General features: G+C 38.3%; 2 long non-coding RNA genes across 2 annotated transcripts; both read left to right on the plus strand.

Annotated features, from left to right (window-relative positions):
* Positions 1-3,213: 3,213 nt before the first annotated feature.
* LOC125935652 (uncharacterized) lies at positions 3,214-37,733 on the plus strand. Its single transcript, XR_007461736.1, has 3 exons — positions 3,214-3,486; positions 34,209-34,246; positions 37,694-37,733. It is a non-coding gene; the product is annotated as an uncharacterized LOC125935652 (long non-coding RNA).
* On the plus strand, positions 9,262-12,311 carry LOC125935654 (uncharacterized). The gene is made up of 2 exons (XR_007461737.1): positions 9,262-9,707; positions 12,181-12,311. It is a non-coding gene; the product is annotated as an uncharacterized LOC125935654 (long non-coding RNA).
* Positions 37,734-72,089: the final 34,356 nt, after the last annotated feature.

Consider the following 72,089-nt stretch of genomic DNA (forward strand, 5'->3'; position numbering starts at 1 on the left):
AGTGCTATTATAAACCTACTAACTGCAGAGACAATTGGTGACATCCACCTTTGTGATGTGATAATCCTTTGATGACATGGGATGTTGCTGTTCAGGAAAGGGTCCCTGAGGGTGAAAGTGTAGTAGACTCAGGACATGGTAAGTAGTATGTCTCCAGATACCACTTACCAGAGCTTCATTATTAGAAAAGTTTGAAGCCTTGTCAATCTGTGCATCACTTGTAAAGTCAGGAACCATGAAGGCCGGTTGAAAATCTGTAATCTTTTAGGAGGAAAGGCAGTTGATTAAGAAGTAGATCAACCCAACATTTTATTTGGGATGAATTTTTGCTGTTGGCTTTTTTTTTTTTTTTTTTTTTTTTTTTTGACACAGACAGCAGTGTCTTTTGGTCAACTCATAGCCCAAGTAGAAATTCACAGAATCATATTTTGCATTTTTGTTGAGGATTAATTTTCTGGCATATCTGTCATCTCTGACCAAGATTTGCTGCTGTCTTCCTCCCCAGTTTCAACTCCATTTGGAAGCAGAGGTTTGATCTCCCTTTTATTAGGAAGATATTAAGTGATTTCTCAGCCACACAGAAAAGCTGTGCTGATTGCAGAAAATAGAATTGCTGACCCTAGTTTTTTTTCTTTTTTTCTTCTCAAGACAAAATGGTGCTTCTTGGATGCAGATTTCATTTTTGTGTCATAAGTGTTAGTACAATAGGTGTCCTCACTTATATTTGAGAGAAACTACTTTTCAGGCCAATGTTTAAAAGTACAACAGCCAGAGGTAGTTATAATTCTAGTCCTTCCAATATTGTAGAGGTAAATAATTAATCTTTTCTCCCTTTCCCCCTTCCCACACTCCTCTACTTATTGAACACTATGTATTAGATACTAATCAATGAGCTCTATACTAATTAATCCTTGCAACAATGCTTTGCTGTAGGTAGTGTAAATTTCTTTCTTTTTTTTCACATAATAAAACTGAAGCATTGAGAACTTAAGAAAACTGTAAGGGGTTAAATAGCAGCAAGTAATGATATCACATAAGCAGTCTGATTTTGGAAACCATACTCTTAACTGGACACTATAGAAGTTCTTATAGATGTAGATTCATCAGATAAGGGATTTGCAAATATCATCTCCACCCCCTATCAGAATCTTTCAAACAGTAGTAGCTTTAAATTTTGAAAAAGTCCGAATTATCATTTTTTTAAAAATTTTTTTAACATTTATTTATTTTTGAAAGGCAGAGAGAGACAGAGCGCGAACGGGGAAAGGGGCAGAGAGAGAGGGAGACACAGAATCCGAAGTAGGCTCCGGGCTCTGAGCCGTCAGCCCAGAGCCCTACGCGGGGCTCGAACTCACGGACCACGAGATCAAAGACCTGAGCCGAAGTCGGCTGCTTAACCGACTGAGCCACCCAGGTGCCCCCGAATTATCATTTTTTAATTGTATTTTGGTTTTTGGAATTCTATGTATGTAACAAATCTTTCATCAATCCAAGGTCACAGAAGTTTTCTTCTATTTTTTCTAGAAGTTGTATAGTTTTAGGTTTGAAAGTTAGCTCTGTCACTCATTTTAAATTAATTAATTATATGTTGGAGGGACTCATCAAAATGTATTTTCATTTTTTAATATAGATATTGAGTTGCTCAAGCATGATTTGTTGAAAGGACTATTCTGTCTCCACAGAATTGCCTTTTCAGTGTGGTCAAAAGTCATTTGTCTGTGTATATAAATGAGTGTATTTCTGGATTCTCTGCTATGTTCCATTGATCTATTTGGCTATTTTGGTGCCAATGCCACACTATCTTTTTTTATTATAGCTTTATAGTAAGTCTTGAAGTCAGATTGTTTTAATCCTCCAATTTAGTTCTTTTTTTCTTTTTTTTTTCAAAGTTGTTTTGACTACTCTAGATACTTTACATTTCCAAATGAATATTTCTAAGTGCCTGCTAGGGCTTTATGGATTCTATAGGTATTTGAGGAGAATTGACATTTGAACAAGATTGAGTACTTTAAATTATGAATAAGGTTTCTCTTATTTAGAACTTATAAAATTTCTCCTAGCAATGTTTTACAACTTTAGTATTTAGGTCTTGTACACCTTTTGTCCAATTTATCCCTAAATAGCTTGATGTTCTTATGGATAATATCTTTAAAAAATTTTAATGTTACATGGTTCATTGCTAGCGTATAAAAATATGGTGGATTTTGATATTGTATCTGTAAGCTCTCTTAAATTCACTTATTTGTTCCAGTGGCTTTTTATAGATTACATTGGATTCTTTTACAAAGATGATCATGTCATACACAAATAAGTATAGATAACTTCAACACAACTTGACCTGATTGTCATTTATAGAATACTATATCCCAAAAAAGCATAAAACAAATGCTCTTAGAGCACACTTGAAACCTTTATCTAGAAAGACAGATTCTGGACGGGCCATAAAATAAGTCTAAATAAATAGAAAAGTTGTTCAATCACAGTGTGCTATTTGACCACAGTGGAATTAAATTAGAAATAAAAAAAGCAAGTATTTCTCTAAAATTTGAAGATTTTTTTTGGTCATTATTTCTTCAAATATTTTCAGTCTTGTTTCTCTCACTTCTCCTTTGGGGACTCCAATTATATTACATTAGGCTGCTTGAAATTTTCCCAAGTTTACTGGTGATTTTGTCTTTTTTTTATGTCTTTATTTTATTTTGAGAGAGAAACAGAGTTCGAGTGGAGGGAGGGGCAGAGAGAGAGTGAGACACAGAATCTGAAGCAGTCTCCAGGCTCTGAGCTGTCAGCACGGAGCCCGACGTAGGGTTCGAACTCACAGACTGTGAGATCATGACCTGAGCTGAAGTCAGATGCTTAACCGACTGAGCCACCTAGGTGCCCCGAGGTTTTCAATTCATAAATTTTCTTCTATGTGTTTTTCAAATTGGATAGGTTGTATTGTCTTCAAGTTTACTATTTTTTTCTTCTGTAATGATTAATCTGCTATTAATCCTATCCAATGGATTTTTCTTTAAGGCATTATAGTATTCATCTGTAGAAGTTTGGGACTCTGTATTTTCCATATCCTTACTTAACTGTTTGAATATAAAAAATAAGCTATAATTACTGTTTTAATGTTTTTTGTCCAATAATTCTATCATCTGTGTCAATTTTAGGTTGGTTTGGATCATTTAAAATCCGCCCCCCTCCATCATTGGTCATCTTATTTCTTCTTTCATTCCTGTTAATCTTTAATTGGGTGTTACATATTGTGAGTTTAATCTATTTAAGTGTTATATCTTTTTGTACTTTTAGATACCTCAAGCTTTGTTCTGACAGACAGTTAAGTTACTTGGAAATTTTTATTTTAGTTCAGTTTTTGGTCTTGTTAGGTATGAATGAGGCAGCATTGAATCTAGGGCTAATTATCCTACACTACAGAGGCAAGACCCTTGTAAATACTCTTAACTATACTTGTGGAGAAGCCACTTTCCTCAATGTTATGTAAGTATCAAATACTATTCCTTTTAATCCTTTTGGATGATTGTTTTTCCAGAGTTGATGCACCATCATTACTCCACCGAATACCTAAGTGGAGCTTTTTATAGATCTCCAGTGTTCTGCATACAGCTATCTCCTCTCTGATACTGTGTTCTGTGATTCTAGCCATCTTGGTCTCTCTGGACTTTCAGCAATATCGATTTACACAAGAGATCCCAGGGTCATAACTGTACCATAGCCTGGAAATTCACTCAAGATATTGAGCTGGGCTCATCTTGCTTGTTTCCCGTGTCTCAGGGATCACTAACCTATGCTGCCTGGTATCCAGTGTCTTGAAAACCATTGTTTCAAACATTTTGTCTTGTTTCTTTGAATGTTTCAGGAAGAAGAGTAAATCCAGAAATAAAGAAATTAATTTGATTTTAGAAAATAACAAGAGTGTGCATTTCTTACTGTATGCATTCATCAATATCAGAGCTACTGCATAAGGAAAAGATCTCTTTTGAATTTTATTTCCTTGAGCCTACAACCTTTATATCTGTGTACATTTATTCTTCCAAAAGAGCTGGTTTGTTGCTTTCTGCTTTCAAATCTAAAACATTCATTATCTCTTAAAGGAACTGACAAGTCTTATTCGCCTATTAGTAGTTAAATTAGTGTCTTTCAAATTTGCTCAGATAGTTAAACCACCACCTTAGCTTTTTGTGGAATGTAATCAAAGACAAATACATTTCATTTCATTTCATTTTATACACTACAGAATTTTTTTTACTTGCAAAAATATAATCATTACATGTACACACGTTCCACATCTCAAGTAATAACACTAATGTAATCATCCATTTTTCTATTCAGCATGTGCTTATTGATTACGTATTGTGGTACATGCATGATCTTGGATATAATCTTCATTACTATTCATAATTATTGTTAACAATGTATTTAGGTCAATCAAAATCTGAGCTGAGACATCTATTATAATGATTATTTAATAATAGAATTGTGCCTGTGAAACTCTTCGGTACCTTTAGATACAAGGCAATCTAACCTGAATTCTACTCTCAGATATTTATAGTGTTGAAATCTTAAGAAATGATAAGAAAACTCTAGAATATCAACACTGAAGCTCATTACTTCCAAGAATATTGCTGAAAAAAAAATATCAACATTAAGAGTCATTGATTACATTTCAAATCATATTTTTAGCTGTATGATATTTTGTGGTAAAATATTTGGTGTGTGGATATTAATTATATCAACTATGCAAATTGAGAAAAATTCTATAGTTTTTCTAAAATTTTCTAAAAGTGATCATCACTTTAATTGTTGTCTTCTTCTCTTCCTCCTTCTCCTCTTATTTCTCCTCCCTCCTCCTCCTCCTCCTCCTCCTTCTCTTCTTCTTCTTCTTCTTCTTCTTCTTCTTCTTCTTCTTTTTCTTCTTTAAGTAATGGATACTCTAGTTCAAAGAACACCCACAATTGGAAATGGAAATTGATAAATTTTTTTTTAATGTTTTAAATGTTCTTTAAATTTATTTTTGAGAGAGAGACAGAACGCAAGTGGGAGAGGGGCAGAGAGAGAGGGAGACACAGAATCCAAAGCAGGCTCCAGGCTCTGAGCTGTAAGTACAGAGCCTGACACAGGGCTTGAACCCATGAACAATGAGATCATGACCTGAGCCAAAGTCCAATGCTTAACTGACTGAGCCACCCAGGTGCCCTGATAAAATTTTTTAAACTCATTTTGGCAGTCTGAATCATGAATGTCTTAAACATACTCATATCTTTTGATAGTATCTTAAAAAATTGTCAATGAGTTTACAGAGTTGACCTTTATGAATATTCAGCACAAAGCTTCTTATAATAAGAAAAATTAGAAACAACTTAAACGTTGAAAAAATGGATTTAAAAATAAATTGTGATACATAGAAATAAAAGGCACAACATAAGGACCACAGTCAATGATATTATAATAATGATGTAACAGGACAAGTCGTAGCTAACTTGTGGTGAGCATAGCATAATATATAAATTTGTCAAGTGACTAAGTTTTATGCCTGAAACTAACATAACATTGGGGGTCACCTATATTCAAATAAGAAAGAACAGATTGTGATACAATAATATAAGGAAATACCCTACAATTATTTTAAAAGATACTTCTCAAAATAAAGATTATCATATTAGCTTGAGTAAAAAAAAAATTCACATTCCAGACTGTATGTATTATATGACCCCTTTGTACATGTGTTTGTGTGTGTTTGCATTTGTGTGAGTGTTGCATGAAGCAACACATGTATATAAAGACCCAAGGATGCATATGGCAAATACTAGCAGTTTTTTTTTTTTAATTTAGGTTCGGTTTTTGATGATTTTTATTTCTTTTCTTTTTCTTTGTTTATATCGTAATATTGTAATAGTGTCAGGCTTCCTGACTTGCAAGGTTACCCTGAAACATTCTCATGTCACCTCTGTGACTGGGAACTGAAAATAAGAACACACAGGAAAGCAGGGAGGAAAGGAAGGTCTTCTCAGCTGAACCATGGTTGGTAGAGCCAACATCATAGCCATGCCTCCTCATCAATCAAATATTAGTCCTGACACAGCCCTGCTGTAACATCCACTAACCTAAAAGATTAAACCAACAGTTGTTCAATGCCTGCTCTGGGTCATTGATCCTGACTTTTCACCTCTACCTAGGCCCCTATGGCTTCAGCTTTTCCCTCGATTTTTTTCTTCCTCTTCTCTTGCTCTCATGTCTCTGCTTTGACTCCTCTTACTACCACCTAGCAGATGCTTTTTTTTTTTTTTACCTATAAACATCATACTTTCAAAGAGATAGGATCTGATGGGCTTTATTAACCATTATCCTAAATAGAGGGCCCCGTTAGAATAGTATATCAGGCTCAGTCACCTCACTGGTTGGGGCCTTTGGGTTAGATATCCTTCCCTGTTCCAATCAGCCATGGCCATTGACATGTGCCACAGACCATAGGAGCTCTGTGGAGAAGGTTCCTTTTATGACATAGTAGCCACTTAGAGGCTTCTCTGAAAACCTCATTATAGGCTTCTCAGTGTAGTGATTAAAAATAAATAAATAAAAACAAGGAAAGGGGCAGCCCATTACATAGTTCGAGAGAGTTCTCATGATGAGAATGTTTTTCTTTATGTTGAGCTGAAATCTGCCTCTATATATCTTCTTCCCCCCCTTTTGTTTTTCTCATATTTCACTCTAACTGTTCTTTCCAAACATTTGGGAAGAAATATTTATTGCTCAAATGACAAAGTTTGTAACCTCTCATTAATTGAATACTCTGTTCTGTGGCAGGGGCAGGGTCCAGTTTATCCATATGCCATTAAAATGTGACTTCCAGAAATAAACACTATAGACAGATGTGATCTACTTACCTGTAAATTGCAGATGATGTAAGACTTTCCAGCAGCCAAGTCAGACTCCTGGTTTCTATCAAAATGTTCTCTAACCAGGTTTCTCTCATTTGACACTCACACAATGGATTTATTGTCCTGTGGATGCATGAATTTGCATCTTTTAGATTTCACCTACTGTATCTTCAAAAAGTGTTGTACAGTTTACAAGCACTTTCATAGACATTATCTCATTTAATCCTCCTAACATGTTGATATTGGCTCAAAGCTCCTGCTTGGTTCTATAAGATCATTTCCAGTTGCCAATCTTTCCTATGTTCACTGTGAACACTGATCTTTTCCACGTAACAACTGAGGTAAGTGGAATACATTGCCCCTTATAGCATTACAGAGAAACTGTGTGGAGCTATGAACTAGGAAAGGCAGGATGTACAGTGTTTGGGGGCATAATCGTTGCAAGGATAAATATCATTATGTAACTGGGAGAAGACAGAGTAGGAATCAATAAAACAATATTTTCTCCTGAATGTTCACAAATATGCTCTTCTCTTAGTGTCAAGAGAAGCAGTCAAATGCAGGGACGGGACTTTCCTCAGACATTTATAAAGTCATGAGTCAGATACAGTACATGGCATTTGACTAAACTCTTGTACTTCTTTGTTTACCTGTGTCCTAGTCTTTCCAAGTTCTATCATCACATCTTGATTCTTTCTTACCATGCAAATATGAAAGCTTTGTGGTTCAAGGTGGTGCTCTCCATTCAGTGGGCTGCTACCTGGTTGGCATGATTCGCTTGAGAGTCATTCTGTCCATAGCATTGCTCACTCAGTCATTATCATCTCTGCCTCATTCCATTGTCTCTACTCTCTATATAAGGAAAGTACTCTGTCTTGTTTGTTTCCCTGACATATTTTCACTGTCTTAGATCATAGAGGAGATGCAGGATTTTTTTTCCTCTTTATAATCATCCAAATGCTACCCAGCTATAGACTATAGTTACAGATCTATTATTTTATTAAAATAAATTGGTAAATATCCAGTTTTGAGCAGAGCATTCTCATGTTGACTGTCCTAATAGCTACAAAAATTTACCAAATTTGAATCAAGTAAATCATGTGATATCTACGATTCATTTTCTATGTGTAAATGTCAAATAGGAACAGAAGCATAGCTGGATTCCAAAAATTTTTCCTAAACATTGAAAAAAAATGATTTTTAATTTTTTAAAAATTGAGTATGGCTGGTAATCTTATGGAAGTTATTTGAAATCCCTCATAGCTCCTAATAATTTAAATGAGATTATGTGTTGGGTTAAGATAGTCTTATAGGTAGCTGTGAATGTCTGTGTGTATACATCCATGACACTGTGTCTTTGAGGGGGTGGTGTACATTGGAGAGACAGAGTATGAGGAGAAGCACTCCTACCAAATCTTCCCCTCCATTTGGTATTAGTTCAACACTATTAAATGTAAGCACAAACAAAAAATATCCAGAACTACTTGCTATTAGTGACAAAACACTTGGGAAAATATAAGGGCATTCATATGAAAGCATTTTCTGACCAATCCTTTTTCTCCACAGTTGCCAGTTGGGTATGGCTTGCTTTTAGCATAATTCATGAATGCATAACAAAGTATAGTTTTTAGAAGTTGGAAACCAGTTGCTGGTGAGTCTGCTGCAATGGGTCATTTTATAACTATTTCTACTGTCTGGAGCTGATAGAGATATTTTGTCCAACCACCCCATACTTACTTGCTTCATCAACTGTATTTCTTTTTACCTGAGTAGACCCTTGCCCTATGTACCAAATAATAGTCATTATTTATCTCATTTATCCCACATCAGTAGTCTTTACAGTAGATATTTTTATGTCCATTTGACCAATGGAGTAAGACAACTTCCAAGAGCTGAATAGTTTGCTATAGGTCATTCAGCCAGGAAGTGGTAGACACAAGATGACAGTTCTATTTGTCTGCATACTCCCTACTTGGCTGCACCTAGAATGCCTCTCCAGTCTCTCTTGGATCCTTCCCTGTCCTCTTTACCCTGTGACTCATAAAGTAGATGACCTAATCTACGTGTTGCTTCTCAATAATTACTTTAACACAACACAGTATGTAATGATCGGTATTTCCAATAAAATTAAAGAGTTAATAGCAAAGCATATGTTCCAACCCATCTTCTCCTGAGAACTTAGTGAATTGTATTCCAGAAGAAGCTCTCAAATAACTACTTAGCCTTCTTGTCACCTGTCTGCATGCACACAAGAGAGCAAATCCATACCTGTATCAAGTTTCTTAGTCCTATGTTAGAGAAAACACCTCTGCCTGGTGTTTAAACACATTTCACCTTCAGGTGCTTTATGCAAGAGCCCACATTTATGCATTTATTCAGATAATCAGCATTCAGAGAAGACACACTAGGCCCTCCCCAGGGTTCTCTCTGAGGAGAACTGAGAACTGGTGGCTCTATATGAGTAGCTGTAGGTGTTTATCTAGTCTTCTTCAACAGTCTGAAGAGGATCTAGCTTCATTCAAAGCTTGGTGTGCTGTTCCTGAATAATTAATGCCCATGCTATTTGAATTTAATTTGAAGCCATTATATTGTGCTGGTGACAAAACATTGAACAAGATTAGTATCCTGGACCTCCCTGAGTTTACCATGCTTTGGCAAATGGATATGAGGATACTTGTTGCTCTTTTTCTCCATCCAGGCCAGAGCTGAATGCCAACTTCAGCTCTGTATCCATTTGCCTTTTCATGTTACATTATGTGAGAAAGGAAGTGTACAACCTAACCTTGTCTTAAACCTCTTCAGGATCATCTCTGCATCCTTGAGGTTAGTCATACCCTCTTTTATTCTCTAACCCAATAACTTCCTATTTTCATTAAAAAATAAGAATGAATAGAGCAATATTTGGAAAGAACATCTTTGCTTAGAAGATCTTATCAAATAGCACTGCCGGTTTGTCTACTTAAGGTTTTATCTTCTTGGGGCGCCTGGGTGGCTCAGTTAAGCGTCCGACTTCAGCTCAGGTCACCATCTCACAGTCCGTGAGTTCGATCCCCGCGTCGGGCTCTGGGCTGATGGCTCAGAGCCTGGAGCCTGCTTCTGATTCTGTGTCTCCCTCTCTCTCTGCCCCTCCCCCATTCGTGCTCTGTCTCTCTCTGTCTCAAAAATAAATCAACGTTAAAAAAAAATTAAAAAAAAAGGTTTTATCTTCTTAGAAGCTCTAATTCTAGAAAGTCTAATATTTGCTTCTATTTGTACTTTGATTTACACATTTTTTTAACAACTATTTATGGGGCTTGGGCTCTCCTTGAGGGACCATGCCGACTACCAAGAATACCCACCTGAGAGCACCCATCACCACCGCAGCCTTTACCCAGAGGCTTTCTGAATAGAAGTCAGATTTTAAAATATCTCTTATTGTAAATGTTTCTTTTCTCCCCTTTACTTTGGTGAAGGTGAGATAATTTTTGCTTCTGTGATTTAATAAAAAGCTTTTAAATACCTCTACAGTTGAAACACTTTGTTTATAAACAAAGGGGAAATGGATTGAAGTAACTTACTATGTCCATCTGAAAACAATTTGTACTACTACTGGAATTTATTGAAAATGTAGATGAATCAAACAAGCTAGATTAGTTATTAACAAACTATAGGAGAAAAATGGATAAAACAATGAAATTTGTCTTAAAACATGGATATAATTTGAAGATTCATAAAACAAAGCAAATCCTAGGGTGTTCTTCAAGTGAGGCTATTTGAAGGAAACTGACTCATCAATGAAATTCTTATAAGGGGATAAAATGAGTATTCTAATTCCTTTGGAAAATTAGATACTTACATAAGAAGGCCTACCTGAAAGATTTGCTTCCTCATTGTGAGATAACAGAAAATATATGTATTGGTGTCTGCTCTCCAGTTCCTGACATAAATCTTCTAAAGCTCTTGTAAATTCCTAAGAATAAGGAGCATCTCTTGTTTTAACATGTGATCTTTGACCTTGTCCCTAACAGAGAGCTCCTAAAACCCTTGTAAATTCCTAAATGATAAGAGTACTAGGATAATCTTTTGTTCTAACCAGGTGATGCTGGATGGGCTGTTGGATGCAGACTGGTCATCAGAAAGACCAAGCCATGATTAGAACCTTGCAATTTTCAACTTTTCCCCTCACTTCCAGCTTCTGCACAGAGTGTAGAAGAGTTGGAAATGAAATTAAGGAAGCCTCCATAAAATCCCAATAGTATGGAGTTCAGGAAGATTGTGAGTTAGTGAACATATCCATATACTGGCAGACTGACATGTCCCTTCTCCACTGGAACAGAAGCCCCCATACTCGAAACCCTCCCAGACCTTATGCTATGTATCTCTTCATCTCACTCTTTATCTGTTTCCTTTATCATATCCGTTAATAAACTGGTAAACATAAGTAAGAGTTTCTTCAAGTTCTGTGAGCCACTCCAGGAAATTAACCAAATCTGAGGAGGAGGTCATGGTAGCCTCTATTTTATAGCCTAATTGGACAGAAGTTGTGGGCAACCTGGGACCTATTAAGTGTGATTGGCATCTGAAGTGGGGAGCTGTGTTCTGGGACTGAGCTCTTAATCTGTGGGATCAAATGCTATTTCTAGGTAGATAGTGTTAGAATTGAATTAAATTGTATGATACCCAGCTGATGTCACAGAATTGCTTGGTGTGGGGAAAATGCACACATCTGGTGTCAGAAGTGTTGGGAGTGTGGTAGTAGTGTAAGAGCAAAGGGTTTACAAAAGGAAAAAAAGTGGGATTCTCTACTCACCTATCAAATTATTAAACATGCAATAGCATGTTATCACAAATAGTAGGAAGCTAGCAAGTATCTATTAAACATATTTGAAATCAACTGCTCTGGAGCATATTAAAGAATCAGACTACATTAAAAATATTTAAAGTCTATTTTAGTATTGAAGAATAGTATAAAGCTCAGTAAACATGTTTAAACTAACTTGTTGGGGATAACTTTTCCTATATGTGTTCAAAAGTGAATCCACTTTTACTCTTGTTATTCAAACACAGGTGAGACATGGTCTTTTGGTGACAAATCTGGATCTAAGGAACTCATTTTGCAACATATATAAATTTTGCAGTATATACAAAAATTGAATCATTCTGTTGTACATTTGAAACTAATATAATGTTATGTTAGTTATACCTCTGTCAAAAAAAGAAACTCAAATAGAAAAAATGAATTAAGTATTTTATATATTTAATAAACAACTACATATCTCTGTTTTGCCTGGTAATTGTCTTCCTGATTTCTTTTCAGGATAAAAACAACAAAAGAGTAGGAATGAAAACAACCACTTTACTCGGAAATTTGTTACTGAACACACATTTTCTATTAGGCCTCTTCTAGGCTTTGTAAAGATCTTTATAAAGATTCTGTTTTGTCCTTAAGCCATTTGTGCTGTAAAATAATTCATCAAAATCATGATTGATTTATTCCTTCATAGGACAAGTCTTCATTAAACACTACTAAGTGTAAGGCTTACAGCTAAGGTGGTACTAATGAACCAAACAGGAATTGTTTTTGCCTTCATGGAGTGCAGTCCAATGGAGTTCACAGACATTCATCACAGTATCAAGGTAGCACATGTGGACTCATCACACAGAATCTAAAAGTTCAATGAAGAGAAGCATATGGTCCTTTTAAAGTTCGAAAACTGGAGGATAGTACTCAAGAAAGCCAGAGAATTGTTCATCTGAAATCTAAAATGTGTGTAGAAGTAAGTAGGAGTGCATAGGGAAATAAGAGAAAACTGTGTATTCCTACCACAAGAACTAGTGTTAGGGTTGACTTGTGTCTCCCCAAAAGATGTGTTGAAGTCCCAGCCCCCATTCCTTCAGAATGTAATCTTAACTTGGAAATATGGTCATTGCCAATGTAATTAATTAAATTGAGGCCATAGTGGAGTAGATTGGGTCCTTAACCCAATATGACTGGTGTCCTTATAAAAAGAGTAAAAGTCACAGAAAGAGAAGATGGCTCCATGAAAACTGACCCAGAGAGTGAAGTCATCCTGCTACCAGCCAAGGGTCATCTGGTGCTGCCAGAAGGAAGGAACTAGGAATAGCATAGCCCTGACAGCACCTTGACTTTAGACTTCTAATATCCAGAATTATGAGACAATGTATTTCTATAGTTTTAAGCCACCTAGTTGGTGGGTCTTCATTACAGCAACCTTAGGAAATGAAAATACCCAGCATTTATAAAAGTCTGTGGCAATGAAAAAGAATCCAAAATCAAAGGACCAGAAGATATCCAGGTTGGATTGTACTATGTGGGAGAGATAGGGTTGCTGGATATAATACCAGAACTAGTTTGAATTTCAGATAGACAACAAATACTTTTTTTTGTATAAGTATGCCTCATCTAAAAATCTGCTAAAATTATTTGTTTCCTGAAATTCAAATTTATTTGAGCACGCTATGTAGTTTTACTGGCTAAATTTTACAACCCATGACTCATGGTAGAAGGTGATGGGAAGGAGGAATGGAGAGGCTACTCCATGGCAGATTGAGTTTATAGGGATGTGGAAATGGTGACAGCAGTTATAGACAGCCCTGCAGCAATTTAGCTATAAAAGGTATAAGGCGGATGCTGCAGGAGCTGGGGTAGAAATGGAGGAATGAAGGGTTGAGTGAGGATACATTTTTTTTCATATTTCTGTTTTTGAAATGGGAGAGATTTGTGTATATTTAATAGATGTCTTAGTCCATGCCATCCTCTGACCTAAGTACCTCTCAAAGGCCCCACATCTTCATCCCATCACATTTGGCATTAGGATTTCACCATAGGAATTTTGTGGGGCACTTGGACATTCAGACCACAGCAACAACGAACTGATAGAATCCAGTTGAGAGTTTGATTACACAAAGGGAAAAAAGGGATAGCAAATATTTATAGCTCATGAGAAGATAAAAAATGGTGGATCCAAAGAGGTTAATCTTAGGTAATAGAAGAGGAATATCCTTTAACAAAAAAAGAGGAGGATAGTGGGGGTTCAGTGTGGGTTATTTGATATAGGTAATATTAGAGAAGTAATTGGTGTTTGGGAATTCACATCAGGTAATCCCTATCTTCTGTTTAAGAGGCAAGTTTATAAGCTAAAAACCTAGAGGATCAAGACTGTTTTAGAAGATTGAAGGGAGAGGAGAAGGTTTAATTTGTCATTGTGGATTGGATTGAGAAACTGAAGGCAATGTCCAACAGTATTAGTGGGCCATTTGACTTTTAATCTCAACAATTTCACAGTAACATAAGTGCTCTTTTTGCTCAATGGAAAAAGTTCACATGGAGGCTTGGAGAAGGAACTAATTCATTAGGGTAGGAGGGAAGAGAGTCCAGGCAGGTATAAATGAGGAGGAAGCAACTCTTTTGATCTTACTTTGAGGGATCCATAGGACTCCGTTGTATGTAGAAGGTGGGGTGGATATATCTTGCTTAGTGTGCATAGAGGAAGGTAGGATCGAAAAAGGTCTGTTATTTACCCATCATTGAGTCTATAATAAGCTTAAATTTTTGCTTTGAGGGAGAAAAGAGATAGCAAACACTCCAGGAACTCATAGGTGGGAAAAATCTTCAAAGTTTGGGATAGGTGGAAAGACTTTTGAGAAGAGAGGTAGACTTGAAAAGAAGAAGGACTAAGCCTTCTTAAGTGGAAACATGGTAGAAAAGGTGGCTTAAGAAAAGATGTGATGCCTGGAAATTTTCTTTTGAGATGCCTCAGTAATTTTTTTAAATTGGACTTTATGTGTCTACACAATTCAAATTTTCGTGTAATCTTCCTGCTCATGTAGATATTTGATACTGGTATTCTTATTACACAGGCTACTGTATTTATGTTTCAGCCCTGCGCTTTGCCAGGGACTTTCTTGCCCTTGAATGTGGAAGATATTCTATTCATCTAGAAAGTATGTATGGAATGTAATGTAGCCAGTTAGTGCCATGAGCCGTCATTATCAGAGATGTGGGATTAAATGCCAAGAGGATAATCATGACCCCATGGGAGAATTTAGGGGCAGAAGTGAGCAGTGTGTTTGGTGGCATCAGGATGGCACAATGGGAGGGCTGAGACTCATCTCTGGTCTCAGCTACAAATCTGTCTCCAGGATTTTGTTAAGTTATTTTCAGGATTCCATTAACCCAAACTTACAGTTTCATGTTTTTCATAGCGAAACTCTTACATGTATAAAATGTGTGTAATTGATGATATGTGCCCCTCTAGGATCAATTGATCATGTTTAAGGATTTTTCAGAATATGGGAAACACTCTGTTTTTTTTTTTTTTTTTTTTTACATTTTCCTTGGTTAATAGTTTCACAAGAACAATCAGAATACTTTTTAAAAACATAATGCTAAATTAATTTAGAAGACTCCTTTATTCTGAGACTATGATTGTCCTACTTGTTTTGCTGTTAAATATCCTTATTTTATGAAATAATGGTAGTTAGGTCATGGTAGGTTTTAGAAATTTTGTTTTTAATGGTCGTTCTGAGCAGGAATTGTTTTCACTGTTATTGGATCTATGAACTTGGGAAGTCTGGGAAAGTCCAATTGTGACCGTGTTACAGAGAATTGCATCTTGTTCCCACTGGACACAGGTCAAGGCTGTTTCAGACTATCATCACACATTACAGTGAGGGTCAGTGTGTGGTTATTCTGCCCCTGGCTCTGGCTTGGGGAAAACTGCCTTTCTGTTTGTGATTTGGATGCATGACCATCCAGATTAATAAAATCCAGTCGAAAGCAACTAAGTCTATTGCTGGCAAGAGTCATAAGTCCTTCCTTGGAGAAGGCTGGGTGCCAGATGTAAAGCCAAAACATGTGTTCACCTCCTCCTTCGGGGAAACAAAACAAAACAATAACAACTGCCTATGACCACTCAGCATCAATAGCTCTGCCAGACACATTATATCTCACTTTTCCATTCTCAGGAAATCACTGGTAAGATTTCTATCAGCGTAACCAGCTTCTTCCTCACATGGGCATAGATACTGTTTTGGGCTTTTCTTAATTGAAATGGCAGGAGTCCTAGGCACTGACCCAGCAGTGTTCCTCTGTAAGATCTGAGGCAGAGATCTTGGTTTCCTCCACTGTTGGCCACTTGATCTTTAAAAGTGGGTGGGAAAACTTAGCAATCCCTCCTAGAATTAGGACATGAAGCCAAATTCTCAAGATACATATAACAAAATCAGATTGAAATAATCTGGCTGAAATCGATGGATAATAAGAAGTCTTTCATTATAACTAGGGTTAAAGGAATCTGATTCTCATCAGTATGAATGGATTACTTTTGTGTTACTCTAACTCATGGCTATGGTATAGGTGGATTATAACATGGAGTGAAGGAGGATGGGATGGGGCCTTCACTGTTGGTCAGGGAGATAAGCGAGTACATAAAAATGGGCTTCGTCTTGATTACCATCTCTACATGGCTCCTGGTCTTATTTTTACCCTTCTCCTTTTAATATCTTTTCATTATAGCCTTAACAACTGTCATGTTGATACATCAACATACCTCCTTTAAAAATATTATTGAAGATTATGCTGAGGAAGAGCCTTATTATAGTTCTGGGATGGATCTTGTTAGAGTTCCTAATTTTTTTTTTAAATGCTTATTTATTTGTTTTTGAGAGAGAGAAAGAGAGAGAGAGAGAGAGGGAGAGAGAGAGTATATGAGCAGGGTAGGGGCAGAGAGAGAGGGAGAGATAGAGAATCCAAACCAGGCTCCGCACTGTCAGGGTAGAGCCTGACATGGGGCTCAAACTGATAAACCACAAGATCATGTCCAGAGCAGAAGATGGAGGCTTAACTGACTGAGCTGCCCAGGTGCCCACCTTCCTAATTTTTTTTAAACCATCTTTTTTTTCTCTCTCTCTTTTTTAATGACTAGATTCTGACTCAATCCATAACCTTTTAAAAATATTCCCTGGGGCACCTGAGTGGCTCAGTTGGTTTAGCATTTGTCTCTTGATTTAAGCTCAGGTAATGATCACAGGGTTGAGAGATTGAGCCCTGAGTTGGGCTCTGTGTTGAGCATGAAGCCTGCTTACGATTCTTCCCTCCATCTCTGTTTGCTTCTCTCCCCCACTAATGTGCATTATCTCTAAAGAAAAAAATCCTCTTTCCTGAAGAAATAGAAAGAATCATTCCTTCTTTCAAGATTTTCTATTGCCTGAAAATGTCTTTGAGATAAGAAGCACCTTCACAATTATTTAATCATCATCAGTTAGTGAATTACCAATTAACTGTTTTGTTTTTTTTTTTTTAGTAATAATTAACCAACATGTATTTGGTATTTCCTATAGGGTAAACATGGTATTAAACCTGCCTGCCTTCATGCATATTGTCAGTTGATAGGTACATTGCCTGCCTAAAATATGACAGGCGGTATGGATGAAATAAATTTACAGATGATGAAATGTAGGAGTTGTGTAGTTAGACACATGAGATTCAAATCACTCACTTGTTAGCTTGGTGAATTTAATCTTTCCTAGCTGTGATTTTCCTTTATGTAAATTAAGGAAAGTATGACCTATGTTGGAAGGTTGCGGTGAGAATCTGAGAGCATTTATGGAGTTCTTGGCACATGGTAAGGCTCAAAAACCTGGGATCTCTAGTTACCATTGGAAGTAAGAGCAGGAGAAGTGGTATAGGAAGAGTTCACTGAGCATGAAGGTAAAGAAAGAAGTTGAAAGAAGTTGTGTGAAGCCAGACATTGAGTGAAGAATATTTCCATGAGAGTAAAAGAGGAGGGAAGGCACAGTGAATAGAGGAGTATATATAGAAGGTTGGCGTGGGGGACTATTGTTTGTTGGAAGCCAGTTCTGAGTCAGGCATTATGCAAAGGACTTTATACATATTATCTTATTTAATCTTCACTGCAAATCAACAACAGGGGAAGCAAGAGCTCCATTTTTCCAAGTGAGAAGTTAAGGCTGAAGAACTTAAAATTAAGTTTCCCAAGATGACCCAGGTAGTAAAAGGTGGCTTCTGGATTCAGACCCACTCATTCAGGTTCCCAAATTCATGTGCTTTCCCCTGAGGCAAGACAGTGCTGTGGTCATTAATATGAATGGTGGTGCCTCATGTTTAGCACATTCAGCTAATTCTAGTTTGGGTCCTAAAAGTGGAGGTCTAGGGATGCTGTTGCAGTGGTGGTGGTGTAGGGGTGTACTTGAGAGATGGAGCTCAGCTTGTCCCAAATGTATTCCAGCTGAAAGCTCTTCTAGCCACTATCAATCTGCACGAGAAAGTGCCTGGAGCAAAAGTCACACTGACGTTCCTCTCTGCAGGGGTCTGCTTCTTCTTGATCCATAGCACTCTGGAGTCTGTAGGCAAACTTGGAATGAGCATGTGAACTTTTATGCCTATCACTTATTCCTGGATCCCATAACAGAAAATGGTGGGTTCCATACTGGAGCAAATGAGGTCTAACAGAAAATGCAAGATCTTTGTCAATGGGGGAAGAAGCACATATTTATCTAGCATTGTACACTTCATGGGATTCATATGTGACATATCTAGTTTCATTGGATCCTCATTATAAGCTTCTGAGGTGCACATTATCATGGTTTGTGCAGATATCAAACAAAGACTTTCTCCAGGTCACACAAACCAGAAGTTTCAGAACTAAGATTTATACTCAGGATGATTTAGCACCAAAAAGTCAACAGTCACAAAAATACAAGGATTTGAATAAAATATGCATGTGCTGAAAAAACACAAGTAATTTGAATAAATTACAATAAACTGTATGATCTTCTTTTATTTCCTTTTTTGGTGCTCCTGCATTAGAGAAAAAAATCACAAAAGATTTTTTTCAAATTTTCTTATTTTCATCTCAAAAAACAAAACTTTTCATCGAGATAGGTGATGTTTTGGGGCAATTGGGTGGCTCAGTGGGTTAAGCGTCTGACTCTTGATCTAGGCTCAGGTCATAATCTCACAGTTTGTGAGACTGAACCCAGCATTGGACTCCATGCTGACCGCTGCACAGGCTGCTTGGGTTTCTCTCTCTCTCCCTCTCTCTCTGCCCCTCTCCTGCTTGCATTCTCTTGCTCACTCTCTCTCTCTCAAATAAATAAGCATTAAACAAAAGATAGGTGATGTTTTATATATTGGATTTGGTTTCTTATATTGGCACAAATGATGTCTGTTGACCATTAGCAAACTATGCCTGTGAATGAGCCATGCCCTACAAAGTCTCCAAAACTTCTTGGAATAGAAGAGATAGAAACCACCCTGTCTTCTAAGTCTAAGAAAACTCAGATGGATCTGCAGGTTCAAGGGTGTGAAGGTGATCTGTGTCTTTTGTGAGCCTTTAGCTGCCTTGTATAGCTGTTCAAAAATAGAGTTGTTAAAAACTTATATATGGCAATTCTACTCTTGTAGATGCTACTGTATCTACTTCAACATAGTATATTGTCATGTTGCCTATACTTTACTTTGAAGTGCTTCAGCATTAACATTGGGATGTCTGTAGTGGTTAGTTTCTGTTTCCTGCAGTTGCTGGTGGTCCTAGTTGGAAATACATATTCCATATTCCATGGTGTGTTAGTTTCCTAATGTTGTCATAATGAGTTAATTATTTCATGCTCAGGAATCTTATACCATTGGAAATTTTCAGTAACAAAATGGATTTGACAAAACTTGAACTCTTCACCTGGGACTTTCCCGTGTCCCTTGCCATTGCCAAGAATGGCACATTAGCTCCAAGACTGACTCAATGTCTCTGGAATTCCCTCCTTCATGCATTCCATGGGAGCCTCCAGTTGGTGGTATTTATGGTGCCAGGAATCTGTTGATTTCACTTGGATTTAATCTGAACCTTTGTTGTTTGACTGGGTTTTGTATTTCTGAGGGCATTATTAATCATAAATCACCAACCAGCTCTGCTGAGCTGTATGTGTGGTTGTTGGGAGAGAGAGTTTAATTTATTGTTGCTACTGGAAATGTAACAAAAAAAAATCTTCCAAAGTACATGTCATCTGGATTTTCAGAAGCAATTATTTTGGAGAAGAAATGATCTGGGCGGTCCCCTCATGATATTCTTCCTTCACGCATCTCAACAAACAAGCAAACATGCAAGCCGAGTGATGGACCTGTGAAATTTCTCCTTGGTTGAAGTCCAGACTTTGACTTTCATTGATCTGTCCTTCAGTGAAGAAGTTGTGGCCATGGCAGACAGGAGTCACAAAAGAAATGGAACAGTAGAGTAGAAGAGGAATAAACAACTCGCCCATGTGGATCTGTTTCTTTCTTCCTACCTAATCTCTTTCTGCTCATTAATCCTGATGAAAACATGCTGGAGGGGTGAAATGCAAAGATGGAAAACTCCAGGAAGGAGACTCTTCCTGGAGAGAAGAGTACATATACAACCAAAACGTGACATAGGCTAGTAAAGGTGATAGTTGCTTATTTGTGCCATGTAAGTCCTGAGTATGTGTGTGAATATGCTAATATGTGCAAGGCTCCCCAAGAGTAAATATACCCGGACTCAGGGATCATGTTTTCTGGTCGCTACTAGTGAGAAATCAATCACCACCATGCTTGTGTGGTTGGGGAGGAGGTGCAGGGAAATGTGAGCCCATAGAACAGTGGTGACAGCAAAGGTCATTTTAAGAGTTGAGGCTGTCAGATTAATTTACTAGTCATGTTTTAGGTAGCTTGCATTATTTTAAGGAAGTTTTTAAGTTAAACATAATTCTCCTATTTGTCAGGTCATGCCTTTGGAACAGGTACCTGATTTCCTATTGATACTCTGTCCCTCCCATAAAAAGTGCCAAGAAGATTGATCATACATTGTTCAAAACTTTGTTCCAGGTGACAGTTCCTTCCTTACATTATAAAATCTGAGGTAATAAATGTGTCCCTTCCTTTTTTCCCTTCTGAAGATTTTGTTGGTGATTCAGTATGTGAATCTTGATGGTGCATTTGCTCAGTCATTAGGTAAACATTTAAGGAGAATCTACAGGGTAATAAATATGAACATAAATAAATAAAATGAACAGGGATTAAGAGAGCCGGCAGTGGTATTTATTGACTGCCTTCTGTAGCCCAGCATTCATTTTTTAAAAATATTTTTATGATTGAAAATGTACATAGATAAAAAAGTCAAATCATTTTTCAAGGCTTAGAATGCAGAATATTAGCCCCTGTCTCACCCAGCCAACTTCACTTCTCATCCCCTAGGGGAAATAACTTTTAATCCTTTTAGCTGTTTCTTCTGGTATTTGCCTTCATTGTTTTACATAATGTACTCTACTGTCCCTTTTTAACTTGTTGATTTTAGATCCTCCCTCAGAACAATGGGAGACCATGATTTAGCTTCCTTAAACAACTCCTCTCACCCCAAACACACACTTCTTTCTCTATTTTTATAATTGAATTTAAATTATAATTTTTGGCATATTAATATTCACCTGCATATTGCTTTGTTTACATCAACATTATTCACAGTTAAGCCATGTAGACAACCTGGCCCTGTGGGGAAGGGAAGGGATCCCAGGACTTCGTTATTCCTTACAAAGACTTTCAGTGGTGTTCTTGCTTTCATCCCACCAGCACCCACTTCCAAAGTGCCTCCTGCCTCCAACTCCTGAGCCTTCTGAGATTCTGAAATGCAAATGAACCTTCTTCATGACTTCATTCACTGGAGGGTTTCCATGTTGCTGGTCTGCCAAATCATTTACTGCTTCAGTCCACTGCTTTCCATATGTACATGTCTTTCTGTCTTATCTCTCTTCCCTTGCTTTCTTTGCCCTTACGGGTTTAAGAAGATTTTTATTTATTTACTAAAATTTTAATGTGTTTCTGGAGTAAAGCATATCTGTTTCAATGTGCTGTATGAAAACAAAGTCCCAAATAATCTTTTAAAATTTTAGTTACTCATACTACATACCTTTATTATCCTCATTTTATAGATGAATAAATCAAGGATGAGAGAAGTTAAGCAACTTGTTCAAGGTTGTATAAATAGTAAGTGGCAATTCCACTTACCAATAAATTCTTGCTCTTTCTAGCACACTGCCTTTTACTGCAAGACACAGTTCCTGTTTTAAGGAGTTTACAGTTTTTGCAGGGAGATAAGACAAATGTGCAGACATAAGAATACAATGCATTAAATGTCAAGAACAAGAAAAATGGCTCAGTGTGCAATGGGAATTTAGAGGAGAAAGATCTGTTTTCCTGCCCACTTCTTTGTGTCTAAAACTCCATTTGGAATTGAAGTGTATGCCTTTCAGTACTGTAGGCACATTTCTTAAAGAAATCTTAATTTAATGAGATTTAACCTCTATTCTTTGGCCACGTGGGATTCCATGAAGTTGTGGAGTTGAACAGTTAATTTGTATGTTCACATAAATATCCTCAAGTGATATTTTAGGAAAAAAAAATAAGGCAGACTTTTGATTGACTAGATATCTAAGAATATACTTTAAGGCATTCGAGAGGTGTTTTTTGACCATATTTATTCTTGCCAGTGATGGTACACAGCCCTTGAACTTGTTAAATCTGAAGAGTATGTTTGTTTTGGGGGCTCCCTTAAATATCAAAGATGGTTTATAAATTTATCCACATCTGTCTAGACCGAAAGTCTTTTTTTGTTTTTTTCTTGGCCAGTTAGGATGATTATCACTTAGGCTGCATGTAGTTGGTGGGTGAAAGGCACTAACTATACAGCCTCCTAGGAGGCTGAATAGTGAGTTGGTGTACTGAGCCTAGAGCCAATAGAACTTGTTCTATTCCAGGCTCTGCCAGGAGCTGCTGCGTGACCTTGAGACATTTTACTAACGCTCTGTCTCCCTGTTTCATATTTCTAATCTGTAAAATAGGGAAAATAACAGAATCTAGTTCACAGTGTTGTTAGGAGGATTATTTGAGTTAATAGATAAAACAGATATGATGCACAAAAATAAACTGTCTGGTGCATAGAAAAGACTGTCATCAACACTGCTCTCTCTAAGAAGCTCATGAAGAAGCAACCTCTGAGGGTCACATATGCTTCAGGTGCTATCTTGCTTGCTGGAGCAGAAGCTTCTTCAATCACACGCTCATCACTATTTTGCAACCATTTATGCGGTGACTACTATGTGCCAGACCTACTGCTCGGTGCTCAGGATATCATGGAGACCCAAATCAGACACACCCGTTCCTGCACAGAATCCTCAGCAACATGGGAGAGACAGTCACTCATCAATTAATTACACAAATAAATAGAGGATTGCACTTGCGGTAAGGGCTAGCAAAGGCAGGCTTCATGACTCCTTGTTACATTTCGGTACACAGAGTCTGCACCTGAGGGAGTAAAACTGTGTTTCTTGAAGAATCCAGGAAGTGCTCTGATGCCAAGGAAGGGAAGGGCTGCTCTGTGCAGAAACTGAGAACATCCTGAGAAACTAATTAAAATCTTCCTTTTTGATTGCACCCTGGAGGATGGGAATCGCTTCCTCTCTTGCCTCGCCTTGACACAACTTGCTCAGGAGGAATGCAAAGGAGGGGTGGGATCTTCCCCAGCATGAGAGTGAAAGGAAGCGACATACCAAAGAGATGACGCTGGAAGAAATGCTGCAGCTGCTAATTCCACCTCCACCCTCTGGGACAGCTGCTTAGCAATATTTCAAAGGCGAAGGCAACTTACAGGAAAGGAGGGAAAAACTGCATTTAACAACTTCCTCGTCTGGAGGTCTGGATAAGACTGGAGCACATTTGAAAGCTGTATTTATGGCAGAAATATATGTGGCCTTACAGACATCTGTGCCTGGGATTCCCGCAGCCCAAGTGTGCATTTATACATGGAGCACTCAGATTTTCAGGGCACCTGGCAAGACAATTGAATATCGACCATTTGAATATATTGCTTGTTCATCTCATGTGCACTAGCTGTGCCAATGTTACCTGAAAGCTGTAGCTAGGTATTACGTCCAGAATTCCCTCTGCCTTTCTTCATTACCAATGCCTTGAAAGAGCAGTGTCTCTTGCTGAATTTTTAATTGTTAATCTCAGAAAAACATATGCCTTTCAGTATCACATAGCACGTGAAGAGAAATTGAGCTTCAGTGCAAGTAGGTACAGAACGTCTTATACCAATGTCTTAGAAGCAAAGTTTATTTTGCTTCAGTTTGACCTATGCATGTATGTATGTATCTTCTGTCTCACTGCATCTCATTCACTTTCTCTTCCTTCAAGCTTTTACATTTCATTTCATACGATTGGTGGATGGCTCTTCATTCAGCATGTAAAACAAGTGATTATTGTTTTACAATACTTTGATAATACAATACTTTTTTTGAACACAATACTTTTATACCTACTTTGAGTTAGACAGGAATGTCCTTGAACTCATGAATATTCCAGTGTAGAAGTAAAGACCAATATGAAACATGTAATTAAATGTATAATGTGTGTCAAGAAAAGAGATATGAAGGGCACTTTGGAATCATATAGCAATAATAACAGTACCAGCAACTAAGATTAACTCATTGCTTACTATTCTAAGTGATTTATATGTACTATTAATTTTAATTCCCATATGCTACCCATGATGTAGGGTACTATCACTATTTCCATTTTATAGATTACGAAGCTAACCCCTAACTTATTAAACACTGAAGAACTTTTTCAAGTCTGCACAAGAGAAAAGAGCTGACTGAGTGGTGCCTAGGTGGTTCAGTGGGTTGAATGTCTGACTCTTTATTTTAGCTCACCAGGGTCGTGAGATCGAGCCCTGCATCAGGCTCTGCCCTGAGTGTGGAACCTGCTTAATATTCTCTGTCTCCGTCTCTGTCTCTGTGTCTGTCTCTCTCTCTGCCCCTCTCCCCTGCTCATGATCTCTCTCTCTCTCTCTCTCTCTCTCCCTAAAAAAAAGAAAAGAGCCAACTGGGATTTGAACCCATGTGGTTTGAGTCCTGTGCTTCATGCCTAAATACACTCTCCTAAGTAAGAGAATTGACCCTGGTCTTCCTTGGATATATTTATTAAAGTTTGAAACGTGTGTGTGTGTGTGTGTGTGTGTGTGTATATATATATATATATATATATATATATATATGTATATATATAATTTTTTGTGTACTCCTTTAATAAAAGAAAAGAGAACAAATATTTTTCTCTTTAAGAGAGAAACTAGATTGAAAATAAAAATAAAATGCCTCTATGGGGCACCTGGGTGGCTCCGTTGGTTAAGCCTCTGACTTCAGCTAAGGTAATGATCTCATGGTTCGTGAGTTAGAGACCCACATTGGGCTCTCTGCTGTCAGCATAGACCCTGCTTCAGATCCTCTGTCCCCATTTCTCTCTGCCCCTCCCCCCATTCACATGCACACACTCTCTCTCTCTCAAAAATAAATATTAAATGTAATGCATTGGTATCATGGTGGGAGATACTAGGAAAAAAAAACTAGTGAAATTCAAATAAAATGTGGACTTTAGTTTGCTATAATGTATCAATGTTGGTTTCATTGACAAATGTACCATAGTAATGTAAGCTGGTAATAGGGAAAAATGGGTGAGGGTTATGCAGGGACTGTCTGTGCTCTCTTTGAAACTTTTCTTAAAATCTTAAAGTATTCTAAAATGAGTTTACATAATGAAAAAATAAAATAAAATAAAATGCCAATCCCTCCCAACCCCAACTTGAGCTTTTATTAGTTGCAAACTTGCAAGTTCTCTACGATAGTGGTGCCTCCTCTCTGATGTCCTCCCTCTACTATGTAGACAGCATGGCATCTTCAGCATCAGCCGGAGCATTTGTGCATCTGTTTCCAGGTCTCTTTCTTGGCCAGGCTGGGCATGCTCTGCATTCATGCCATGCCATCCTCTGTAACCTGCATATCCACATCTCAGCATCCTCTCCTTGTCCTTTTCCTTATTGGTCACTGGATCCTTAGTTCCTATCCTGACTACATCCAAAAAAATCATGTCTTCACAACTTTGTGGGGTCTTCATGTGGCTGGTTCTAAATCAAGTACTGATATCTGGGGCATCAGATGTGGCCTTCCCTAGCATGGTTCTCCTTCCATGCTTGTGGAAGCTGTCAGACAAAAGCCTGGGAGACCCAAACAGAGACTTGCCTGGTCCACACATTCAGTATCCCATTGTTTTTTTATCTTTTCTTATTGTTATAAGGAGTTTGAACACTCTCAATCTGCCATGCTGCAAATAGCTTCCCAGAAACAGGATATAGACAGCTGGCTGAAGAACCAAGACAATAAACACCAGTTCAGTTCAGAATGTGCAAAAAAGTGAGAACAACTTTGAGTTAGGCAATAAGCGTTATCTTCATACAGTTCCAATGGTTCTGCCTCTTAAATATTTCTCAGATGTATCCTCTCCTGTATCAGTCAGAGTTCAACCAGGAAAAGAGAAACATCCTCAAATATTTAAAAGAATTTTATACAAGGAATCAGTTACACAGGTGATGAAAGAGATCAGAAGCCGAAGGAGACAATGCAGCAACTCAGATGTTAGCAATAGCAGGAAGCCACAATCAACCTTGCGCGGGAGGGACAAAAGAAGGAAATAGGGTTCCCAGAACCTCTGGTGGGCGGACCCTTGGGCAGAAGCCAGAATGGTGGTATGTGTGCACGTGCCATAGAGGAGAGGCAATCAAGAAAGAGGATGAAACACACTGGATTCTTCTATCCTCCTGTTTCCCAGTCTCCTCTTGGTAACTTCCACTGGCCCAAACTAATTAGGAACGGGCCACCATGGAAATCCAGTAAACGAAGGAAATCAACCTTCCTTCCACACAGCACAGAGACACTACCTTGCTGAGATCAAGGACTCTGCTGTCTCTTTCTGGCACCATTACAGAATCTTCTTAATCCTTCCCTTGACTCTGTAATCTCAGTCTCCCTCCAATTCATCCTGTATATTTGAGCCAGCAATGTTGCTGAGATACCAATATCTTGACATCTTGATATATGTCAAGCCCCTATTTAAGCTCTTAGATGACTTGATGCTGACTACCTGCCTGGGTCAAGCTTTTCAGCATGGAGTATAAGGCCTTGTCTGGCTTTTGCCCCCCTGTCCAGACTCATTTCCCACAACTCAGTACATGGCATGGTTTCAGTGCACTGAAGATTGCCAGGGACACAGAGTGGTGTTGGCTACTCCAGTGATGATGTTCTTGTAGACTTCAGAAGAGACTCCCTGGGCTGAGCCTTGAGGTTGTCATGGAGGGAATGACAGGAACAGCAGTCTAGGTAACATTGTCAAGCTATTTTCTGGAGCACATGAGGGGGCCTGGAGCACAGGACAGGACTCCTGGCGAGAGCATGTGAGGGCATGTAACAATTTAGAGCCTTTGGAGGCTCCAGAAAAACAAATGGGAGGAGAACCAAAGGGCCTTGAGGGATGTCAGCTAATGGGGGCATGAGTCAGTGAGATTTGAGTGATTCTTAATGAAACCCATCTGTTGGGTTAAATTGGAGGAAATGGAGGTTATATTTGAGAATAGAATTGAATGTCCAAATAATGTTGTTCAGGTTATTGCTTCTAAAGTTAATCCATCATCAAAAGATTTCTAGCAGAATGAATGAATATGAAGGGCTCGTTTCTGATAGGCATTATAGGCTATTTATCTATAATCTGGGGTGGGGCTTGATAAAAAAAGAGGACATTAACACACAAGAGCCTCTTAGGGAGTAACTGAGTTCTAGAAGATAAGCAGAAAACAGAAGGTGGAAAATATGGGTTTGGAACATCAGAGAAAGTTTCAGTGAAGTTTCTCTAACCTCTAGATACTTAAAAAAATCTCTATCATACCATACATACCTATTAACCATTCTTTGCATTTCCTTCTAGTCTTGCTGTGATGTGAACTTCTCTTATCATGCAGTTAAAAGGTGATGCTACCCTTCAATATCAAGGGAAACCAAACATTTACTAAGCTAACATAATGTGCCAAAGTGTTGAACTGGGCAGATTACATAATGTATTTTATTTTGTCATAATTTTCCTGTAACAGATGAGGGAAAGGAGGCTCAGAGAGAGTAAGTCACTTGCCTGAGGCTGCATATCAAGTGCAGGCATTGGTATTTAAATGTAGGTCTCCTTTTACTATGCCACAATTTTCACCTGTCACTAAGCAACCCTCATGATGAGTGCAAATAAGAATAACTTAGTATTCAGCTTTCTCGCCAGGAACATTAAAATAACATTTGGATGTATTTCCACACAAAATCACTCTAAAATCCTATATACAGGTTTCTAAAACATGGAATTCATTTTGAAGGTTTATTTTCCTATTGAATGATAAGGATCTTGCACCCTACATCTCTCAAAATTCAGGCCAAATCATGGTGCCCTTGATCTACCCAGTCTTTGGACTCATGTATTTATTATCATATCTTTCTGAGTCTTTGACTTGCATGTTGGGAGAGGTCCTCAGAAAGCAGATACTGAGATGGAGGTAAGTGTTTGGGGCATTTGTCAGGAAGTGCTCTTGGGAACCAGCCCTGAGGAAGATAGCGCCAGGAAGCAGAGTTTAGCAGAGAAAAAAGTTAAACTGTGATGTGATATGATTAAGGGTCTAGAGAGCTTACTGGCGGCTCTAGTCCTCTTTTGTTCTGAGTTGGGAAAGGGGGCTCTACATGTTGATCAGTTCCTGAATGTAGAAGACCAGTTACCAGAAGGAGGTGTAGTCTCACGTGAATTATTATTATTCAGGTGAGGGAATCCCTGAGCAAGACCCTCAGCCAAGGGCTGTTTTCTGGCACCACTTCCAGTAGCTGGGGAAATAAGTCCTTCATTCTCCAGAGGGCATCTGGGTGATACCTCACAACATTCACCACTGTGAGAAATGTAATTCCTCATAAATCTGTGTATATACAATAAATATATATATGTACTGAATATATAAGATGCGGCAAAATATATGAAAATATGCAACATATAAATAAGTGTTTACTTCATATAATTATAAAAATATATATATATTTTATAGACAACTTGTTAAGGCATTAACTACCTGGATCAGGATGAAAGCTAGACTTTAAAGAATTAATATGTTTGGGGCATCTGGGTGGCTCAGTCGGCTAAGTGGCCGACTTCGGCTCAGGTCATGATCTCACGGTCCACGAGTTCGAGCCCCGCGTCGGGCTCTGTGCTGACAGCTCAGAGCCTGGAACCTGTTTCAGATTCTGTGTCTCCCTCTCTCTGACCCTCCCCCATTCATGCTCTGTCTCTTTCTGTCTCAAAAATAAAATGTTAAAAAAAAAAAAAAAGAATATGTTTGACAGTGTGGTTCCTACAAACTGAAAATGTAGGGTGACCCCTCTTTGGTTCAAGAGGGAACAGAAGTGTATGAGACTTCTTGAGACCCTCATGCTTCTTACCACCATGTGATGTATTGTTGCTGCACCAATAATAAGAATGTAAGTCCATCAAGTGATGTGGACTATGTACAGAGAATGATGCTTGGCTTATTGGCTGTTTTTACGCATTTGCTTATTCTGAAGACCAAGAAAACAAACAGATAATAAAATCATTATGTAGTTAAAAACTTAAAAAAACATGAATTCCTTAGAAACTGCATTGGCCCAGCCTCTGTTCACTTTGTCAACTTCTTCCTGTGTTAGCTATGCCCATTAACGAACAGTTGTACTAGAAATCTGAGAAGGCAAATAACTAACCACAGTCAATAAATGTAGAGAATCCTCACACGTCCAAGACAAAAAGAAGGAGATGCCTAACATATTCATCTCTTTTAGGTTTAGAAGCTTAAGAGACTCTGCCGTACTGTCTCCTTTCCTCTGCCCATCCCTGTCACTGACTCAGCAGTCTGAATCAAGAGTGCTCCACATTTCTGTGGTTCCTTGAAGCACAGTCCCTAATAGCTGGTGCCTGAAGGGTATTTGTAACTTGCTCACAGTGATTGAAAGGGCAAGTGGCTTCAATTTGTTCATGTAGAGCTGTATCGTATGGAGTACATACCTAGGATGAGCTGAACTGTGTGTTGAATTAGGAACTACGGCTGCCCAAGGCAATCTGGAAAATGCTGGCCCTCCTAAAATGACAGTCACCTTCATTGTTGGCATTTTTCTTCCATTAGCCCTTTCCTGTGTTTTTGGGCAATGAGTGAGGTCTGATTCAGCTATTACCTGTATTAGGACGTCTTAGTCACACCCAAAAGATGTGAATGAGCCAAATATGTTCTTTTTAAAAGTTTTTATTTGATCTATTTATTTATTCATTCCATCATTTACTCTTAATTTATAGTTAAATAACTATTTTGTTTTGTGGCCAGGTAGTACAGGTAATTGCTCTAAGGTTAAAGTACAGAACCGGTGTCATCATGCACACTGAATATTGAGAATTTGGATCTGGATTTTAGGATCATAGAATTCCAGTTAGTCTGATTATTATAGCAATTGAATAGGAGGCAACTGTCTTTTTCTATTTATTTTCTTCTTAATTTTTTTCTAAATAATGTCATAATTCAGAAGGCTGAGTGTTTCTTGTTTCTCTTCTGCAAAGTCATCACTAGGGAAGGTGCTTTAATTCATTTTCTTTTGATGTGCTTTAACCTTCGTAAAAACTTGCCTCATCTTGCTTTAATTCCTTTATTAGAATTGCAATTTCATTCCATTTTTCTTTTTTATATCATTGCTACATACCAGGAGAATTTTATATTGATCCCCCAAATTTTGTCGTCTTGTTTTCTAGCAGCTCACTTCTGAGCATCAATAGATTCAGTTCTCTTATTGGTCGGTTTTGTGGCCTTGGGCCAGTCAAACTCCATGAACCTCAACTTCTCCATTTGCAAAATGGGATAATAATACTTACCTCCCACACACCATGGGTGTTGTGAGAATTAGAAAGATAATGTTTACAAAGTGTTTTGTAAAAGCATAGAGCCTTTCATCTAAGGAAGGAGTTCAGAGTGTTATTATTTTTGTTGTTACTGATGGTCTGGTTCCCACATGGCTTTATTTTTATGGTGTACTTAACTGCAATAGAAATGAGAGATGGTAAAGATTATAGCAGGTCATCTAGTTCAAACATATTGTGGAATTCTTCCCCTGCAACATGCTGTTTATACTTTACTCCTTCTATTTTTAAATGCCAAGCATCAAGCATTACATGGTTCATTTCTTCCTGCCGACAGCAGAACTCTTCTAAAGAACAATTTCAATGGCAACTTTCGATCTAAGTATTTTCTTAATGACCCAATTGGAATAACTCTTCGAGTCTCTTCTAGGGGGATATTTTTGCCCAATGTGAGGGCTACAATTATTTTCAGGGCCTTTTTACTACTTTACTGGGGAGATGGAGTCACAATCCATTAGCTCTCCTTCTGATGATGTTCTTTACACTGTTCATCTCAAACATTCAATTTAGGAATTTTCTAACCATTGGTCTGTGGAGCAGACCAAATCTTGTTCAGAGATATCTCATTTCAAACACAGTTAAATCGCTTTAAATTCAATTCTAGAAGACTAATTTGAAAGAATGTGCTAACTCCAGTCTCGTGCACTGCACATCTTTTGCTTTTGGCAGGTCCATAATCTGTCATTGAAGATAGAGACATTCTAGCATATGATAGTACATAAATACTTATTGAATGGATAAATGGATAATTCATAATATCGCATATCTAATTCATTGTGGGATAAATTATAGTCGTTTTTCCATGGGATAATCATAGTCCTTTTATTTTTTAGGGTTATATATTAATATATTTATATTTACATAAAATAGTTATGAATATATTATATGGAAGTATCACTACTTAAAGTATAAATACAACTAGTATCTTGACAAAGGGTCCCTCTACAATATACATACTTTGAAAAAATGTGGAGCATTTACTGTGTATTAGGAGCTGAGAATATGTTGGAAGGCTTAACAAACGTATTTCTTTTCTTGCGGTGCTGACTACTTCAGCCAATGAGAATTGGTTCTGAAGATACAATGATTCTTTCCCCCATAGCCCTCCAGCAATTGTTTTTCCATCCTTTCACTGTAGAGAGTGAATTCTAAGATTAAATCAATACCCCAAGTATTTCTTTCCTGTTTTTGTACTTTATGGCAGTTTAATTACTCTCAAATAAACTAATCCATTGGCTAAAACTAAACTTTATTCTATGTGCTAATGGTATTTTTTTGAATGTACTTGTGCCCAACAGAATCAGATTCATAGTGAGACTTTATAAGTGGCAAGATTTTGTTTTTCATCAATCCCTAAATTTTCTAAATCCAAAGATTGGAGCAGTAATTAGGCTTCCTTAATAAAGAATAGGATATGACTTTTAAGAGAGAACTCCATTCCAATCTCAAGCAGTCAAAAAACTAAAATCTAAAAAAAAAGGGAAAAATAATAAAGCTGTCTCTTTTGAGGTACATGGGAAATTAAGAAACACAACTTTATCCAAAATTGCTCATTATTACCTGTTGAAATTGGATCAGAAAGCTTATGCCATTTGAAATCTTTTCATATGGCATATTTCCAGATAGTGAAATCATTGGTGGTCAACTTTTTGGATGCTTTGCTCTTTAATCACTTATGCCTTCAACCTGGTAGTAGCTGCATAGTGAGATAGGTGATGGTAATTAGCTTGCTGAGTCAGTGGGAAGGAGCCCTGTAATATTGAATAATTGTTTCTTTGATGTATGGTGTGATTAACATGCTTAAGATTTTTAACTCAGGACCATCTGGATGTTAGATCTGAGAAGAGGAAGTAAAATCAGTTTTATATACTGTGTAGAACATGAAATAACAAATCTCAGTCTGTTCTTTGCCATTCTTTTTCTTTACCTTTTCGGTTTTTTAAAAAACTTTATACCAATTAATTTAAGCACTTAGCAATCAAACATATCAAATAAAATGAAATCATTATAAGTCTGTGAATCACCTTACTTGTTATGATCTTTGTTCCAGATAACTATGGAACAAAAATCTGGACAAAAATATAAAGGCACAGTGACACTACCATTTTGGAAAGTAGACGTAGTTTATTGTCTTTAGACTTATATAACACTAATGTGTCAGCAATGGATTTAGCTTATTCCCTGATATTAAGTCTCATCATGCTCTCATTTCTGTGAGAGATATTCCTGTTAGGCCCAGGAGTTGACTAAGGAGAATGTAGAACCTGGAGTTGAAAGTCATTAGTTTTGATCTTCTCTGTAATCACCAATTTATTATCATGAACTTTGGTGCAATGGAAAATTATTATCTCTTTATAGATCTCAGCAGTTTAAAATGGGAAGAATTGGGGCCTCCAAGGATTTTTGTGTGTGTGTTTATTTATTCTTTGAGAAAGAGAGAAAACACACACACACACATACACACACACACACACACAAGCAGCGGAAGAGCGGAGAGAGGGAACCACAGAATCTGAAGCAAACTCCAGACTATGAGCTGTCAGCACAGAGCCTGATGTGGGGCTCAAACTCACACTGTTAGATCTTGACCTGAGCCAAAGTCAGATGTTCACCCAACTAAGCCATCCAGGTGCCCCTGGGCCTTCGGGGGTCTTAACCTCTGCATCTCTTTCTTGTCCTTAGCTGCTGTCTTCCAGGTGCTTCTGCTTCTGATGCCCAAGAGAACAGCAACAAGCTGGGATTTGGAGAGGTCTTGAGGACTCCTGCTGTTTGAGCCTCATTTGTGATTGAGGTGCAGACTGATAAGAGGAAGAATGATTTGCAGTGAGATGCAGGAGGAAAGAATGGATTCATACCATTAGATGAAAATTACAAAACAATAGAATGATAACATCCTGCAGAAAGTGTCTTCATGCATGGGTTTGTGTCTCTTGTATAGCGTAATTAGCTAGGATTCAAATTCAAGTTAAGGCACTTTTTTTTTTCTATCTCTACCACTGAAAACATAAATTTTGGTTTTCATAAAAATCACCAGTAGCTTTGTATGCCTTTGCCCAAAGACAGCTGAATGGTATTTACTTGTCTCTTGCTAAGACTTAGCATTGTTTGCAATGGCTGGGTGCAGTTGACTTGTCTGAAAAGATTTCCATATTGCGACCTTGTTGGAGTGAACTCAGCAGGTGAATAGATGAACAGCAGCTTTTATCTTCCATGGTCAGATCTCACTCTCCTGAGTTGACTAATATTTACCTAAGCCTCTCTCTACTTCTTCCTCCTCTCTCAGAGTTTGTTTCCTTGTTATCCCAACCTGGATGCTTGACCTACAACTCAGCTTCCTTGGAATTGTTCTTGGCTCACCTTGCGCATTTTTCGTTTCCATGATTATTTATTTCTTAATTTGAATGCTTCTCTTTGTTCTGTAACATGGCATTCACCACTGCTTTCCTGTTCTCCCCTAGGTTGCCCTTTGCTGTTGGTGTGCTTCCCACCTACACAGGTATGCAACACATTTCTTTATCTAATCTCTTGGCTTATCTGGCCTTTAATATTTTCTTAGCACAGTATATAGTTCAGCCTTATTTGATTTATCACCAACATATAAACTCCCCCATAACCTCACATTTTCATTTGCTTCTGTGGATGTGAATTCCTTCAGGAGAAACTGATTTTTATTCCCAATAAAGAAATAATATCTGAAGAGTTTTATAATAGGACCTTAGAACATCTCACAAACATTATCACCTTCATCTTTCGTGTTGTCTCTATTAAAAAACATAGATGGAAGACAAGCATTCAATTTTGAGATAAAAAATTATAGTTATGGCCAATTGCTTACAACTAGTGAGTAGACAGTAATCCTGAGTACAAACAAAGGGTAATATGTCTCCCTATTTTGCATTCTTCTATCTTTTGGAGGAACTATTTATATAATACAATTACATTGTTTTGATTCATTTCAACAACACATATACAATAATTAATATATGAAAGTCACTCTAAGTCGAATATATATAAGACATAGAAGAACGGTAGTTGTCTTTGAGGGAGTGGGGAGACACCTACAGAGAGGCAGTCTATACTAAGTACTATGACAAAAGAAAGAACAAGTGTCCTGAGCCACAGATACACTAGAGGGTTGACTGGGTTGGTGTAGAGTACTTTGTGAAGGAGGCAGCTCTGGACTAGAATCATATGAAAAGAGGATGGGCAGAAATGTGCCTCTAGAGAAAAACACTCTGAACCATATTCTCCCAATCCCTGGTCCACCATTTCAATGTCCCTTTTAAACACCAATATAGCTTCTAAAGATACTATCTTGCAAATTGAGAATACGTTGTTTTCTAGGAGCCACCTGAGTATGAATAGCTGTGTGGTATATATATAATAGAAAGTAATTATAATTTCAACTCTCAAAGAAATGAGTTTAAATATGATCATCACAAAATGATAGAAACTCTATTGACCTAGAAATTATAATGAAAATAATAAATGAAAGTGAGAGAATTTATGAAAATATTTGCTGGGTTTTAAGTTGTGTGTGTGCTTCACTGAGAAGCATATTGTAAAAATTGTTCACAGTGCCTTGTTTCCCAGTCTTGTGATTAGCCTCCTGAGGCAGTCACATGGGCTCACTTCCTCTAAATCAGTATTAAAGAAGAGTGTTTCAGGCAGACCACCTTGAGGTGATAATTGCTTTTCTCAGGAGATAGTCACATGTGTCAGGTCCTCTGGGAGGAAATGAATGAATTGCCTATTGTGCCTTAAAACTCAGACAAGAAATTTTAAAGGTGAATTTCCAAAGTATTAAGGCTCAGAGTAATCACTGGAGTGTGGCAGCTAGCCTGGGGGGCCCCACCCTTCCTAGACTCAGCAATCTCTTCCCCTGTACAAAATTACATAAACATTTGAAGATTTCCTTCTGCCCTCAGAATTCGATTTGTCTGCCAAAGTTATGGTCATTTGGGCTGGAAATTTGGCTATTTGCAATATCTTTTAAGGCACCGGTAGCTGCACTCTTTCCTGCACTTGCTTATTCATGATCTTGTGATTCTCTGAGTCTCTGGGGCCTCTTGGGTCAATTGCTCTGAGACCTATCAGTAGGGAAAAGAGGACATACTTATGTCATTTCTATCTAAATAGCAGGCCTCACTTTGGAGCTGACCCAAGGTAGCCTCTTCTGTATTCCAAGTAAAAGCCTTTTGCCAAATCTTGGTTGGGCAGAAACCCAGAGACTTGAGTTGTAGGGCATCCTTCTTCATGAGAATAATCAATAGATCTACAAAACATACAAGGCTGGTCACATGACGAATTTTTCTCTTTCCTACTACCCCCATGCCATTCCTTATCCCCTGTATCTTGACAGAACATCTACTGTAGAGGAACACAAAGTTTGGGCAGCTTCACTCCCTCCCTAGTTCCATTAAATAACTCTATTCTTGGCTCCTTAATACCTTACTACCATAGTGCTTTCAGAAATAAAAAGTATTTTCTTTTCCCAGTACACAAATGGCTCAGAATTATTTCTTTTTCTAGATGTTCTCATCTGTTGCTGGTTGGGTTACACTGAGAAATTCTGAAATGGAATTTTGAGGATAGAATATTATTATAGAGTGTTCTTGGGGTAGCACCTCTGGAGGGCTGGAAAAAGCAACAGAATTGGAAAGAAGGATATGCTCAGCTGAGACACAAAACAAATCTTAGTCAATTCCACAGGGATGTCTGGAAGTAGAATGGCCCCTCACAGTTGCCCTGAGTTGGGGTAAGATGGCAGGCCTCAATATTACCACATCAATAAGTCATCGGATGTGGGCATCCTTAGCAAGGGCATCCCATGGTTGAGAGGGCTCTCTGTAGCTGAGACAACCCTGAGGAGCTGACAGCTTAGATATCTGCTGGCTGAATTCTAAGTAGCTGGAACAGGAAGAAAGGAACATCTGGATGGTGCACAGTGATCACAAAAGCCTGCCCCCCTGCTCCATTCAGATTCACATTTCAATATTACATTTAGGAAGCAGCTCTTTAAGATTCTGTTGACTTCTCTTCCTGGGTTAAAGTATGAACAGCATGTTAGTGAGACAAACTATAGTCCAATGCTATAGCTGGCCTCAGTATCACAACTTACACTTAATGCCTCCTACTATTGATTCTCTGTTTTCCTCACTCTCACCTTGCATTTCTGTTGGCCTCAGTTGTTTACCTGATGGCGTAACCCATACCCTCACGCTTAAGTAGTCTCAGCCCCCATTCACCCTGCCCTTCTCAAAACAAGATTTCTGCACTTGCCCATTTGCCATAATAACTGGGAAGGGGAGGACCAAGCGGTGCTCAAGTGGACCACCAAGTGGATAGCAACGCTACTACCTGATGATTGGTCAGTTACTCTGCCCAAACGATTACTCCTCCTCTTGCCAACTGGTTCCTAGGCACATGGAGACTGACTGCCAAGGCTATAGTAAACATTTATAATACAATGGGATTATACTCTATTCTTTGGATCAAGTATTCTCCCTTTAAGAACAAGCATCTTTAAATGCATAGAGCCCAGAGTTGTATAGAAAGGGCACACAAATGATTCAAGCATGGAACTGGGAAAGATGAGAGGACAACTTTTGTTTCCATGCCTTAGTTCCTAGATTCATATATTTATCGTTTGGGAATATGACCCATATTCTTTGATTCAAAGAATATACTAACCTTGGAAGATGATACCCCATCCTAGTAAATCATTGGTCCTGAGTTGAAATTTCATCTGCGCCTTTGGAAGGATATTTCAATGCTCTATCTATGTGGTTATTTAGTACCTATTCTATGTTGGATGCTATTTGGTGGGCTTGATAAAATTATACAAAGGTTTTTGTAATTTGTGTCCACTTCCATATGTTCATTTACATGCCTGTACCCTGAATTTCCTTGTCCCCGATTTTCTTATTTTTTTTCTTTCCAGGCCCTGATCAGCCCACCAAGCCAATTGCCACTACTCGTGAGTCTATATATGTATTCCCATCTTGTGTCGCTTCTCTTTCTCCACAAAGTAGATGGCTAGGTGCAGAGAAGTGACTTTGCACTATCTCTTGAGGTCCTTGCTAAGATTCTAAATCCTGCAGGTTTAGAAAGTATACTGTCTTTCTTCTCTTATGGACCCAGTATGTCCTTGGCTTGGTTATGCTGAAAGTTAACCTTAGCTATTGGTCAAGTGACCTGATTGGGAGATAGGGATATATCGTGAAAGAAGCAAACATTATCTTTCAGAGGGAGACCTCTGCATTTTCTTCTTGCAAAAGTAGAGTGTGTTAGCTGTTGATGGTGGGGGTGCACTTTTTCAGCCTTATAGGCTGTCAGGGATCTAAGGATTTAGGATTTTTGTTGATCTCTACTTTAGATACTTATCTAAAGTATCTGTGTGAAGGTCCTATTCTCTCCTAGCCCGGGTCCTAATCTTGGCATGGAAGATCTGTTTTTAATTAGAAACTGAAATGAGGGCTCAAATACAGCCTCAGCCAACACCAGAGAGAGCCTGTAGGCTGAAATGACCCTTCATAAATGTCTTGAGCTTGGCCAAGATGATCAGATATTTGTACTCCTGCATTGATCAAGCATTGGATATAGGTCTAGGGAAAGGGCATTACCTTGGATGAAAACTCTCCAGTGGAGGCAATTTTTTAAAAAAGTTTATTTATTTTTGAGAGAGAATATGAGAGGGGGAGGGGCAGAGAGGGGGGGGAGGGGCAGAGAGAGAGAGCAGGAGACAGATAAACTGAAGCAGACTCCATGCTGTCAACGCAAAGCCTGATATAGGGCTCGAATCTATGAACCCTGAGATCATGACACAAGCTGAAGTTGGATGCTCAACAGACTGAACCACCAGGCATCCCCCAGGCAATTCTTGAAGGGGCTGACAGCTAACAGGTACCTGACAGCTCTCCAAGCAGTGGGGGCAATAAGTCCTCTATTGAAAAGGGATCTAGACATGAGAGCTAATCCTTTTAGGGAAGTGGCAATTTGAGGAACTTATGGAAGAAACTTTCAGAAGGATTGTGCCATCTCTTTACATGGCTCTGCCTTTGTACATTCTGCCTTTTCTGTCCCAAATGCTCTTTTACCTACTTTTAATTCTTTTCTTAGCTAACTGAGACCTGTCCTATAAGCATTGGCTTCTCAGGGTAGCTTTTTTTTTTCTTTTCTCACCACCCTCAACCTCAAGGCTACTTGCCTAACAAACTTCCTGGCTGGTTAAATGATCCTTTGAGTCACCTTGATGTTTTTAACATGCTTCTATGTTAACTCTATTAACTCTATTAGTCTGTTTGGCTGGTGTAACAGAATACCAGAGACTGTGGGGTTTGGGGAGGGGGACTTATAAACAACAGAAATTTATTTCTGGAGGCTGGGAAGTCCAAGATCAAGGCACCAGCTAATTTGTTGTCTGATGAGGACCAACTTCCTGGTCCATAGATGGCTGTCTTCTTCCTGTGTCCTCACATGGCTAAAGAGGAGAGTGAGCCTTCTTGGGTCTCTTTTATAAGGGCACTAATCTCATTCATGAAGGCTCTACTCTTATGACCTAGTCACCTCCCAGAGGCTACATCTTCAAGTACCATCATGTTGGGGATTAGGGTTTGTTTTTGTTTTTGTGTTTTGTTTTGTTTTGTTGAGAAGTTAAAAAAAATTTTTAACATTTATTTTTGAGAAACAGAGAGAGAGAGTGAGTGGAGGAGGGGGAGAGAGAGAGAGAGACACAGAATCCGAAGCAGGCTCCAGGATCCAAGCTATGAGCACAGAGCCCAATGCTGAGCTCAAACCTATGAAGTTAATGAGTTCGAGTCATGAGTTGAACTCAAACTCATGACCTGAGCAGAAGTGGGATGCTGAACCGACTGAGCCACCCAGGCACCCTGAGGATTAGGTTTTAACATGTGAATTGTTCTGGGTATTGGGGAGACAAAACATTTAGTCCATAACATTAACACCTAATACACTGATGTGTAATTATGCAGTTACCTGCTTATATTTTAACTTGGACTATAAATTTCTTGAGGGTTATAAATTTTCTTTTATTTCTGTGTATTCAAGGACCAGAATGAGTATGGTGCATTTCATATATCATATATATTAAATACATAAATAAACCCAAAATAATATCATTCATGTTGTAGTATAAGGACATAGGGCTAGAGTCAAGAGATTCAATTTGAGTTCTTACTTGATTATAGATAGACAATAGATAAGTCATTCAATCTCACTATATCTCAGTTTTACCCTCTGTAAAATGTAGATAAGTACTTTCCCTACACTATATCATTATTTTAAAGATAAAAGAAAATAAAATATGTGAAAGAATTTTGGATAATAAAAGGGCTATATGAATGCCAGGAGTGATTACTGTTGATCTCTCTATCACTTTCTTCACCAGTGACCAATGTTCACTTATGCTGCTGCCTGTGAATGTTTCTGTTCTAATCCTCCAGGTTGATCACAGATACAGACTCTTTACTGTTGTTATAGTGTATCTTCTCTGTTCTTTTCAATTCTGGACAAGTAGCCTATATGTGTATTTGGAAACTGGTGAACAAATAAGCCACTGGAAACTATCACCTCTGGAAGAACACCCAAGAATAGCTAAAGGCTAGTCATAAAGGGTGGAAAGATGATTGAGATATAGTTTCTAACTGTAGGAAACTGGTAGTCTTCTAGACAGAGACAAACATGTAGCAGTTTAAGAGAAATAAAATATTATAGGTATCTTATAAATATAAATATGAGATGGGATGTTGTGCAGGTGCAAAGGAAGGAGTGATTGTGGTAGTTCAGGAGAGTCTCCATTAAAGAGATGAAGCTTGCTTGGGAGTAGGTCTGATGCAGGAAGACAAGGAACTGAAGAGCATCCAGGATGAGCAGAGGCCCTAAGAAGAAGGCAGCCACACATGTGCCCACTTTAGTGTTATGAAAGCATCCTTAGACATGTTACCTGAAAAACCTGCCCAGATCTTGCAAGAAGAATTCTTGCTCTTATTAGATGGGCCTCAGTTATCATGCTATGGGGCCACCATCTCATTTTCTTACTTTTTGTTTTTATTTCAGCCTTCCAGCCCAGGCTTTGGGGCCTTTGGGCTATGGACTTTCTGTGTCCCTACATCAAAAAGTGTATATTCAGAGATGAAGGAAAAAAAATGAAGTATCTTAGTAATAGTTTTAAGTAAAGAAGCAAGTATTCAGGAATGAGAGAGAGAGAGAGAGATTTATATCTTAAGAGACAAGTTTAGGATGAAAAATTACTAGACTTGGAATCTGAGGACTTGAATTCAAGCCTTCTAAGTCAGGTATTAGTTGTGTGATTTGGATGCTTGGTGAACCTTGCTTACCTTCAGGTGATTACTTACACTTACACTCCGTGTCATTACAAGAATGAAAACTTCAGTTTGCAAAAGGACAGTGCTCTTTCTGGTCTAGACCCAGGTCTGCACACTCAATTCACACTGAATTTTTGTTGTTGAATTAATTATAGCTATATCTGTGGAGGAAAGAATTAGATTTAACATGGTAAAGATGATGAATTCCAAAATATCTCCTTTTATTTATTTTTTACTTTTTAATTTTTTTTTAGAGACAGAGACTGCTCATGGGGGAGATGGGCAGATAGAGAGAATCTTAAGCAGGTTCCATGCTCAGTGTGGAGCCCAATGACCAATGACCCTGGGATCCAATGACCCTGGGATCATACTCTGAGCCAAAATCAAGAGTTGGATGCTCAAACAACTGGGCCACCCACGTGTCCCTTTATTTACTTTTTAAAAATTTTTATTTATTTCTTTAAAAGTATGTGTATTTTTAATTGAAATATAATTAGCACACAGCATTATATTAGTTTCGGGTGTACAATGTAGTGATTCAACAATTCTATACATTGCTCAGCACTCCTCATGATAGTTACATTCTTAACTCCCTTTTTCCATTTTTCTATTTCACCTCTGCCCCCCCCGGCAACCATCAGTTTGTTCTCTGTATTTAAGAGTCTGTCTTTGTTGTTGTGCCTTTCCTCCTTTATTTATTTATTTTTTAAAATTCCACATATGAGTGAAATTATATGATATTTGTCTTTCTTTGTTTGGCTTATTTCACTTAGCATTATATACTCTAGGTATATCTTTGTTGTTGCAAATGTCAAGATCTCATTTTTTATGACTCAGTAATATTCTACTGTAAATATATGTATGTGTGTGTGTGTGTGTGTGTGTGTGTGTACACACTTACATACATACATACATATACCACATCTTCTTTATCCATTCATCAATCTGTAGACACTTGGGTTACTTTCATATCTTGGCCATTGTCAATAATGCTGCAATAAAAATAGTGCAATAAAAATAATGCTGCATACATCTTTTTGATTTAGTGCTTTTATTTGCTATAAGTAAATACCCAGTAGTGGAATTAATGGATCATATGGTAGTTCTATTTTTAATTTTTTGAGGAACCTCCATAGTATTTTCCACAGTTGTTGTACTAATTTAACTTTCCACCAGTGGTGCACAAGGGTTCCTTTTTCTCCATATCCTTGGCAATACTAGTTATTTCTCGCCCTTTTGATCCTAGCTATTCTGACAGATGTTAGGTGCCATCTCACTGTGGTTTTGATTTGTATATCCCTGATGATTACTGATGTTGAGCGTCTCTTCATGTGTCTATTGGCCATCTGTATGTCTTCTTTGGAAAAATGTCTCTTCAGGTCCTCTGCCCATTTTTTAATTGGATTATTGTGGTGTTTTTGGTGTTGAGGTATATACGTTCTTTATGTATTTTGGATATTAACTCCTTATTGAATAGATAATTTGCAAATATCTTCTCTCATTCCATAAGTTGCTTGTCATTTTGTTGATGCTTTCCTTTAGTGTGCAAAAACTTTTTATTTTGGTGTAGTCTCAATAGTTTAATTTTGCTCTAACAGTAAAACCTTAGATTGCGAGTAACTTGTTTTGCACGTGTACTGCAAGATGAGCAAACATTTCCAATAGATTTTTAATTGATAAATAAGCATTGTCTTGCAATATGAGTTGCATGTCTCAGGCTGTGGTATTTGGCAGAAATCCATGATTTTTCAGAATGTTGGAAGGTGCCCACAACTGGTACTAGTGTACTTTTTGTCACTTCAAAGCACCTATGGAAGTCCTTTGCTTTTTCATACAAGTGTAAGCTTAGGAATGCTTTGCTTCATTCTAGGTCAGGCTGCCTGCAGATATAGACCCTTTCCTCTGCTGCCTTATTGCCAGTCTCATTAAATACAGTATATGACAAGAGCTTATTAATACTATACTGTAGTCAACATCTGTGTGAGTGTACACAATGGCCTCCATGCAGAAAAGGTTGAAAAGAAAGGAGGTAAGAGGAAGGAGATGATTATGGTGGAAGTTAAGAAGGAAATCATTGAAAAGTATGATGAAGTATGTGAATGGCTGAAACTGAAAGAATTTATAAGAAGATTCTGTCTGTATCTCATCTGTAGAGGAGGAGGAGAAAAAGTCGGAGGAATCTTTCCCTTCATATGAGATTAGAGAGTTGTGTAAAAAGGGAAACGGTGCAAAATTTTGTAGAAAAGCACCACCAAATAAGGCTGTAGCAGTGTGAGCGATGAATCTGTTTAATGACAATGCGAGTTCACATTTCCATGAAATCCTCAAAAGGAGGCAAAAGCATGTGTCATTGGATAGGTTCCTTATTAAAGTTGCTCAAAAAGAAAAAGATTCCATTGAGCCAGTAGACAGCAATGACTCCATTAGTAATAGTGAAAGTTGTTCTACACAGTAACCCTCATCTCTCTTGTGTCCCTCACATGAGCCACAAAGGTTTTCAAAGGTAAGTGTAGGTTAACTTGTTTATTTTTCTTTATATTTTATATTTTCTTTATTATTTTGTATCATATTACAGTATTGTAATCACTTTTATATGAATATTTTTGGGTTGTGGAATGAATCATCTGAGTTTCCATTATTTCTTGTGGGGAAATTCGCTTTGATGTACAAGTGCTTTGGATTACAAGCATGTTTCTGGAATGAATTACACTCACAAACCAAGGTTTTACTGTATTTCCCTTGCTTTGGGAGACATAGCTAGGAAAATGTTTCTACAGCCCAATATTGTTAAAATGTCCATACTACCCAAAGCAATCTACAGATTTAGTGCAATCTCTATCACAATAACAACAACATTTTTCACAGAACTAGAACGAATAATCCTTAAATTTTTGTGGTATCCCAAAAGACTTAATATAGCCAGAGAAGTCTTTAGAATGAAGAACAAATCTGGAGGTATCACAATCCTAGATTTTAGACTATACTACAAAGCTATAGTAATCAAACCTATATGGCACTGGCACAAATAAACACACAGGTCAGTGGAACAGAAGAGAGAGTCCATAAATAAATGCATGATTATATGGTCAATAAATCTATGATAAAGGAGGAAAGAATATGCAAAGGAGAAAAGACTGCCTCCTCAATACATGGTATTGGGGAAGCAAAAGAATGAAACTGAAAGTGGACTACTTTTATACACCATACACAAAATTAAACTCAAAATGGATTAAAGACCTAAATGTGAGACCTAAAACCATAAGGATCCTAGAAGAAAACATAGGCAGTAATTTCTTTTACATTGGCTACAGAAACTTGTTTTTAGATATTTCTCTTCAGATCTCTTCTTAAACTGGAAACCATGTTGCCTGATGGAATGCCATAGGTACCAGAGCTAAGCCACCTGAGTGGGAGTCCCCTCTCTGCTGCTTACTGACTCTTTGACTTTATAAATGTCATTTAATTTCTCTGTGTTCCCATTCTCAATAGCAGAATCAGGTTTTGATGATTAAATCACTGTTTTGATACTGGGAATTGCAGTAATAAACAAAATTCGAAAACCCCCATTTTTATGTAGGTTGTGTTCTAGTGATGATGATAATAACCTCTATTTTAACATTGTAGTGAGGATTAAATATGTCTTTGTACCTAAAGCCATTTGAACAGTGCCTGACATATAGAAAGTACATAATATCTACTAGGTATTACTATTATTAGACCAAACTCTGATCTTTGTAGACTTAAAAGTTATGAGTGTCTGTGGTGTCCCTTTATTCCTTAACATGACAGCACGTTGCAAATACCAGCCCTAAAGAAATGTAGGCTTCAATATATTAGAATTTAGTAAATTTTGGTTCTTCTTTTAGTGGAAAGACTTCCTTGTAGTCCTATGGAAGTGGCTTTCTCAATATCGTTGATCTCAGTCTTGGTTCTTCCACTTCTGTCCTTTTGTAGGGTTGGTTTAATCCTCTCTGCCATGGTTATGGGATCCTCCCCACTTGCTTGCTTCCTGTCTTGAGTGGTAGAAATTCTTTTGTTTGAAGATTCCCTATGCTCCCCTACCCTGTCCCCAATTACCCTGCCTCCTGGGAGATTTTTCACCTCTCTTCTCACCTCTCACTTCCTTTCCGTACCACTCATTTGACTCTGAACACTTCTGCTCTGAATTATAGGCTTTTTTTTTTTTTTTTTAATAAAAGCCTTGTTAGTAGCTGAGAAGGATGGGCAGTGATGAGGTCTTATATTCTTTTGCATTTTTCTGTAGTCCTTTGCACAATAGGTATTTAGTGTGGTTTATTTCCATGTGGCTTTGGTGGACTTTCTGTTTGTATAAAAGCAGTGAGGGGATTTGCTACTATGGATACTTTCAGCCGAATGTTGTGTGGAGCAGTTGGGATGGCTTTCAGGGAGAAGGATGGGTAGGTAACAGTAATTATGGACAGGATGGACCTAAATATTGCAACTTATGTGTTCTGTGAACTTAGCTTATAAAACTGCGGAGGGAAATGGAGAAAGTTGGTCTTCACTGGCTTTTGTTGTGAGAAGTCAACCAAATGCAGGTGGAAAAATCAACTTAGCAAATACGGTGAGTTTTTTTCTAAGGCATTAGATGTTAGTTTCCATCTTGCTGCTCAAACTGCTGTTCATGAACCAACAGGGTTAGCAACATTTGGAAGCTTATTAGAAATGCAGAATCTCAGGCTTCACTACTGTACCAAACTACGAATTTTAACAAGATTACCAGGTGAATCTTATTCAACTAAATGTTGATAAGCCTTGAATTCTAGAGTTGGGCATTTAAATATTCCTGTATCTGAGCTGCTTCCCAAACAAATTAAATGAGAATCTGTAGGTGGGGGTGGGCCTCAGTAATTTTTAAAGCTCTGTAGATTCCAATGTGTAATGAAAGCTGAGAACCACTAATAGGGGGTGGTTTTGGGGACTGGTAAATATGTAGTAAAGGAGCAGATATGAATCTATTTACCTTTGGAATAGCTTTCTTTTCTTTTTTGACTAGGCCAAATGCACAGTAGGTGAGTTGACAGAACTGGTTCATAAATCTTCAGCCAGACTACACTCTTGTCTCTGCCATGTTGTACTGAGTCCATAGATTGAGTCCAACTCCAGCTATAGCCTCTATGGGCTGATAGATCTCAGAGCCTGTGGACTCTTGCACAGAGGCCAACACACCCCACCCCTGACCTGGCAGAAGGCACAGTCAGATATTGCCAAAGCACAAAACAAAGGATCTGTCATTGGTATAGGCTCTGGGGCTGGAGTTAGATTAGGAAAGCCCCTTTCCTAGTGATCTGAAGTAGAATGAAGCTTAAATTTGAGTGTCCAGTTGTGTCTAGAAGTGAAGGCTGAGAGTTAGTGTCAGAGAATGACACTATCCAAGGAATAAGTGTCTGGAGCCAAAATTCCTAAATGAATTAAGAGTCCTTGAGTCAGGAGAATGCAAGACCAGTGTTGGTTGTGAGGGTCAAGGAAGAAGCAAAGCCTGCAGGTCCAGGACACTGACCATGAATCAACGTGGGTTGTTAAAAGCTTGTTTTTATTTGGCCACGGAATGAGCTGGCAAGAGTTAAAGGCATAGTGCTTGTGTAAACAAATAATTGCAATTGCAGTTCTGAGATCCTTTGACCTACGTCAATTGGTACCTTATTCTAAAGGATTCTACTCCTTTACAATAATGGTTTCCTGCAATGAATTTTCTTTCCTTATTGCAGATAGGATTTATTCTGAAAAATGCAAAGGCTTTGGTGATTGGAGATAAGAAAGTCCATTAGGACTTCAAAGGCTTCAGATGGCTGTTGTTTGATGGCACTATAAATAAATTTAACATAAAATTAAAGGAGACTGCTTTGAAAAGTAAAGTGAAGTGGTCATCAATTGTTTGTTCTTGGGGCTGAGATTGGGGTGAGGAGGAGATTCTCTCCTTTAATAGAGAACCATTTTTGTGTTTATGAACCTGGAACAGGGCAAAGAACATCAAGGCACTTCTAGATTGGTAAAGATGAAAAATTATCTTCTTGGGTCCCTTCCTAGCAGAAAAATACCTCAACCATAATGTATAATTGTTTCTATAGGGCAATGGCATCTTAAAAGGTGCAAAAAACTGGAGTGACAGAGAATGACAGTGCTGTCCAGTCATTTCTTAGTAATGGCTTATACATCTCTCCATATTTGTAAAGCTATAAGAGAGCTCAATAGTGTGGAAAGACTGGGATGAAAGTGCATTTCCCTTTCTGAAGGCAGCATAGAGAGGCATAAGCACCATCTTTGCTCTACCATTGGATGTGCCAATACTACATTTTTACAATGGTAGAAAATCAAAGAGAAAAATGAGAGAATTTCATTCCCTCATTCTTCCAGTAAAGTAGCATAGTGAAGTCATTGTATAAATGGCAGTCCAAAGGTTATAATATAGAATCCAGGTATATTAAGATCTTTAAAAATAATTAAACCAAATTTTTTACCCATGAGGAAACTGAGTCCCAAAGAGCCCAAGGTCATTGATGGCTTTAAGTAGTCTCCCATCCCCCATACTATAACATTTATGGGTTATAAGGCTTGTTTCATAGAAGAGTCCTTTCTAATCAAGAAGCATTGTGTAGAACAAGAACATAGCATCCTCCTCATCCACCACAGTGAAGCTCCTTCCTTCTGAGAAGGACTGCTTGCTCTTGATTATTCAGGTGATCAGTTATCTTATGGCTCCTCCCATTCACTTTTGGTTTACTTCCCTGTTCACATAGTTAGTTCTTGGGAAGAGAGAAAAATAAGGGAGGTAAAACACATGGTCATTCTTTCACTTATAAGTGGTTGGGTGGGGGACAGGTTGTGTAGAGAAAGGGCTGGTGGAAAGATTGAAATAAGTTTTGGTGGCTACTTGTAGATTTTATTTATTCTACAATATTAAGAACATAAAAAAATTTGAAAGCTTAACTGAAAATACATTTTCTTGTAAAATCTCCAATGTTTCGTGACTCACAATTCAAATGTTGAATCTTATTCAGTCATATAAATCACTAATCTTGAGTTATGAGTTTACCTCGTGATTTGTGTTTCTGTTAGAAGCACTATGAGTTTTAGACATCAAGTTTTATATTTGTAAATGTGTGAAAGTGGATGAGTGAGTGAAAGAAGGTAAGTTCCCAGGCTTTTCTAAGCTGAGAGTGTCAACCTATGTGTGAACAAATGCCTTCCTAGCCGATACTGGGTGTAAACCTCTTGAAATTTTGGAGGAGAGCCAACATTTCATCACCTTGGCTGATCTCTTCATACACAATGTAATGCTGTCATGTACTTTGCCAGCACAATGAAATGCCAAAGGCTTGTCCAAAATGCCAATGATAATACACCTATTTTCAACTAGCACAACCACTGTAGTTCATGTAGTTACTTTCCCAACTGAAAAATGCTGGTGAACCAGCGCAGTGAGGCCAAGATAAGTACTGGCTTACAGTTACTGGCAAACAGCAAAGACAATTAAACTTCAGTATTGAGTCACTTGTCAGCTGGGCAGGCTGACTTCAACTCCTAACGCTGAGTTTTCAAGCTGCGTGGGATTTTGCCATATTGAGCTTGGTTCACATTAATAGAGTTGTGCTGTTAAATCCTAGAAAAGCCAAATGTTTTTAACAGAGGCTATATGCCTGTATTCTGAAGCATGTGCAATACTTAGCCATTCTAATTTCTGAACTGAAATTGGATTGTTGATGCCAGGAGGGGAGATTATGACATGCCTTAACGCATTGTGAGCAGACAAAATGCAACTCCTCTTTGCTAGTTAGGAATCTGTGTGAATACCCAGTCAGCTTCCCACACACATGAGTCTTCCCCATCACTTCAGTGGGAGTTTTATGTGGGAATTAAGAAGAGGAAAATGTCACCCAGGCTGTGTGCCTGATCGTGATTTAATATCTGAGCCAAGAAGTCCTCAGAGAGTGAAAGCTCCTGCCCACATAGCACTAAGTCATGGACATGTGCAGCAATGACGCTTGGAATAAGCCTTACAGTACTTTAGATGGAATGATTTATATGCAATATTTCATAAACCTGAATGGACAGTCACAAGAGACCTTCATATTGGGATCTTTCATTGAGTACAAGTGATAGAATGGTCAATGTTTACTTTTGTTCTTTCTTTGTAGGAGACCACAAAAGTCCCAGTTAATGTCTGCTGAGAGAATAAAACCTAAAAAAATTTAAATGTCTTCATGGTCTGAAACAGCAGAGTGGGAGGCAAGAGGCTTCTTTGACTAAACCAATTAATTATACTTTCTGTATGATGAAGATGCATTTGTGGAAAATTAGAGTTCTTAAAATTTTGATCACTATTAAAAAAATACAAACACCAAACAAGCACAACCATGTTTTATTAAATAAATAATGGAGCTTATGGGATCAGTCCATGGCATTTAAATGCAGTCCCATTCTCTGTTTCCCATGGGGTAATTACATGACTCAGTCCACTGGACACCCAGCTGAGCCAAAGCAGCTTTGCAGGGAGTTGGGTGAGATCGGCCTAGGATTTGTTTACTTGCCTTTTCAGTTGCTGAATTAGTGTAGAGCTGAGTGTGATCTTCTGAACCAGGGGGGAGGACATTTATAAGTAAAGAGGCTGTCATCTTGTGGCTCTGGCCCTACTCATGTTTGAAAATTAAAGAAATGAAAGGAACATTGAGGATGAAGTTTGCGCAGCTTTATCCAAGATACCTGGGAGGCTGTATTGAATCAAAAAGCATGGAAGCCAAGGATATGTCTCTGGGAGAGCTTGCTGCTGTTCAACTGCATGTAATTCAGTCATTGTTCTTCAATGCAATACATTCCAACTGTAGCCTTGACTCCTCTCCTGACAATGTGGTAGGCTTTCATCACGTTTCAGGAAAGATGTTTTTACTCAGAACTTTTAAATATCTTAGCTGCAGCTCTAGAAGCAGTTCATGCAACATTTTGCAGGTAGAACAGATTATGTACAAGACCTTGTTTGCATGAGGACCCTTAAAATTATATTAGGGTACCTGTATCCCATTTCCAAAATCAACACGAGTACCTTTTTAAGACAGGTAAATAAAACAGAACATCATGTTTCCAATAAGATTTTATCAACAGAGACGTCATTATTCCTCTGGAATGGAAGCTCATGCTGATTCTATCTGGTATGGTATTTTGGGGTTTCTCATAAATGTAGGCTGATTTTTGTCCTTTATATGCTGCTGTCAACCACAGATTCTCTAACTCAACTTAAACAGGGTAAGAGGCATGTATGTGTGTATGTGTTTAAATAATTTTTTTTTCGAGCAATTTTAGATGCAGAGCAAATTGGGAGAAAGATCTATTTTTGATATGCATCCTTTGCCCCCCCCCCCATATGTATAGCCTCTCCCATTATCAACATCCTCTCCCAGAGGGATGCTTGTTACAATGGATGAACCTGCACTGACACATCTCATCACCAAAGTCTATAGTTTAGCTTAGGGTTCACTGTTGGTGTTGTACATTCTTTGGGTTTGTAGAAATGTATATTGACATGTATCTATCAATATGGTATTATATAGAGTATTTTCACTGCCCTAAAATCCTCTTTACTCTGCCTACTCATCCCTCCTTTCACTCCCAACCTCTGGAAGTTACTGATCTTTTTACAGTCCCCATAGTTTGTGTTCTCGGAATGCCATATATTTGGAATCATTACCATGTAAGTGGCCTCTTTCACTTAGTAATATGCGTTCCAGTTTTCTCCTTTTCATGGCTTTATAGTTTCTTTTTAGCAATGAATAATATTTCATTATCTGGATATAGCACAGTTTATTTATACATTCACCTACTCAAGGACAGCTTGGTTGCTTCCAAGTTTTGGTAACTATAAATAAAACTGTTGTAAACATCTGTGTGCTGGGTTTTGTGCAGACATAGTTTTCAGCATCATTGGGTAAATACCAAGGAGCATGATTGCTGGATCACATGGGAAGATATGTTTAGTTTTATAGGAAACTGCCAAAATTCCAAAGTGGCTGTTCCATTTTTTATTCCCACCAGCAAAGAATACCTGTTGTTCCACATCCTCACTCCCATTTGGTGATATCAGTCTTCTGGATTGTCAAAGAAAAACCCAAAGCAATGCTAACTGGCAGACAGAAGGAAGATTCTGAGTGTTTGGCAATTATTATAACTTATTCTTTTGACCAAGATTATTTATTTATAGAGACATTTTTAAAAAGCTTAATGCGTAATATCTTATCTAGGTTCTGAAATATTATTGGTAAAATCAAAGTCACTCAAGCATACTTTCTACTTATCTCTTGGGAAATCAAGCTATTGGATTATTAGCTCTTGGTTATATCATCACTGCACAGTTTGATGTTGTGTCTGGGCGTTAGAAGACTAACCGTTGCAGACTAGTGTGGGTGCTGGTTATTTTGAAGCTAAGTTTATGTGAAAAGAAGTCTTCACAAGTTGCCGTATGTTGTATTGTTTGGCTCAGGGAGTTGATACAAGTCTTGAAGCTGGAGATTGTGTGATAAATAATGCAGGGTAGAAACTTGCCCCACTAATTAATCAGAATCCTGTGAACCTCAGTGGAGTGAGTCAGAGACATCCAAACAGGTAGAATTGCTCTGCAAAACTGTTCTAGATGTAATGCAACCACCATTTGGGATCTCGATGCCACACACAAAAAGAAAATGATTCGAAAGTTCAGAACTGATTTGTTTAAAGACAGTGCCACTCAACACAATTATATTTACAGATGCATTCAATAATAAATACCAAGTAAGTCATAATGAATTAAACAGAAGGAATTTTACGAGTTTTTATTTGTATCAACTTGCAAATGTGTAAACGTCCATAATGTGATAATTTCTTAGACTTGATCAAATTTTTCATCATCTCACCTTTTTCTCAAATAAGTTTGTTTGGTCTTATCAGGGAAGTTTTTCATACATTGTGCTTCTGGCGAGTTTTCAGTAAGTTGGTACTTTCTGCTTGTTTTAATCCTTTGTTGTTTGTTTTGTTTTTTAAGTTCATTTTTTTTACATGTTTTCATTTAGTTTTGAAATAGAGACAGAGAGTGAAGGAGGGGCAGAGAGAGAGGGACAGAAGATCTGAAGGGGACTCTGTGCTGATGGGGCTCAAACTCATGAACTGTGAGATCATGACCTTAGCCAACGCCGGACATTTAATTGAATGAGCAACCCAGGTGCCCCTCAGTTTACTTTTTTATTATTTATTTTTCAGAGAGAGAGAGAAAGGGAGTGCATGAGTGAGGGAGATCCAGAACGAGGAGAGAGACTCCCAAGTAGGCTCCATGCTGTCAGTACAGAACCTGATGAGAGGCTCTAACTCAGTATGCCTTTATCAAGAGAGAGAGAGAAAGAAGGAGAAATTTCTTAAACTTAAAAACAGAATATCAATGAGAAATACGTGCTCAATTTGCAGAAATATCATCAATGTGTTATTTCATGATGGATCCTAATCACATAGATTTCTGCTAATAACCCCACTCAAGTTGACATAAAATAAAACCTGGTAATGACATTTTTGGTGATTTTTTGGTACTTGAGTTGTCCTAGATATTGTAAGACATCCAAGTCAATTATCAGTGGGATTTCTCTCGCATTCTGTAACTTGTAAGTTTGAATGAGAATTATATTAAGGATGTTTAGGATGCCAAAAAGTAAAGATATGAGGAAAGAGAGTTTTAAGGCCTGATTTATTGGAGATGAATACATTCTAGTGCTTCCTGAGACTTAGGCTGGAGTCAAATATTTTGAAAATTTCCTTACATGAAGTAAATAATCTATTGAACAAGTTTTGAAGACCTAATCACCTTCTCTGTAGGAGGCTATTTTCTTCCCTACTGATGGAAAATGCAGGATAAGAAATAACATCCCTTTGGAATATTTACCATTACTACTGGAAACAGAAATCACAGCAATTAAACAATGGAATAAGAAACATGCTTTCCCAGGTACTGTTAATCTAGGATAGACCTATTCAACCTTGCTAGAGCCTCTAATCACCAAGAGGTTTTATTTCGATATTGCAGAGGATTCTTTTTAAAGATGCCTTTATCTTCAGACTAAAGAAGAAGAGGTAACATTACCAAGTTATTAGATACAAAACATCTGAGTTCAGTTTTCAGCTCCACCTCAAACTCTTTGACCTCATCAAGGAAGAGGACAGCTTAAACCCTGCTGTTAGCAATGGACTCAGTGACCTTGGGCAAACCACTTAGTCACTAAGTCTCCATTCATCTATATTTAAAGTGGATTCCCTTTGCTCTCCTTCTTATGGAGATAATATTGGTAAATTGCTTTGGGTTCCTAACAATAAAAGCACACTTCAAATAGAGGCACCATTATATTGTTTTGCAATCAAGCTATATCTTTGTTTCCTTCAGTTATCGCTATGACTGTTGTGTTGATTTCAACAGTTAGGTGTGTCTGCTCTAATTGGTCAAACCAATACTTATCTGATATACTTTTCCTTATTTCTGTTAGTTACCCTATTTTGCATATTGTTCCCAAGTTGATTTCTTTGGGAATTATCTATGAATGAGCAGGTCATATTAACCATAAGAGCACAGATTTCAGAAAGAGTCTTAGGTTATAATATATGTTATGGCAAAATAACATCCAGGAGCTTCTTGTATTTTCAAATGATTATGTACAATAAAAATAATAATTAATGTTGTAAATGTAAAGTACACCTTTCATCTGATCATCTCAAAGTACCTTAGAAACGCTAATTAAACTCCACACCACCTCTGTGCCATACATATTATTATTTCCATTTTGCAAGTGAAGAAAATGAGGTTCAACAAGGTTATGTGACTAGCATAGGACACAACATGAGTCAGTGTCAGGAAGGGGATTTAGTGTTTCCAAGGCCCAGTCAAAAGCTTTTCATCTAGAGCTAATTAGTGTTTTATAATTTCAAAGCTGGAAGGTAGCAGGTAAACATCACTTCCTCCCAATATTCCTGAGTGGAATCCCAGTGCCTATGTTACCTGGTGCCCCTCTTTCCCCCGCTGATTCCTGTTCTTAACTCTCAGAAGGTTTTCTGGTTTTTCAAACTCATTCATCATTTGTATGACTTCAGACAGATCACTTAACCTCTTTGAGTTTGTTTTATCATTTGTAGAATGGAAATAGTATTTCTCTATCCTGGACTTGTGCAAATAAATGGACATAATGTAAGAAAATCCTGACTGTGATACCTGGCATATGGGAGGCTTTCCATAAATGGCTGCTATTTGTATTACTATTTGAATTATTCCCTGTATTTACAAGGGAATCATCCTAATAAAAACTGATAATAAATATGAAGATTTAAAAAGGATTGGGGCACCTGGGTGGCTCAGTCTGTTAAGCATCCAACTTTGGCTGGGGTCATGATCTCGCAGTTTGTGGGTTCAAACCCTGCATCGGGCTCTGTGCTGACAGATCAGAATCTGGAGCCTGCTTCCGATTCTGTATTTCCCTCTGTTCCTCCCACACTCATGCTCTGTCCCTGTTTCTTTCAAAAATAAATAAACAGTAAATAATTTTTTAAAAAAGGATAAAAAGATGGAGGATGTCCAAAATAAAATAGGTGTAGGCTGAATTATCCTGTATTTGTGACTAGAGAAACAAGGTGAAAAGGGGTCAAGTGTGTGACCAGATGGTTCTTAAGGACAGAGGCAGGAATGTGTGGCACATTAATTACAGGAGAAATAGGGTATGTAAATTGGCACTGAATATTATCATGCCTTTTCTCTAACAAAAATTTCATTGTTACTTTGGTATATTACAATGGAAAATTGTTCTCAGTAACGCCAGCTTTTCTTTTGATGTTTCTCAGGGAATTGAATTTGGCTAATGCCCCAAAGCATTTAATGTTATTTTCAAAGAAGTTTTAAAAATGTTTGTGAAAATAATAAGACCAAAGTTAAAGCTAATGTAAAATAGAAGACTCATTCCAGATGGGACTGGAAGTGAAATACAAATACCATTTTGCTTAATAATAATAATAAACCTACTTATAAAAAATGGATTTGTCATTTAAATGTAAGATGTGCTTGAAGGGAGAGAGGGGAAGACAATTTCCTTTTTGTCTAAGGACGGCAGATGTTTAGGAGACAGGAAGCTGTTTTCCTTTTCTTAACCTTGCAAGAAGATCCATACAATTAAGTCCATGAGACAGAAAATCTTGAAATTTACAATCCAAGACTCCAGGATAATGCATGAAAATAAAATTTGTGATAGTTAGAAGGTCCATAGTCCTAATTTTTCAATCAATGCACAGTTTGCATTTGCCATCAAAGTCTTTATTTTCAGATGATTATCCAGCTTGATTTATTAGTCTGATCTTTCAGTGTTTCCATGCTTACTGCACTTCAGTACCTGCCTTTAGATCGGTCATTGGAGAATTTTAATTTTTCTTCCACTAACTTTATAGGTTATTTATCTCAGGGTTACCTCTTAATTGATTTCCCTATCTCTAGTTTCTTCCTTGTTCAATCTATTCCCCACACTTCCTGCCAAAAATAATTAAAGATGAAAACCCCAAAATATAATATGTCACCACTCAGATTAAAATCCTTCGATATCTCCCTGTATCTGCAAAAGAGGGGGGGAAAGTATGAACTTATTAGCATGAGAGGTGTCCCTTCAAAATAAAGACCCAGTCTAGTTTTCCAATTTCATGGATTAGCCCCTCACCTAAAAACACTTTCTCCTTCCTGCCATTCAAACATTAGTATGGATTTAGCAGAAACAAACTAGTCTGAGTGGTGATAAAAGAGAAAAATCTATGTGGCTCAGCAGATTCTAACACCTAACAAGAAGAGAGAGACTAAGGACAAAAATGAAACTCAAAGCCCACATGAGTTGGTGAAGAGACCGGACAAAAGGATGAGGAAGAATATGTGGTAGGTGAAGAATTTACATGGACTTATTATTGTTGTTATTCTAATTGCTACTACAATTCTGGTTGGTTTTTATTTTGTTAGTTGGTCTCAGTAGTATACAAGCCTGAAAGCAACTTTGTGCTTTCTCATTGCTCCTCGTTGACGATGTTAAAACCATTGTTCCCCATGACTGGTTGGAAGAGCTTTCCAAGACACTCTTACTAAAAAGATTCCAGTTACATTCAATAATTAAAAACTTCAGTTCAGTTTAAAAATAGGTCTTGGCCCTGGAGGTATCAGAAAGAACAATGAACTAGTAGGGAGAGTTGAGGGAGGTTGCTGCAATTGCCCTCTGCGTTTCTGCCCTCTGGACGATGGACTCACTACTGTTGGCTCTTTCTCTTGGGGGATGTTTTTGTGGGATCCTTAGAATCCCTCTCTGCTGAAGATCTCAGACTTCAGTGAATGTTATGAGTAGTAACTCTCACCTGCTGGTCACTTAAAACTATCTACCTCATCCCGTGGACTTCTCAAGGGCCACCTCACTGTTGGGGACACTTTGTAGCCCTATATGTTCTCCTTGAGGAGGGTCTGTTTTCGGTTGGGTCAGAGAGGCTTTATTTTCCCCACAGGATCTACTTCTAGAAACAGGGAAGTAAAAGCCCCTTTGCCATGTCATGGGTAGAAAAACATCTCCCTTCCCACACAGTTCTCTTTTTCTTTGTTATGAAAGAACAAAGTCTTTTTCTCTCCTTTTTTTCCCTCTCTAGTCTTTCACCTTTGAATTTTCCCAACATCCATCAGACACTAGTCCCTGTGTCCCCCAGATTCCTGAAGACACATGTCAAGCTTTCCCATTAGTCTCTTTCACCCTGTTTTACTAGGTTTGAAGTGAGGCTGCAGCTGTTTTCTACCGTCATCCAAGGAGAAGTAAAATAAAAATTTTTTTCCAAAGAAATTTCTGTTTTGATGTTTTTCAACTTTAACTTTTTACATGGTTGGAGGGGATGATCACCTAATTCTGGCAGCACCAGCTTGGGGGTGGTCCTCTTCTAATCTTGTTGAGATGATTTAGCACCTTACTTTAGACTTTGTAGATAAGTGGTACCTACCATTTTGTTCTTGACCTTGGCATGTCTGCTAAAATTCCAAAGCAACAAAGAATTACATTCAGTATCCTGTGATACTATGGTGGTTGCTGTGGCACCTCTTTTGAAGGCCCTGCTTCAACCACCCCCCCCCCCCCCCCTACAGGCCCAGACCTTCACACATGGCATGTGCTAAATACTTTCAGGCTGTTGTTAGATGTTTAAACAGTTCTGTCTGCCTGGGAGACACTTCCCCATCTTGAAAAAAGATATCCATCTTTTAAGAGTCTGTTAAAATGTTGTCTCTTTGGTCCTGCCTTTCGGACCTCCCTTGGTCAGAAGCTATACTAATCCCAGCTACGTTTATCTAATGTTTGGAATCAACTATGAAAGTTATGAGTTTAAGAGTAAGACAGACCTGCGTTTAAATTTGAGCTCAGAATTTTATGAGCTCTGTGTGACTTCAAATAAGTCCTTCATCTCTCCAAGTCTGATCATCTGTATAAATGAAGGAAAAATAACATCTTAAATTATTTGAGATTATATGAATATTAAAAGGAATAATTTGTAGAAAGCTAAGACTACAATATCTTTTTTAAAAAATTTTTAAGTGTTTATTTTTGAGAAAGAGATACAGAACATGAGTTGGGGAGGGGAAGAGAGAGAGGAAGACACAGAATCTGAAGCAGGCTTCGGGCTCTGAGCTGTCAGTTCAGAGCTTGATGCGGGGCTCAAACTCATGAACTGCAAGATCATGACCTTAGCCAAAGTTGGACACTAAACTGACTGAGCCACTGAGGCTCCCCTACAATACTTTAATATGGTCAGTACTCAATATGATAGGCAAGTATTTAATATGATTGTTAGATACTAATACTATGACTTAATACTCTTACTATGATTAATAGTACTTACACTTCTGCTATCACCTTGGGAGTAAAATGGTACAAACACCACAAAAAGGAAGTGTCCTGCTGCTTGTCTAGCTTGACTTTTATTCACTGCCATCTGCAAGCCACTAGACTAGATTCTTTATATATGCTACTCAATTTAATTGTCCTAACTTCCCTGTGAGACTAGTGCAGTTATCTGGCAGATGGGCAAACTGAGGTTCTACGAAATGAGGTAACTGGCTCAGGTTCCCAGGTTTCTGGCAGAGCCAGAAAGAAAAATCTAGGTGTGCCTCACATTTAAGCTTGTTTGGGGAACGACCACACTGCATGGCAGAATCCGCAGGCTTTTAATGTGTATTTGCTAAATGTCCAGATTTTTCTAAACAGCATCACCTACTCCAGTGCTTTCAAAGCCCCTCGATTCCAGTGCAACTCTAGCTCCGATGTGACTGCAGCTGTGCAAAAATTCCCTGCTGTAAAATGCCATTCACAATTCCCATGAGTGCCCTCTAAGTGCACAGGAGAGTCTTTCTTCATGAGCTCTTCTGATTTTAGGCCTAGTTCTCTGCAAGAGTGTTTCTCTTCATCTCCCCTCTCCCCAAAAGTCTTTACAGTCTCTCTATCAAAGTGATTCTTCCTTACAGTACCTGGAGCTTTAAATGATCAGCTTGAGCCAAGCAAGGCTATTGTTGTTAAATCATGTCATGATTACTTAATATGTATGGCACACCCTCCCAGGAAACCTGAAGTGCATAGTGTTATTAATTTCCCCTCAATGTTCCAGTTTTGTCACTGGCATAGCTCTTCTTTCCTTCCAACTGTGAAACATACTACATTTCAATTGCAGAGGCTGAATGAAAATGTGTGAGGTGGATGGCACCAAATGTCCTATTTCCCCCATTTCTGGTGAAATGAATACAGTCTTGCTGCTTCCTGACCCTCTGCACATGCCCCAAACTCATTGGAGCTGTATGTGACATAGCCAATGGGATACCCTGCTCTTAATCACATTCCTGTGTTTCTCTACAGATGTGTGAGTTGCATTTTCTTGCAGTTCTCCTTAACCAGGGTATTGCTTATTGCCAGCTTGGAGTGGCTCTCAAATCCCCCAAGACTGCAGTTCATTTTAATATCAGGTAGTTTAAAAAATTGGGCAAGAACATTTTCCCTTTCTATAATGTGGATCAATTTAGGAACTCAGAGAAATGACACATAGTTCAGCTGAATTCTCACAAAAAGTTTTTGGCAGGTTTTCAAATAAATGCAGGGGCTGGCTTAGCATTAACTCTGAGGTGTCCCAACTTAAAAGCCACAAAAGTTTATATTTCCTGCTAATAATTTTTGTATATAATACTCTCATCACTAAGGAAATTAATTAATTATGTTATTATGTTTTTCTCCTCGGTTTGGAGTAGGGGTAGATGTGGGGAATAATATAAAGACCCTAAAGAGCAACAACATAGAAATATCTATAATTGAAAGGAAGGTAGACTCGTATTATACAGAATTAATGGATATATCTATATCTATATATATATATGTGTGTGTGTGTGTAGTTTATAATGTATGTACAATTGGTATTATATATCATAAATACTAATCTTCTATATGTAATATATATAGTACTAATTCCAATTTTATACATATACGTATGTTGGGTGATATATATACAGAAGACTCCATTCCATTTGCCTGTGAAGTTTCTTATTCATCCTTCAAGAAAGACGCGGGTGGAATAACCCCTCACGGGTGGAATACCTTCAGTAGTCCTCCCAAGCTGTCCTCCTCACTTCCTGTTTCATGCTCCCCTGCACTTTCCACAGGCAGACGGCTTCTTCAGCTGCTTACACAGTAGTTATCTGTTTACTGGTCTGTGGACTCTTCTGAGCTGTGTCTCCCTAAGGGCAGGGACTGTGTTTTATGCTTGGCTTTCTCAATACATGGTAGATGCTCAATAACTATTATCATGTTAGCATGTACCTTCATGAAGTAGTTTGAATGTCAATAGTAATATTATTATCAACATTAAGCTGCAATTATTTATAGTATTGTCACACAGCTTAGTGTCTCTCAGTTCCAAAATATGTTTGCCTTCAAAAAATAAAATTTCAGCATAAAGCCAAAATGTTTTTGGCCAGTGCATTATTTTATTATTATTTCTCTTGAAGAGAAAATATAATTGTAAATCTGTGAGACATCTTTGGCTGTCTGTGTCTCCTTTCTTATCCTATAATTTTGGAAAAGTACAACTAATCATATGCTTATTCCTCAAAATTGTGGAGGAAAGAATTTTATGAAACTCTTTGAGTTCTTGACTTGGCAATGAGTTCTCTCAGTTCAGATCCATCCCATCCTAATCATGGAGCTAGAGGGTCTAAGCAGGTAAGGTCCTAATGTCACAAGACATTAGGACATTAGGACATTAGGACATTAACTGTTATGAAGGCAGAGGCTATATTGCTTTGTTCAAGGGAAGTGAACAATAGTTCTTTACCTTAGAGAAATAGTCCTTGCATGCTTTCCTCCAAATATCCTTTCGAATTTTACAACCTTTTTTCTTCGAATTGGAATCTGTAAGCCTGTGTCACTCTGTCTTCCCTTCACTTAGTTTGGTCATTAGTGCTGTTTCCAGATCCCCAGTCTTTGGTTTCTCTGCCACACATGCATACATGTGCATATGTACACACACAAACACACACATATAAACTCAAGTACACATATAACCATTTATACATACATATACATGAACACAAGCACATATGCAAATGCACATATAATTACTCAGATACAGGATATATGCAAATGTTGACACAAACAGAAGGATGGGAATACACACCTATACGAAACTACAAATACACATACTTAGATAAGTACATGCACACATGTACACATGTACCCATACTTGTACAAATCACCTTCGAAGCTTTACCTCATTACCTGAATCTTCTCTTCTCCTAACACTCCTAAGAACTCTTAAGCAACCTCTGCACCTAAGAACTTTAGGGATAAGGGAAAGGGAACCAGGTAATGTTGTTGATTCTCTTCTTTTGGAGTCTAAGAAATGTCTGCTGATATTTCCATTCCCATTTGGCACGCATTACCTGCAATCTCCAGGCTAGCAGATGTCAGGAAAGACCTTCCTCCCTAGCACTGTGTGGTCAGGACTGATGTGTCTCCTGGTGGGCTAAGATCTGAGCTCATTCACTTGGAGTGAAGCTGCTGGGGCCAGGTCCCTGGTGGCCTCTCAGCATTGTGCAACCCCAAAGCCCAAACCCATTATCAAATATGTGGACTTTCGTATGTCACTGACCTCCCTGCCCAAATAGATGGAATGGATGAGACTACAATTTTAATGACATATATATTACTTAATCTAAATACCATAGTTCTTCACAACAAGGGCTGTTAACTGGAATCATTTCCTGAGACAGACTGTTGAATCTGTATAAAAGTATTTGAAAGTAGGGCATATTTCTATTTATCTGGGATACTGTCTGAGTAGATGAATAAGAAAGCCATTTAGTGTCCTTCTAAGCACTAATGGTGTCTGAAGCTAAAAAAGGGAAATCCCTCTTTAGCAGTTGGTAAACTATTTTATGATTTCAAATACTAAACCTAGGGAAATAAAATTCTAGATTTCAGGTCATTTTTATCTCATGCTCTTCTGGCATTTTGATCCTTTTACCTCAGTGCCGAGCCACTTATGGATCTCCAAGTTGTTTTGAGAGAGAAGTATAAAGTGAGTTTACAAATAGCAGCCAGTTGAAACATAAATTCTTAAAAATTTTTTTTTGTTAGTGTTTAATTATTTTTGAGAGAGAGAGAGAGAGAGAGAGAGAGAGAGATCACGCGTGCACACACAAGTTGGGGAGGGGCAGAGAGAGAGGGAGACACAGAGACACAGAAACTGAAGCAGACTCCGGGCTCCAGGCTCTGTGCTGTAAGCACAGAGCCCAAGACAGGGCTCAAACCCACAAACCTTGAGATTGTGACCTGAGCTGCAGTCAGATGTTTAACCGACTGAGCCTCCCAGGTGCCCCAAAACCTAAATTTTAGTGATAGTTTGATAGTTGTAGTATTGATTTCTTTGGAAAGTCTCTCTTTTTTTCTCTTTGGTTTTGTTTCTAAACAACAGGAAAACCTAATGTCTTAAAGGCATTCTTTGAAAAATTTATTAAGCCCTATTGTATAAAGCTTCAAAGATTGTTCGACTTTATGAGAATGAAGTTGAAGAATGCCTTTGAAACTTCTAGTTGTAACTCCACCACTGAAAAATGGTTCACTGCTTATTGTTCACTACTTAGCACTGTGGTCACTCATTGTTATTTTAAAAATGTACTTAGGATTTGAGAATTTCCACGAATTTCTGGGAGTTTGAATTTCTTATTGCTAATTTAAGTTTATTTATTGCTTTTGAGAGAGAGAGAGAGAGTAGGAGCAGGGGAGGGGCAGAGAAAGAGGGAGAGAAAGAGAATCTTAAGCAACCTCTGCACTGTCAGCACCGACCCCAGTGCAGCACTGGAACTCACGAACCCTGAGATCATGATCTGAGCTGAAATCAAGAGTCCGACACTTAACCGACTGAGCCACTCGGGCACCCCGGGCTCATTGCCAATTCTTAAAGGCTACTATATGTCATGAATTTGGAGACAGCTGATCTTGTTGTATGGTGTTTCCTCTATCTGAAATACTCTTCCCCACCAGCCTTCCTGGCTATCTTTTATACATCTTTTTGGTCTTAGTATAAATATCACATTTTTAAAAAAATAAACCAAAGCTGCTATAAAGAAATCCATTAGTAAGAAAATGGCTGATAATTAATATTAATGTTCTGTCACTCTGGGTTCCTGTTACTCACCAGAAACTCTCAAAAGAGGCAAGCTGGTAATAAAGATGTCTAAATGTATGCTTTCAAAGATAAATACAACATTATGTTTTTGAGGTTTGTCTGAAAGAAGAGTCATCCCTGAAAACATGAATGCCCTTAGAGTTTCTCTCATTCTTGGCAGGCATTCTGGGCTGTGGCCATTTTCCCTCCTTGCCAGGAGAGGTATCCTCATGATTGCAACAGTCTTACCAGACCTCTTTCATTCTCTAAAGATGGACCTGAGATGTTGCATGTAGGTCCCACCCCATCCTGCCCCCAGGGCTTGTGGCGGCCATTCGTGAGAAGCAGTGAGAAGCAGGTGTGGACTGGAAAGAAGCGGCGTGGCTTTCTCTGGGCACACATGGAGTCTGTGAAAATGAATTCAATCAGACAGAATCACTGAGTTCTCCTAGAAAGCCTGAATCTGCGTTGAACAAGCAAATCGCACAAAGGAATTTTCGGCAAAGAACACACCTCTCAAGCTCCCTCTCATTTGTCCCGGAAGCATCAGCTTCTGTCTTCAAACATGCAATCTCAGAATCTGGGAAGATTGCTTCCTGCCTCTTGCAACCTCAAGGGGCACAAAGATGTAATTCAGCCTCTGCATGTGCTTCTCTGGGCTTTGAAAAGGAGACATGACAAGTCCCTCTGTGCTCCAACCACCCACTCAAGCAGAATGTTTGAGTCCCTTTGGATTGGTAAAAACGTCAGCCTTGATAGAACTTACATTACAGTAAGGGGGAGAGACAATAATCAAGATAAATAAATTCTAGCGTTGCCTGGGTGGCTCAGTCGGTTAAGCATCTGACTTGGGCTCAAGTCATGATCTCGCGGTTTGTGGGTTGGAGCCCCGTGTCGGGCTCTGTACTTGCAGCTCAGAGCCTGAAGCGTGCTTCAGATGCTGTCTCCTCCTCATGCTTTTTTCTCTCTCTGTTTCTCAATAATAAATAAACGTTAAAAAATTTTAAAAAGATAAATAAGCAATTCTCACATTAGTGAGGAGCACTAAGGAGCAAACCCTATAGCAGGGTAGGAGATTATGAATTGTTGGGGTCAGAGGGAGTAGGCTGGGTGAGTGTGTGTGATTTTAGAGTTGCCAAGGTGCAGCACTGGGTGTTGTATGGAAACTAATTTGACAATAAAATATATTTAATAAAAAAAAATAGAGTTGCCAAGGAAGAGACCTACAGGAAATGAGGGGTTAGCCAAGTGGGTATATAGATAAAGATATATGATCTGTGGAGAAAGTTCTGAGACTGGTGAAGAGATGAGTTGTAACTGCAGTGCACCGGGTAGAGAAAGTGGAAGACGATGAGGCAGAGAGGCAACTGGGGGTCACTCCTGTGGAGCCTTGTATATCCTGGCCAGGCTGGGTCTTTTGTTCTGGGAGCCATAAAGTCTTTTCAAGGGTCTGAGCACAAGAGTTCTGATCTGGAGTTATCTATGGAAGCGTCTTTCCTAGGAGAGGTCTGCCTTCAAAGAACACCAGGATGTACGTTTGTAAATATGTTCATATTTTAACAGGTCTTTATTCGCTTTGAAATTAGAATTGCTGATTACTGAGATTTGATGAAAGCTTCAACCATTGGTCTCCCAAATTATGGTGTAGATTCCCACAGCTTTCCTGGATGGAGCCAGGCTGTCTTGTACTGAAGTAAGAATCTAGTACAGTCGTCTTCTCTTGCACATGCTACTCCATGTTTCCCATCGCTTGGAAGTAAGCCTACTATTCCCTCCTTGTTCCATATCTCAATCCCAGACTATTCTTCCCCTTCAAGAATACATTTTGTCAGACATAAACTAACCCTTTCTTCCTCCTTAAATGAAGCGTGTTGATTATGTTTGTTGTCTGTGTCACACAGATTAGAATAAGACTGCCCTTGCTTCTTAAAATCCCTTTGCCCTTTCTCTTCAATATTTCCCTCCAAGGGTTGATGGGAAGAATGGATGAGATATACCCATTAAAAGACTGAGGAGTTTTCTGTAACTTTTGTTTTTAGTTTCTTTTTCCACTAAATATTTTTACTATAACCTCTTCTCTTTTTATTTCTAGTCTTATGGTCCCTGAATATAAAAACTACAATCTAATATAAAGAGTTTGATCATATTCTTTGGGGCCTTTCTATTAGTGGTATCATTCCTGGAAATCATTGTGTTATAGTCATATATTAACAATGAAAGCAATCCACAAATATATGGTAAGTATTACAGTGTATCAGGCATCCCAGAAGTGCGAGTGCACAAGACTGAATTCTCACACAAAGCAGAGTGTGTATTCTAGTAGGGAGCATAGACATTTAACAAGCAATTACAAGACTTGTTACCAGCACAAATGAAGAACTACACAGTATTGTAGAGAGGCTTACAGTGGAGGCTTAAGAGAACCTGAACATTCTGATGTGTAGAAACAATACTTAGAGGGATTTATTGTTGCGGTTGCCACAAAAATCAATTTCACTCATGTTTTTGACTTTACCTATTTTAGGGGATTGTTTCATTCCCTAATTTAGGCTTTAAAATATGCCAACTTTTATTGATTATTATGGTACACTTCAGTCTTGCCAATGGAGGTGACAAAAACCAGTCTCTACACTTGTAGAGGCCCATAGCAGTTACACTGCAAGAGCAGGTTTTGGATCTGGTGAGTGCAATCAAAACTGACAAGATCTAACCACCTTGTTTCCAAATTACCCACATTGTCTTCACCATGACTTTATCAGCACCCTGTGGGGCAAATGTTTCAAACTTACATTTTTTTTTTAACTGAAGTAAATCACATTCTATTCCCAAGGATGTGAAAACAGAAAGATTCTTAAATAATTCATTAGAATTTTGCTTCCAAACAGCCAAGGGTAGGTTTAAAAGCTATCAGTGACTGTATGTTAGGAGCATCTTTCTCACTGAAATGAAACTTTGGCTGTACAAACAAATGATGTCCAGTAATGTTGTTGTTTTCTATTCATGATGGTCTTTTCTCTGTTAAAAGAATCATGTGGCTATCCCATACTTCAAAAAAGATAAGAAGAAAAAGACATTAAAATGTTGTGCTGCCTGATAAGGAGAATCTGTAACATTTGGACATCTTGTGTGTAGGGAAAAGTTCCTATCCTTCTGTTGCTGTGGTGGAGCTAGGATATTTACAAGCCTCTTACTCTTGACAATTTTGTGGTAATTTACATAGTCTCACAGGGTTCCCCATTTATGGAAGAATAGGTCTCACATTGGTAATACACTCACAGCTCCTGGAATTGTACACTTTGTAACTAGAAGCACAGTTTCCAAGCAGATAAGAAAGAGAAAGAGGCAAGGACTGCCTTCATCTTTTGTTCTTTTTTCAAAGCCTGATCCCAATGAGCTCTCCCAGATATCAAGAATCTTTGAAGTTGGGGACTTGTGACTAATGAAATTCTAACCAATCCGTGTATTTATGTATCTGGGAAGTGGCTTCTGCTAGCAGTTCTTGTTGGCCCTGTGCTGTCGCTATTGGGCCCTCCCAGCCTGCCACACCCGATTAAGCTGTGATGGCTCTGTGTTTCCACTAGAGACCTCTAGCTGCTCACAGGAGGACTGGGGAGGACCAGCACTCACAAAGCTCCTCCACAAGTGGTAAAAGTTAAGAGTTTGCCAGTGGCCCCTGGGAGAAGGTGAAGTTCATCATCAAAGAAAAATAATTCTGTGTCATCTCTTTCTTGCCTTTCTTTCTCCCTTTCTTTCTTTCTTTCTTTCTTTCTTTCTTTCTCTTTTAGAACAACTGAGGCGGTAAAAGTTAAGAGTTTGCCAGTGGCCTCTGGGAGAAGGTGAAGTTCACCATCAAAGAAAAATAATTCTGTGTCATCTCTTTCTTGCCTTTCTTTCTCCCTTCCTTCTTTCTTTCTTTCTTTCTTTCTTTCTTTCTTTCTTTCTTTCTTTCTTCTTTCTTTCTTTCTTTCTTTCTTTCTTTCTTTCTTTCTTTTTTAGAACAACTGAGGCTTATTCAAGCAGGCACAGTGTAAAAAATTGGAGAGGAAAGAATGTGTCTTAAAGAAATACCATGGAAATGACAAAATAGAGATTTTTCTAGGTAGAAAAGCCCCTTCTCCAAGGAGCTATCCATACTGAAACTTGGAAGCCAGCCTCAGTTCTTGGAATTTGAGAGTCTTTCCTATCAGGTTAGAGGAAAGGTGAGTGCCGCTTACAGGCAGTGAGATCCAGGATATTATTATGAAACTGAACCAAATGCTTTCATACCCCACCATGTCCCAGTGTTTTGCTGCAGTCCCTAGGTAGCCTTCTTGTAGGTGCTTGCCACCTTCAGTCGCAGGCCTGTAGCTGTGACCCCATTCAACAGCCATGGATGGGACACATGTGTAAGGTGAGACTGGTAGATGAAGTTTCACCATTTTCCCAAAAAGGCAAAACACATTAATCTCCATTTGCCTTTGAATGGTCTATAATAGAAACAGGAGGCCAAAGGGGGAAATAATCTCCCCTCATTTAACCTGTGCCCCTGTGAAAAATTGCTGTAGTTTGTATTTCAGAAACCCAGTGTAACTAATTTTGTCTTCCACCATGGTCTTCACTATACAGAAGCATTAGAAAGAGAATCAAAATAGGATTAGGTCAGTGAGTCTAGAAAGCCTTGCATGAATTGATCAAAACTTCTTCAGAGACTCTCTAACATCTAGTTGTCTCTGAGATTGTTGTGAATTCTTTGTGTATGCTTTTAGGGAAAAAAATCCTGCCTTTCTTTTAGATAGACTATTATTTGTCTACTCATTTATTCATTCATTTATCAAATGACTATAATGTGCCAGTCACTGTGATGTGCAAGGAAAACATAAATGGATATGCACAAGGACTTGAATGGGAGTTCCTAACATTAGATCCATGGATCCCTAAGATTTAATGACTTTTTCAAGATGTGTGTAATCCTCTTAAGTGTGTGTGTGTGTGTGTGTGTGTGTGCATGTGCACTTTAGCAAGCAAAATCCAAGATTTGAAACAATCCTTAAAGGAGTTGATGTTAAAAAAAAAAAAAAGGTAACAACCATTGCAGAGGCTGACAGTTATGTAAGCAGATAATTAGAAGACTACATTAGAATTGCCATATAATAGAGCTGTGCACAGCATCATGAGCTCACGGGTGGAGTTATCACAACTGTCCGTGACACAGAGGTCAGGAAAGGCTACAGAAAGAAGGTAGCATTTGTGTTACATATGAAGGATGAGTAGGAATTCACCAGGTGGCTTGAAGGGAGGATGGATGGAAGTTCATGTGCCCTGAGGGGCAGTTCACCTCCACAGTCTGAGGCCATCCTACAGGCTGGAGCATGATTGGTATTTTCTCCACTGCAGCTTGACAAATGGAACATGCTTTGTCATTAGTCAACTATTACAGTAAGAGGAGTTCTGTAGGCATGCCCTGACTGACCACAGATGGCTGAGACCACATGAATACATGGTATTCTGACCATATGCAGAATGAACACTGCAAGTTTGGTGTGGCAGGATGAAAAGGATTTCAGATGCTCGGTGCTGGGCGAGGGTTGGAATGCCTAACCTCAGCGCCATGTTGCTGCTCTGAAGCTCTAACCTGCATTGGCAAGTGGATGCAGCTTTGCTTGGGCATGAGGAAAGCTGGCCCTGAGTCTGTGATTGTCCAGCTGCTTACTCAATGCATTGCCATTAGTCTCAGCTTCCTCTCCTATGTGTAACAGTTATCATTTACTGAGAACCTGTAAGTCCCAGCTACTGTGCTAAGTGAGTCACCTGCCTCGGTTTATTGAAGTCCCCCAGTATCTTACAAGGTGAGTTTTATCCTCTTCATTTTCCTAATCAGGAAGTATAGGCAGGAAACCCAAATCCATTGAGGTCAGGCAACTAAAAACGTGGTGATACCAGCCTGAGAACCATAGTCTGTCTGAGTCCCCAGCCCATAACCATTTTAGTTCGTTTCATTTGTTCTGGATAAGTCTCCATCTTGATAATTCAGCTCTGTTTTAAATATCATCATCCTGAGGCTATTGACTTATCCGTGAAACAACAGCTGCACGTGTAATTTGACACTTAGTTCTGCAGAGCCAGAATAACGCATTAGGCATATATATTGCTTATGTGGGAAGTTACAAAGCTGGCTTTTGCTGTAAATGTGCCAGGTTTTGATGGTCATCATGGAGTTTAATATGAAGCCTACAGGATATATTTGAGGCTAAGACTAGACTGTCTTCTTTTTGATCTGAATTTCAGCACTGAGATCTAATTACATCTTTAAAACTAAGTAAGTGTGAAATAAGTAGAAACCTGTCTTTTCAAAATGTTTCAAATTGCAAAAACAAATCTGGATTTTAATTTGAGAATGATTAGTATGAGGGTCTCCCTATAAAGTATCCCATTTGACCATGGCACAATAAGTTAGAAGCCCTAGGTCTTCTTCAAGAGAAAGAGGTTGATCGGCCCAATTGATTAAACATTTTTAAACTTACCTCATACACGGTTGAAAGCAATCCCTAATATTTTTCTTTCTATATTTTAACATTTATTCATTTTTGAGAGACAGGGAGAGACAGAGCATGAGTGTGGGAGGGGCAAAGAGAGAGGGAGACACAGAATTCAAAGCAGGCTACAAGCTCTGAGCTGTAAGCACAGAGCCCAACGTGGGGATCGAACTCACTGACTGAGAGATCGGGTCTGAGCCGAAGTCAGTCACTTAACCAGCTGAGCCACCCAGGTGCCCCTTCTTTCTATATTTTAAAGTAGCTTATTCAGTATATTTTAGCTATCCCTAAAGCAAATGTCATAGTCTGAGAAATGAACAATTAACAAATGCAATCCTTTGATAATATCTTTTATAACTTGAGTTATTTCACATGAAAAGGGGAGTTCTATATAAATACCCACCAAAAATCTTTAAACTGAGGAAATGTTTGTGGGAATTTCACAAATAATAGACATAATTCTGGTGATTGTATTTCTTCCATATTAAAAATTGAACTATAGCCATATTAAGAGAGACTTCTATCTGCTATATTTCCTAATCAGTACCCTTAAACTTGAACAGTTTGTTCACCCATAATAGTATGCCACAGAAATACCTTTTTATAAAGAATACCACTTATAGAATCCAATTATGATTTGTGGACATTGTGATGTAGTAGCAATGAATAGGCCTATTGTAGAGTAAAACTGATAGTCATTCCATTAACTTTACAATGGCAAACTCCAAAATCCTGGGTGATACTGGCAGGTACTATGGTTTTTTTAAGACAAGGCAGTTGACAAAGTATTTTTTCTTCTTGAGATTTACAAGTCTTTCTAACTTTCAGAAGCAAAACAAGTAGCTGGATATAATTCTGCTGCCCCAACCATTTACTTAAAAATTAAGAAAAACAGTAACTATCCAGTTGAAGAGCCAGATGCTTGGCATTCTGTACTCAAGTTGTCTGACTTTTATTTTATTTTTTAAAAAATATTTATTTATTTATTTTGAGAGAAAGCACACAAGAGAGAGCAGGGGAGGGGCTGAGGGAGGGGTGGAAGAGAGAATCTCAAGCAGGCTCTGCACTATCAGCACAGAGCCCCATGCGGGGCTTGATCCAGTGATCCTGAGATCATGACCTGAGCTGAAATCAACAGTCAGAAGCTCAACCAACTGAGCCACCCAGGGGCCCCTAGTTTCCTGAATTCTAAAATTTTCATGGTAAATGAGAAAGAGCTGTGTCGCAGGTGATAGGTGCTATAAAGAAAGATCAAAGTAAAGGGGATCAGGTGTAGGGACAGTTGTGACTTCAATAGGAGGGTCAGCATAGGCCTCTTGGGGAAGCTTCTCTTTAATCAGTGATGGAAAGGAGGTGAGGGAGTTAGCCCTATAGATCCTTAAAGGAAGAACAGTCTGGGCAGCTGGAATGCCAGAACATGTCCCAAAGATAGGAGCAAAACTGCTGTGATTGGAGGAGAACAAGAGCACTAGAGTAATGTCAGCTGGGTAGGATTTCAGGTTGTCCTTAAAAATCAAAACGGAAATCAGTCAAAAAACCTGCTTACCACTTCTTTATTATTAGGTCTTCTAACAAAAGCTGGTTTTAATGTAAAACCCTGCGATGGTTAATTTTATGTGTCAACTTGACTGGCCACAGGATGCCTGTATCTGATTACACATTGCTTTTGAGTGTGTCTGTGGGTGTTTCTGGAAGAAATTAGCATTTGTGTGGATGGACCCATTAAAGCCAATCACCCTCACCAGTGTGGGTGGGTGTCATCCAATCTGATGAGGGCCTGAATGGAAAGAAAAGGGGGGGTGCATCTGGATGCTCAGTCCTTAAGTCCGACTTTGGCTCAAGTCATGATCTCATGGTAGGTAGGTTGGAGCCCCACATCAGACTCTGTGCTGACAGCTCAGAGCCTGGAGCCTGCTTCAGATTCTGTGTCTCCCTCTGTCTTTGCCCCTCTGGGGCTCACATTCTGTCTCTGTCTCTTGAAAATAGATAAACGTTAAAAAAATTTTTTTAACATATTAAAAAAAGAAAGAAAAAATAGAGAAGAGGAAGGTTGGATTTGTGCTTTATATTTGCCTGACTAAGCTGAGCTCTCATCCCTGACCTGCACTCCTGGTCCTCAGGCCCTCAGATTCAGGGTAGAATCTACACTAGCGACTCTGGCTCACAGGACTTTGAACAGCACCACTGGCTTTCCTGGGTCTCCACCTTGCAGGCTGCAGATTGTGGGACTTCTCAGCCTCCATAATCACATGAGTCAGTAGTTTATTTGATATATTTATATATATATTTACATATATATATATATCAGTAGTTTATTTGATATATATATATATGATCTATGTGTGTATATATATATATATATATATAAAGCATAGATAGATCATATATATGATCTATCTATGTTCTGTTTCTCTGGAGAACGCTGGCTAACACAGCACTATTGCATATTAGAAATGGAAACCAGAGTGGACTTAGCAATAGATCCCAAGAACAGCGCGATGATGTACCATTTTTTATATTTGAATTTTTGTTTTTCTCAGAAGAGTGTAAGCTGTCCCTCCCTTTAGGACGGTGTGCAGACATGATTGCAAACAAACACAGTGCTAACCCACGAAGGGTTGGAGGTTTTACTGTCTCAACAGTGTACATGGAATGAGTGCTCAGGGAGTTGTTATTATGTTCTGATCTGGGGATTAAGTCCTCCCTAGGCATGCAGTGAGGAAGCAGAGAAGAATTAAACCACACCTTTGAGGATGAATTTGGGCTCTTTTAAACA

Source organism: Panthera uncia, assembly GCF_023721935.1.
Source record: "Panthera uncia isolate 11264 chromosome A1 unlocalized genomic scaffold, Puncia_PCG_1.0 HiC_scaffold_17, whole genome shotgun sequence".
Classification (NCBI taxonomy): Eukaryota; Metazoa; Chordata; class Mammalia; order Carnivora; family Felidae; genus Panthera; species Panthera uncia.